Source organism: Nipponia nippon, unplaced genomic scaffold (assembly GCF_047370975.1).
Source record: "Nipponia nippon isolate SJK-2023a ecotype South Korea unplaced genomic scaffold, ASM4737097v1 scaffold_4, whole genome shotgun sequence".
Lineage (NCBI taxonomy): Eukaryota > Metazoa > Chordata > Aves > Pelecaniformes > Threskiornithidae > Nipponia > Nipponia nippon.
Window position 1 is genome coordinate 89996835 of NW_028262358.1, and position 69616 is coordinate 90066450.

Genomic DNA, 69616 nt, shown 5'->3' on the forward strand with positions numbered 1-69616 from the left:
TTTTGAGGCTGCAGCTGACCTTTTCTTTAGGGTGCCGGTTCCTTAATCCTATAGTTTTCTAATGTTTCCCAAATTCACCAGGGTATTGAATTACATGCAGCGGTCACCTTTAAAGTACTCAACGTATGGAGGACTTGCACGCAAAACCACATTGGCCTGTGCTGCACCGTGCAGCCTGAGGGAGGTTAGTTCAGACAAGAGCACGAAGGCACCTTCAGCGACAGCTCGGTAAGCCTATGGAATGAAAAGGAAAATCCTTTGGCAAATTCCGGCACCTAAAAAGCAAATCAAGTGAATGTGGCAGTTCAGGAGAAACTTCACAGCCCAGACAGACTGCGCTGGGGTAGGTTCAAGGAGATGCAGACAGACTGTCACATGCATGTGTGCGTGCGTGTGTGCAAACACAGAGTTTCAAGTACTTTCACCCACGGATGCTCCCTTGGCACAGATTGCACGAGCAGAGCTGGGGACACACGGGAGGATGACGGCTAGCGGCAAAGCATCCCGCATCGTGTGACCTCTGCCCGCCGGCCGCCCTCGGTGTGTTCTCCGGCAGCCGTGAAGGAGGAATGGCAGTGCCACGGGTTTACACATGGAGCGCAGGCAGTGATGCTACACGAGCAAAGGGATGCAGAACATCTCTTCATCTTCCTCTCTGGAAATCAACAAGTTTCTGCCCACCCCTGCAGTAAAATGTGGCTGCACAACGGCTCGCTTCAGAGAGGTGCTACTGATCCCACATCAGCTGCAGATCTCATTTCAGGTGTTTCGGGCTTGCCTTCCCCATCCGTCTCTCCTTTACTCGTCCTGTCTGAGAGCAGGTGGCACAGAACCTCACTCCAGGGTGCAGAAGCAGCCACAAATGGGTAGAGTTTTCATAGCAGTGTTCACACTGGAGGCAAGTTTCAGACAGGAACGATAAGGTATTAAAAATTACATACTAGACTGAGAATCAAGGGAAGACTGCGATGACACAAACCTGTACCTTTGGTCAGTCACTTAACTGTGTAAAACATATTTAAATACAGATTAGCAAAGTGGATAGGCAAAACAGGAACTCACATTCCTTTCAGACAAGAAAAAGCAACGCTCCTTAATATTTTAGCCCTAGGAGTAAAACTTCAGCACGTGAAAACTTCCTGGCCCCACTGCCCAAGCTGCCCCAGAGGATCTGTCCTTTATTTCCACGGTATTTATCAGCTAACCCAAGTGCAAAAACAGAAGACAAGAAATCATCCTTTTTTTTTTTTTTCTTTCCTGCTCTTTACCTGGGGAGGACCCAGACCTAAGCCAGCAGGTATTCTGTGCATTGCAGCTCCTACTGAGTCACCAGGGACCTGGGGCGCTTAGCACCTCACAGGGTCAGGCTCACCCATCCCGGCGAGGGGCTCCGCAGGGCTCTTCGCCTGCGGAGGCTGCCCGAGCCGCAGCACCGGGCTGTCACCAGAGGGAGCCGCAGGAAGGATAAAGACTCGGTATTTTTTTCATTGTTTTCTTTGGCACATACAACACAGTTCAAATGTCTTTTTTGAATTGCATTTTTTATTAGACGAACACGATTTTAATATATAATTTAAAACTCCACGTGCACACGGCCTAGGATGCAACGTGCTCCCTCCCCCACCGAGTTACGAAACAGTGACGCCGTGAAGGTGAACACCAGCTCTGCGTTTGCGACCTCACAGGGATGCTAGGAATGGTGGGGAGTGGAAGCTTTGCACGCAGGTAGGTCTACGCGGGACAGGACGAAGCACATGAGGAAGAGGTAAAGAATAGGAAGAAGAGAGTAAGCCGGATCCGCCCTGGCTGAAGGACTGCTCTCCAGAAGCTGTTCTCCATTTCCCCTTCCAAATTCCTTAGGGAGCAAGAGGGTGAAGGATAGGCCACGATGCAGGCGGGGTCCCGTGGAGAGCGGCGTTGTGTGGTTTCACACACGGCGCTGCCAGCCAAGGGCCCCTGCCAGGATCGCCGCTCGGGGCACCGGCAACAACCCGCGGGCCATTCTGCACCCTGTCTTCCACTCTCTGTGCTCTCTCCCTCCTCCTCCCGCTGCTCGCACCAACATCTAGTGAAACCAGCGGACAAGTCACTGAAGACTAATGGGATTTGGCACTTCCCTGGTGATGACCCCACTCTTGCACTCCTGTGAGGTGCCACAGGGCACTGCCTAAAAACCTCAGGGTCCTGCTTCTGAATCATGGTATTCCCAGAATTGGACTCCCTAAATAAATGGCCTGATGGGGGGACAGGGCAGGGAGGGACAACCAAAAAATCCACTGAGAGCTCGGTGGCTCCTCTTCATTTCGGTGATAGCACTTGGGCTGCTCAGCGCTTGAATCGGATAGTTATTTTAAAGCGCAAACATCGATTTAGGGGCTTTACTCCAGGTCCACTTCCCTTGGAAAGTTTGATTCTAGACAGTCGACAAAAAGGAAAAGAAAAAAAAAGAGGAAGCCACACTAAGAAAAATCAAGAGTTCAGAAGACTCATCAAAAACTGTTTCAACCTTACAAAGCATGTGCCTTTTGACTCAGGCCTCAAAATCAATTTACTGCATTATTAAAAAAATAGCAATATAGAAACTACCCCTTTCTCAGTTCAAAGTTTAAGCACATCAAAGAAGACCCTACAAAAACAGTCCTCTTTCTGGCAAGGCACTATCCAGTGGTGTGTGGCACAGACAAAAACACCTCTATCAAAGCCACTGATACAGTGAATGTGTGCATGCACATCAGCCCACACAGCAACTTCAGCTAGGTACAAAAATTTACAGTTTAATTCACACTGCTCTCCCTTTTAAAAAGCGGGGTAGTGACAAGCATTAGCTAAAAATTGGGATCATTTGGTTCTCAAGCATACCTTTATATGCAAGTATTTTAAAGAGAATTAAGAATTTGCTACTTCTTTCAATAAATGGCTCTAGTTTCCACAGACCTCTTCAGTTACCTGATAGTTACATTTCATTATTACAAAACTGATTTAAAAAATTCCAGATCACCTTGTGTAACAAACTAGAACTCTACTTGCTTTAATTACAAAAATAAGGCTGTCACACAACAGACCAAATTCACATTCAAGCAACATATATACTTTTTTTTTTTTTTAAACTAGCCACTTATAATTCAAAAGCACATATTCTAAGGGACTTACACTGCCAATCCATGCAAGCAAGCAGGATATCTTTGGAGCTAGTGCTGTCCTCCATACAACTGATTACGCCCACACGCGTGCTCTGAACTGAGCTAGGTTTACCTAAGAGCTGTAACAGGACTAGCCCTCCGCTGAGCGGGAGGCTTCTACTCCACAGTTCTCAAAATTCAAGAGGAGTTTTGTGAAAGTAATGTCATCCCTGGACAAATCAATGTGGTTTTGCCTTTCACATCAGTAAGCCTGGGATTTCGCCCAGGATCACTCACGTGTATATACACTTACACGCTCAGGGAAGTTTTTCGAAACTGAGACTTCAGGCAGTTCTCAAAGTTTACAACATATCAAGTACATGATAAATCCAGGATGGCTTCTCTGTAATCAGCTGCATAATTATGTAAATTTATATCTGTATTCATTTGCAAAGTTAAATATTTTTCTTTAACTATTTTTTTTAGGAATCGTTACATTAACTTGGTGAAGTTAACAAAGTGCAGCTCCACCTCATGTCACATTCCCTTCCTATAGTGAGGTTCAAGTCTCATGAAAATATGGGATTGGTGACAAGAATGTCACAATAACTTACAAAAGACAACATAATTCTTAAAAATGCACATACATACATGTATATACATATATGTATATGCACGTTATCAACTCCCATTCAGGATTCTTCTAGAGAAGGTGCTGTAGCTAAGATTTTGACCAGTAAATACAACCATGGACTTGAAATCTGTGTGTGCTCTTGCTCCACCTAGCCCTTTAACTGAGCTGAGGAGGCACCAGAGAATCCAAAGAGAAACTGATTCATGGATGGACTCCTTTAACATCTCCTTTTTTAAAGCTTTCTTGCCTTTGTACTACAGGGAAAAGCCACACAGCTGTAAGCAGTTTGTAGCTGAGACAACATGAACAGGAAGGCAACCTGTTCTTTACTCTAGCAACTGGCAGTCATGAACATTGTTCATGTCATACCTCTGTAGTCATGAGTAAGCCACCGTCCAAAAGCTGCGAGGCTACAGTTCTCCTGTTGTTCAGCATCTTCAGCAGGGACTTGGGATGATGACCTAGCGTGCACCCTCAGCAAATCTGTGAACGACACCTGAACCTGCTTCAGTGGTTGGTTACAGCTGGCAGAGCGTCAGCCCAGTGGCATCCCAATAACCTTGAGGACTGGGCCAACAGAAACCTCATGAAGTTTGATAAGGACAAGTAGAAAGTTCTGCCCTTGGGGGTGGCGAAGCATCAGTATGGGCTGAGAAGCGACTGACAGAGTAATACTCCTGCTGAAGGGACCTGGGGATTTTAGTGAAGGCCATGTTGACCATAAGCCAGCAATGTACTCACTGCAAATAGGGGAAAGCATGCCGTGCGCTACTGCAGGAGAAGTGTGACATGCAGGCTGAGGAAAATTATTATCTCCCTCTACTCCGCACCAGTGAGGCCACATCTGAAATATTGTTTTGGGACCTTCTCCCAGTTCAAGAGGGATGTGAACAAACTGGAAAGAGTAACCCTCCACCAAAGCAAAGCAGCCAGGGGCCTAAAGCACACAGCCTGTGAAGAGAGGCTGAGGAAGCCAGGTTTGTTTACTCTGGTAAGAAGGCGGCTAAGAGGTGATCTAATAGTAGCCTACAACTATCTTGAGGGCAGTTACAAAAAGAATGGTGCCAGTCTCTTCCTGTGAGTGCCAGAAAACATAGCAAAGGCAACAGCCACAAATTACAGCCTAGGAGTTGACGCTGGCCATGAAAAGAAAGTTTTCACTAGGAGCGTACTGCAGCACTGGCACAGGTTACCTAGAAGGTTATGAGATCTTCATCTTTGGATATTTTTAACACTCTGCTAGACAAACCCATATCTGGTCTGAGCGAGTGTTCGTGTTAGCCCTGATTTTGACAGTGCTGGACCAGACGACCTCCAGCTGTCCCTTCCAGCTAACATGTCTCAGATGCCATGGTTACTGATTTTAACAGAACATGTGATCTGTTGCACAGACAGTGCTGCTTTCTGACACTTTTTACAAGTTTGGCTGCCTTCAAGCCACACAGTCTAAGTGATGCCGTGATTGCAAAGAAGGCTTCCCACATAATGGTTGTCTTTCATTTACCCAAAGATGTAAGGACATTTATTGGAATGGCACTACCCTGTCATTATGAAATCACTTGAGTAAAAGCTACATTACAGCATAGCTGTTATTTTCATAGCCAGACTTGATTCAAAATGCATAATGCAATTTGACTTCTGTCTAGAATGCATTTGGTAATGGTTATTGGCAAGTCACGGGCCTAAGATCCCTGTGTGCATCGATGCAGTCCCACTGGAACAATCTCCGTTTCCTTTACTTGGCCCCTGTTCCTCAGCTGAGCTGACCACTGTGGCCTCATCCAGCAAAGCACACGCTCAGATTTCTCACTGTCTTTGAGGCACCTCCACATTTCCACACCTGAGGATACAACCAGGACAACAGCTGGGTGAGTTAGGTGTGCTCTTGGACCATGGTAGAGTGTTTAACCACCTATGGGACTGAGCCCTGGCTCTCAAAGCATCCCCCTGACTTTAATGTGACTAAAGGTGGAGCTGTGTGTTATTGAAGGTAAACTCAAGGTTTTGGCAAAATTTCATTTTAAGACAGTCCAACTATAAAGCTCCAACTTTGGGTGTTAAGTCTTTCTCAGTTAAGAGATAACTTAATATTATCATTAGCTATGAGACCTCTTCTTCTGAACTACCCAATATTTTCCACCAAGTGTTTTCCTGCACATTTCACCCACATTTGGAACAGGAACCACGTCAAAATATTTCACTTTGGCACCTCCTCCATGATAACAACTGTTTTTAAACAGCCAGTTGCAATATGCATCGTTAGAAAAAACAAGTTTCCATGAACAACGTGAGCAGCCCGTGTCTCTTACAATAAACATGATGTAGCATAAACATCACAATAAATAAATGTAGAGCAAAAATGCGGCAGTTACTGGCTTAGACTGAGATCTTAAGACTGACAATTTTTACCTTCTGGATCACAGCTAGCACAAACATTCCAATAACCACCAGCACTTTAACTATCATGATGAGCTAATTTCAACTACAGTAGTTGGAAGAATTAAAAAAGGTAAGAAATCTGGCTACATAAGTATATCCATGAACAATAGAAGCCCTACACTTCCACTCCTTATTCTCAAACATATGTGTCTGTTAGAATATCAGTGCCAGTTGCAAAAGCAATCCAAAGACAAAAGTGAAACATCAACAATGAGTATTTTTAAAAAGGAAGATGAGTAGTCCAGCCTTAATCCTGTTTCATATACATGTTATTAACTCCACGTTATTGGAGAGCACCGTCCCATGGCAAGCAGACTACTACTAATGATGCATGTTTGCTCTATCACAGTGATCCATTAGGGAAGCTGTTGTGTGCTGAAGAACAGGGTCATTCATCCAGGAGATGTGCTTGTCGATACTTCAGATAGGCTTTCTAGGGTTCTGACTCCTATTTAAAAGAAAAGAAAAAAAAAAAGATCAATGCTATGAATAAATTCTCATCTCCTGTGTCTGTGACCTTCGCATATAAGGTGCCCCTAACCCTGGTCCACACGGCAGCTGAGGATGCGTCACTCTGAAACACTACCAGACTGAAGCAGTGACCTGGCCAAGTTTACAGAGACACTCCTCCAGGCTTACAACAGGTTACTTCCCAGGAACAGAGCTGCACAGAAGCTGCTATTTCTGATTGCTGTAGGACATCATCTTTTTCCTAGGACTAGTTCTTCAAGCTATGAAGCTTGAAGTAAGGCTGCCAAAATAACCTGCTTTTGCGGTTCCCTGATGAGGTTTCCTCCTACTCCTCTCCTTCATGGGTCCAGAAATAAATGAATCCCTGACAGGAGAGGAATTCTATAGATACCCAAGAGCTACCATCCAGGCCTGAAACAATACTACTACCAAACACAGCTGTATCTACAGTGGCCAAGGGAAGGAAAATCCTCTCCTGTGTGTCTGATCTACTGCCCAGCAGTGCACTGTACAGTCTCTTTGAACAAGTGCCCAGGCCTCCATATGGCAATAAAATCTCCTCTGTTATACTGCCCTCAACAGAAAGATGTTAACTGGCTTTGTGTTCTGACCTGTATATATGTACTTGTTAAAACTTAATTCTTATCCAAAAAGTTGCTGTAACTCCTGACTGCTCCAGCATTTCAGCATTTAAAAAAAAAAATTAATGCCTAATAAATAAATGCTGTCCTGGTTGAGCCATTATGCCAGGCTGGGCCAGTAAGACAATGTTTTGGTGACAGAAGCTGCAGATATTCCAGTGATTAAGATCCTAGTTCCATCTCCTGTTATAATTAAGTCAGTTGCATTCAATTTACACTGATAACGTGAAGGAGAATGCACTCTTTAAACTTCATTTATCTGCTGCCTCAAATTAACTCCCATGTATATGCTTCATTTCATTTAAAATGCTTTGCTTCTCATGGCAACAGTTTCAATTACTTTATTAGCATGAATTTGATATGGACAAGGTATGGATCAAGGCAGTGGTGCATCCGAACACACGGAGTTCTTTTGGTTCAAAGAAAATTCAATATCATCATTTCAAGAATTCCATGAAAAGTCTGCAATACTACACTGACCTTTGATGCCAAAGTAGGTTTCAGTCCAAGAAAGGAGAAGACAGTGTTGCTCTCCTTTGATTCAAAAAAGCCATCGTAATCCTAGAGAGAGAGAAAAAAAAAAAAAGATGAGTCAGCATTTGTATTTGTGTTTTCCTGATTGATCTCACTACACCATGTACTAGACTAAAAGGTCATACATAATAATGCTCAGGAAAATACGGATACTTACCCATATTCTCCTATGCAAACCTGAAAGCTATTCTAAACTGCAATAATATCACCAACTACAATGGCAAAGAAGAACACAAATTCTCTGACTACAACACCTTTGACTACTTTATTTGACAGGAAAATACAAACATGGACTTGCATTCAAACGAAATCTATTGTGGGTATATTTTAAAGGTATTTAAGTGCCTAACAATGCAAATAAGTTTCTGACTGGGTTTCCGATTTGTATTTTAGCAAACAAAATACTTCCTAAAATGGAAACCCCCAAGAAGAAGTCCTAAGGCAGCTGAACTCCTTATTTCTTCTGTGGTGGAACAGAGACCTCATCATCATTATATCCTTTGAAATCAGCAATCATATCTCAGCCTTGGACAACGACATAGTTAAATATGAAATGTTACCATAAAGAAACTTGTGGTATAGAAAGAGAAAAAATGAGCTTCATTATCATGATTAAGTTCCTTTTAGGTTTTAGCTGCTTAAGATCAGGTTCTGATCTCAAAGTGTTACTACTACCTTTACTGATTTGTTTATTGCATTGGACACCTGCTTACTCTTCTATCATCAGATGAGCTGACAATATTCAGGCAAAAAAAAGAAAAACAGAGCACAGTTTAGTGAAAGGATTTGGCATATGGCAAGAAGCCAGCAAGTTCCAGGTTCTCTTAGTGGTCTGGCAAAGATTTCCTCTATGACCACTAGAAAACAATATGGCACCCAGTTCAGATTCTTTTCCTCCTCCACACACCTGCAAAATGGAAATATTAATCCTTATTTAACCACTTCTGATATGTAAAATACTCTGTAAATGACAGGAAATTTCAGGTATGTGGTCATCGCCACATAGCAATTATCTCTAATATCTAAGATTAGTAGTTACACTTAACTTGAAAGCATTCAACAAGAGAAATCCCTTTAAATATTGACTGTGCCGATACATGGTTTCATTACAGAATGGTAACACGCATCTCCGTGCCTCCACATGCTTCCGATCTGTGTAACCATCATTCCCAATGCACCTGATCCCCAAAGTTAGCACTTCTTTGGCTCCTAACCTCTAATCTCATTCCTTTCTGAGAGCCCATCTCTCATTGTTACAGTTTCAGGTGCTTTACCTGAAATTGGACCTCAATTTTTCCTCAGCGGCAGCTGCTCTGCCCACTTGTCTCCTTCCACTCCTGCCTTCTTTTGAACCTGTAACCTCACAAACCACACCACAATCACAGGGGACCATGTAAGATAAACAGAAAAAGCTGTAATTGAAAAGCAGAAATCTTTCTCTGACCTGGCTGTCCTTGGAAGGCCATCATAGGATATGCAAAGATTAGGAACCTTCTTTTATCTTCTAACCAGAGTTTACTCATGCCTAGTCAATACCCACTTGTGCTGACATTTTGTCTTCTCAGGTCCTAAGCAGGAAGCAAAAATGGTCTGGGCAAGTATTCTGCTTCCCAGTATTTCTCTGGGTCTTCACAATGCAGTGTGAATCTCTGACTAGCCCTTCACCCCACCTGCCAGACCCAATTATAAGATACACCAAATCATATCCTTGCAGAAGGATGGTTGGTATTTTGTGAAATAACTTTGTAAGGAAAGTGTGTGCTTGTAGATGAAGACTTTACTTCTCTTCATTCTCTTTTTTTCCTCTCCACCAACCTAAAATAAAAGATTGTTCAGACAGAAAATACAGAGTCACCATTGCAGGGATAATATACCTCCCACGAGATCCATCATCATTCTGCAGATGTGCAGAATTTCTCCTGAAACCTTTATGGTGCACTAGACAAAGATGCTTTACTAGCATTTCCATAATGATATACTGTTATACCAATGTGAACACAACTGTCCTAGCAAAGTGATACTTTGCAGTTGCATAACCATTCAAATAACCTCAGCCCAGAAAAAGACATAGCTGCACAGACGCAGTTTCCCAGCCTAATCCTCTACACTAAGAGAATCTGCCCTGAAAGACACAGAGAGGCCAGCAGGAGTGTATGATGGTCATTGGGCCTCAGACATATTAGCTGACCTAAGTAGAAGGAGTAAACCTTCTTTTTAAGATGGCTTTTTGTCATCATCATCTTAAAAGATGGCATATTGCTGTGCTATAGACTCAGGCAATAAGTCAGTATTCCAGGACTAAGCTTTATGGCTACTGATCCTTTCAGCTTTCATACACATGTATATATAGAATCATAGAATCACAGAATCATTTAGGTTGGTAAAGACCCTTAAGATCATTGAGTCCAACCATTAACCTAACACTGCCAAGGCCACCACTAAACCACTAAACCCTAAGCGCCACATCTACACATCTTTTAAACACCTCCAGGGATGGGGACTCAACCACTTCCCTGGGCAACCTCTTCCAATGCTTGACTACCCTTTTGGCGAAGAAATTTTTCCTAAGATCCAATCTGAACCTCCCCTGGCACAACTTGAGGCCATTTCCTCTTGTCCTATCACTTGTTACTTGGGAGAAGAGACCAACCCCCACCTCACTACAACCTCCTTTCAAGTAGTTGTAGAGAGCAATAAGGTCTCCCCTCAGCCTTCTTTTCTCCAGGCTAAACAACCCCAGCTCCCTCAGCCGCTCCTCAGAAGACTTGTGCTCCAGACCCTTCACCAACTTCATTCCCCTTCTTTGGACATGCTCCAGCACCTCAGTGTCCTTCTTGTAGTGAGGGGCCCAAAACTGAACACAGTACTCGAGGTGCGGCCTCACCAGTGCCAAGTACAAGAGAGAGACAGCACACGCATTTTTTCTATCTAGTTTTCAGTTCCATGGTTTTCTCTATGCACAATACATAACTTCCAATGAATACCATCTACTCACTTCACTCTATGGGAAGAGTCAAGTTTATTTGCCTTCACTGCCAGGGGAATTAAATACTTCAAGGAATAAAGCAGTTCTGAAGCAAAGGAAGGTAGAATCTCCCACAACAATCAGCTTCACAGACGGGAAAATGGACTTTGCAGACAGATGCTGCTTATCATTATGATGACAGAACTATTACTATTGCTTTTTAAAATGTTAACATATGAAGATATTAGACACAGTTTTAAGTTCCCTTACTGTTAATTTTAGGTATGGTCTGTTCTACCTAACCTTGAAATTAAACATAGAATTAAACAGAGGAAATAGACACATTTACTTCAATTAAAAAAATCATTAAAGATGACGAACTGATGCTAATTTCTGATTTAATGTAAATTCACAATTAATAGCCAGAAAGTAAATCCAAATAAAATGGACAGATCTCACAAGTAGGCCATGGCATAAGCTGAAACAGTACTGAAAGCAACCCCAACAATACCATGGATAAAAAGAGGACAATGTAATCATTGAATACCTAGAGGAGTAATAAGTAATACTGAAGCTCTGCAGAAGGATGTTGGATTAAGCCCTTGACTTGAAAAACTGTGTGGATGCTGTTAAACCTGCGTGGTCCAGCCTGACTCTGCTAGAGCAGATGAAAAGCCATGAGGGACATGAGATATATAAGCAACCACATGTGAAGACAGCGCCTGATCTAACTGGGAAACAACCTTAATTTTCTCCACTAGGTTCATCTACAAGTGAGCCACACTGTCTCTGGAGCTGAAGGTAGGGGAGCATTGGTTGAGTACAACCCACAGCGAGAAGAACAAGGGCACCCCTTTAATATCAGGGCAGGTTTAAATTGCCTTAAGCTGCTCATTACAGCCTTGTAAACTATAAGCGGCCAACCTGCGGGCAGGCAGCTATTGCGAGCATTTCTGCAGCACCACATCATTTTCACTCCCTGCCAAGAGCACCCTTTCCTCCTAAGCACACAGGCAGTTTTCATGAAGCCCCAGACACCTGTTTGTCTCAACAGTTTGTCCAAGAGAAGGCTGTCTGTTTGCTCAGGTCAGTCATCATCTCTCATCACCATTTTCAAGTTCTGGGGTTCTCCTGAAGTATCTTAATCCCAGTACTTCAATTAGCTCTAAAACCATCACTGCTCTAAGACCATGGTTTTTTCACTCTTTGTTAATAAATTGGAAAGAAAAACAGGGTAGGGAAGGATTCACAGCCTGAAAATAATGTCATAAGAAATAAGGCTGCATTCCTGGCTCTGACAATGACTTTGTGACTCAGCTAATCCACCAATATCTGTGAACATAACATCTGTTTAGCTTAACCTCTGTAAAGCAATTTAAGACTTAATCATAAAAAGCTTTCTGAAAGTGCTACTTACCAGTTTTTACCTGCAGAAGTATCCAGGCCTGATTCAGTACGTTTTTTGCAAATTTTTACCGATTATCAAACCTGGATTCACTTACTGAAAAAATCGTGAAGGTTAAGCAATGAGCTAAACTGAGTAAGTGATGTTTGAAAGAGCACAAAACCCAGTGGACTGATTCATTTTAAAAGGAGCAGAATATTTAATAATCGCAAGAGATTCTCCACCAGAAGCAATCTCCCCAATGTTTTGAAATATCTGCATTGCAAAACACATTAAAATGCTATTGACACTCTCTTACTTTCATGGGGGATGGGGGTAGAAGCATAATACTTTTAGATAAAGTAGCAGTAAAATTTTAAATAGGAGAATTTTCCTACTAATCTCTGCAATGAAAACATATGATCCCAAAACATTCAAATGTGGGAAAAAGTTATAAAAATGCATAATAGTCCTATAAAAGGTGAAAGAAATCACTTTAGTATGGTAGCTTCTTAAGAGATTTTTGAGCAGCATGATTTCAAGGAACATGATCTCAAGGAACACCATCTCAAGGACTCGTCAGTTTTGCTTTGGTGTGTGGTAGGAGTTCAAAGTGGGCATCCCTGGCTTTCCCTGTAATACAGGCGAGATAACAGATGTTCCAAAAACATCCTGCCTTCGACCTTACTTTTTTAAGGAGAAAAAGTCCGTGCAGATTTGGGCCACATATAAAGAGACTAAATTCATGGGTGAGGACATGAAAATTCTTGTCTCACATAAAGAACATCCCACTGCTACCAGCAGTAGATGCAGACGCTGAAGAATGAAAATGGTGCCAAGCTCAGTAGAAGCTTAGAGCTTCATACACAGGCAAAAGCCCAACTTTCTTGTGAGCCAAGGGGTTCCACTTGGAACAAGAGGAAAGACACCACCAGCCGCTGCTTTTGGCAAGGCAGTGGTTCCCTGTTTCTGCACCAGGCTTCACTGCCAGTAGCAAGTCACTGCAATCCCCTTGCTACTGTGCCAAGCAGCTCTACTGAGCCAGAGGGTGCTGCGGCTTTGCTGGGATCAGCTGAGCAGCGTTGTCTTGCCCCTGTGCAAGGAAATGGCTCCCACTGATGCCCTGGAGGCATTCAGAAAGCAGCCATTAACCTAAAAATACACAAGCATAGCAAACTGCCACCCACTGCCCCACTTCAAAAGGCAACTATGTGCATAAATATAATTTGGACTGTATTGCTTTAAATTATGATCCTTGGTGCTTTCCAGAGCTGCTAATTACACATTATTAACGTATGAAATTCTGGCAACATTAGTAGCTGATTAAAGCTACTAAAACTAAGGGGATATAGAGACAGTGGACATGAGTCATCAGTGATGCACAGATGCTCAGTCCCTCTGGAAAAGTTGAAAAGCCACAAAAATACAGGTGACATCACAAAGACAAGGGTATGAAATATTACAGAGAACAACAAATGCCAGTTAGGAGAAAAAATATCTCAGGATGGTTTGAGGGGATAGAGAAGCGACAGGAGTATAAATAAGGCAAGTAAAAAGCTATTTCAAGTCAGAAAAGGTTTCTTAACAAGATAACAGCCATCTGACTGCTTTATGCTGGCTTCTCACCTTTAAAGTCAATGGCAATTTGATTACCAAGTAGTCTGAGCAAGACACAGCCCCTCTGTTTTACCACCAGAATGCTTTGTTGAAAATCAGCAAAGCTACCTGTACTGAAGTTTCAACAGCTCACCTACAGAGACAAGCAAAATCTTGCTGGCATGGCATAAAGCGCTTCTTTGCTTTCCCTGCTCCTGCGAAGTGACTCTAAACCAGGACAGAGAAGCAGGCTGTAGCTGCAAAGGTCTTCAGGAGCAAAGTTACCCCAGGTGGTAATGGGAAGAAAGCTGTGAAGCTCACTGTGGTGGCAGGATGATTTGGTACTAGATGCAGAGCTCAGTGGACCCATGGTGCACATTGCCAAAGCACACTAAGGATGCTAAATGTTTACATGGCTTCACCAGAAGGCTGAAGTTCATGAAAGAGAAATGTAATAAGAATTACTAAAGACATTGAAGTTATATTTGTTTCAGAAAAATAGCTAGAGACAGGGAGAATACTCAACAGAAGTATTTTATACACTTGACTCGCTTGTAGTCTTTCTTACGCATATGCTTATGGCCACTTTAGGACAAAACTGGGCTAGATGGACCTTCAGTCTCACACAATTAAGGCCACTTGTGCTATCTGAAGTCATATCTTACACAAAGTTTTAAAATAATCAGCAAAGTCAAGTGATATTGTCCACTTAGTACGCTGGTAAAAGAAAAAAAAAACAAACCCAAGCCTCACACTTAGATAGCTTTGTTTTCAAAATCTAAGTCCTTGCAGTTTATCCTGAAACCAAAAGCTGCTGTAGTTGCTTTCAACCTCTTCAAAACCAGATTAATCAAGGGCAGGAGAACTCTCTTAATGTCCCGATTATGCAGAAATCCCAACAGCCATGCACTGCCCGAATGCTACAGTGAAGTAAGAGCAACTTAGTCTTTGAGACAGTAGACAAGGATTCAGGGAATCTGGATTTAACTCCTCATTATGACACAAATACCTTACGTCCTTCTGGCATTCATGTGGGTTTTATGCCAATTTACTCCAGTAGGAAAACTGCTGGTCCTTGGGAACTCTCTCCACCTTAGATATCCCACTTCCAGGGTAGCTTCTCCTTCTCTCAACAGCAACTGCCAAGTCCACAAAGCTCAACTTGGCTACAGCAGTAGCTGTATCCCAGCTGTGATGTGGAGGCCTTAAGTGTGTTGTATTCCTGGTGCTGGGAAACCGGATCACTGTAGCAATGTGATTACAGACACTGCCATAATTAATTTGGCTCAGCATTTTGTTAAGCAGGTACACTGAGGCTTGTTTAAATAAACACTGTCACTGCTGGGAGAAACTATTTAACCAAAGTTAAAATTGGCAGTACCACAGTTCAGCATAATTATTTGTGCTTCAAGGAACAAAACACAAGCACAATGGCACTGGGTCAAAGTAAAACATTAACACAAAGTAGACTGCCTTTACAATTAGCAATTATACAGACAATCTATCCATTACTGCAACTGAGATTAGGAGAACATTATATCTAATGAAGTTTCAAAGACAGTAACTGTGAATAAAATTCCTCCCATTAAGTTTCTTTAAAAGAGCAAGTTGGCTTTGTCACTGTTTGCTTTTAGTTTGCAACAAGAGAAAGGGCAAGCTTGTTACACATCTCAGACAAATCCTTATTGCTTACCACACCAAGAAGCAGAAAAACAAGGAACCTGCCCAAATATAGCTTGCACTGCTTTTTATACAGATTTTTTTAAATGCACTAATTATTGGACCGCACTTCAAGGTAAGTCTATTGGCATGTTGTTTCAATTTGTTTCTCTTTGGCAACAATTTTTTAATACATGATTATGATCTCTTCATTCTTATAAGAGGGGCAAGGTAATTGCTTTTGTAAGTAATAATGGGGAACTCATAACTTAAATGCATTGAATCAGCACTCTGCTACCAACTGAGTTAATACTGTATGCCATTGACAATGAGCTGTTAGCATCCTTCCCGAAAAGGGCAGTCCAGTTCTCCAGGACAGATGACACTCATTTACTGACCTGATAAGGATTACAATGGAAAGCTATTACTCAGCACAGCTCTCCTTGGACAACGAGTGTGTGTGCGTGTGTGAGTCTTTTTTAATATTATATAAACACACGAAAATAAGATCTTGTCTGCACAACACAGGACAGTCTAAACATGACAGTTTTCAATTAGCTAACCTTCTGATAAGATCTCTGCACAGGATTTTTAAAGAGCTTATACAATTGACTCTACAAAGCAACCTGTTACTCCTCTCCTAAGGGCCAGATGTTTATTTCAGTAATCTCTTGTTGTAGGCTTCCAAGACCAAAGGCTTTAATAAAAGGGATGCAGATGTCAGCTACAGCTCTATTGTTCGAACAATACGTGACAAACTCAGGCTGATGTGATGTTTGCCATTCATTCAGCAACTGTGACAGGGTACACAGACATCAACTTGCTAAGAACAGATATCCCTCACCTCTAAGACAGGGAGTCAAAGTGCAGAAGGGGCTCCTCCATCCAAGCACTGAAGACCTCCAGCTGGCATAGTGCCCACTTGGGGCAGGGGAATATTCAGGGGGAGTTAGTGGCAGAATCAGTAAGTACTATGGATGATAACAGGTGCCACCTCCCCCTTTCGTGCACCTTCCAGCTCATCACATTATTTTACAAGTTGTTTAGATAAGAATTTTATCAAATCAGAGCATGGCAGGAGTTTGAGAGAGGGAGGGACTGAAACGTCAGGGAGTTAACTGTGGTAGTCATCCTTTTACATGAAATCATGGCTAAGAGACATAAATTGATCATGCTGTACAGAAGCTCTGCATGCGCATGTTTTAACTTGGACATGTTTTAAGGTAGCTGTAACTTTACAAGGGACGTGACAACTACATGTCCCAGACTACCAAGATGCTAAGTGAGTTGGGTAAAACATCTCCAAGGGTGCAGGGAACCGAATGTAGACTTGCTGAATACCAAATTAGCCTCACAACTGCCCTAGCTCCTGAAGTAAACACACTACAGCAGGCGTGCTAAGGTGAGTTCTGCCACATTGCTTGAGGACCTAGAGAGACAGAGTTCAAGCTCTGGGTCTGTCGGCACAAGAATAATGACAAACTCCCCAACAACAGGCCAGGGCAGAAACTCTGAGGTGGCCTCTAGCCAGTTTACTTCAATCCTCTCTTTCCTCTTCTTTCTCTCATCAGCGAGTAGTTACTGATTTGTCATTTGACATATATAAAAAAGGAAGAAAAAGAAATGTGCGTGAATCTTCCCAGGATCTTTAAAAAAAACAGAAGAGTGATACTTAACAGTGCAAAGAAATCAGTGCCACAGTAATTGCCTGTGCACTGAATAGTTTCTTGAGAACACTGTGCCTCTTTCAGCAGCCTATTTTCTTTCTTTCTTTCTTGTCTATAAGCCTTCACTGTTTTGATGGAGTTGATACCCACATATTATATTTCAGTGAAGGACAATAAATATCACGTATCTCTGTCTCTACTGCTGTGCCCACTAGGCACTCTGTCAGGACTTACCCTAACACTCTAAACCATATGAGCAGCTTCCAAGAGGAAAAAAAAAATGGGGGGGGGGACTCAGCCTGCTATGTAAATATTTTCCCTTCAGCTCAAACGCCTGCCTGGAACCAGGTTTCCTTTTAATTTTGGTTGGCCTAAATTTCAGGCAACCTCACATCAGTGGCAGATTTCTCCATATAAAACTGTCACTTGCAGCTTTGTAAGGTTAAAATTAGAATGCAGTTTCCTTGGGAAGTGGAGATTTCCAATATTCTGAAAGATCCAGGAGGCACCTGTAGTCTATGAAGGGTTGTGTATTCAATTGTGGAGATTTCAGAGAACGCAGAAGAGGGAGGTGTGAGGCACGGGCCTAATTTCAGACATCACTTCTCCAGCGTTTCTTGCTTGCTGCTTTAAGAGCTCTCCAAGCCCAGCATTCTGGCTACTGCAGATCCCGTTGGGATCCATGTCCAGCCACTCCAGCCAGTAGGTCAGCTTCATCAGGGGCCCAACTGAAATGCCTCTACTCCAACGCACGTAGCATGGGGAATAAACCAGAGGACTTAGAGACGCGTGCACGTCTGCAGGGCTATGATCTTATTGGCATCACGGAGAGAAATGGCTCCTATGACTGGAGTGTTGGAATGGAAGGATACAGGCTCTTTAGGAAGGGCAGGCAGGGGAGATGAGGAGGGGGAGTCGCTCTCTATGTCAGTGACCAGCTGGAGTGCATGGAGCTCTGCCTGGAGATGGATGAGGAGCCAACCGAGAGCTTATGGGTCAGGATTAAGGGGAGGGCAGGGACAGGTGACATTATAGCGGGGATCTGCTACAGGCCACCCAACTGGGAAGACCGAACAGATGAGGCTCTCTATAGACAGACAGGAGCAGCCTCACGTTCACAAGCCCTGGTCCTCATGGACGATATTTGAGAAGTTGTGGCAGTCCAGTGAAGTTCCCACTGACTGGAAAAGGGAAAAAAAAAAGAAGATGTGGGGAACTACACTCCAGTCAGTCTCACCTCCATGCCCAGCAAGATCATGGAGCAGATCCTCCTGGAAACTATGTGAAGGCACATGGAAAATAAGGAGGTGATTGGTGACACCCAACATAGCTTCACCAAGGGCAAATTGTGCCTGACAAATTTGGTGGCCTTCTACGACAGGGTTACAGCATTGGTGGATAAGGGAAGAGCAACTGACTTCATCTACCTGGACTTGTGCAAAGCATTTGACACTGTCCCGCACAACATCCTTGTCTCTAAATTGGAGAGACATGGATTTGATGGATGGACCACTCGGTGCATAAGGAATTGGCTGGATGGTCACACTCAAAGAGTTGCAGTCAATGGCTCGATGTCCAAGTAGAGACCTGTGACGAGTGTTGTTCCTCATGGGTCGGTATTGGGACCAGTGCTGTTTAACATCTTTGCTGGCAACATGGACAGTGGGATTGAGTGCACCCTCAGCAAATTTGCCGATGACACCAAGCTATGTGGTGCAGTTGACACGCTGGAGGGAAGGGATGCCATCCAGAGGGACCTTAACAGGCTTGAGAGGTGGGCCTGTGCGAACCTCACGAAGTTCAACAAGGCCAAGTACAAGGTCCTGCACATGGGTCAAGGCAATCCCAAGCACAAATACAGGCTGAGCGGAGAATGGATAGGGAGCAGCTCTGAGGAGAAGGACTTGGGGATGTTGGTTGTTGAGAAACTCAACATGACCTGGCAATGTGCACTTGCAGCCCAGAAAGCCAACTGTATCCTGGGCTGCATCAAAAGAAGTGTGACCAGCAGGTCGAGGAAGGTGATTCTGCCCCTCTACTCTGCTCTGGTGAGGCCCCACCTGGAGTACCGCATCCAGCTCTGGAGTCCTCAGCACAGGAAAGACATGGACCTGTTGGAGCGAGTCCGGAGGAGGTCCATGAAGATGCTCAGAGGGCTGCAGCACCTCTCCTATGAAGACAAGCTGAGAGAGTTGGGGTTGTTCAGCCTGGAGAAGAGAAGGCTCCGGGGAGACCTTATTGTAGCCTTCCAGTACCTGAAGGGGGACTACAAGAAAGCTGGAGAGGGACTTTTTACAAGGGCATGTAGTGATAGGACAAGGGGTAATGGCTTTCAACTGAAAGAGGGTAGATTTAGATTAGACATAAGGAAGAAATTCTTCACTCTGAGGGTGGTGAGGCACTGGAACAGGTTGCCCAGAGAAGTTGTGGATGCCCCATCCCTGGAAGTGTTCAAGGCCAGGCTGGATGGGACTTTGAGCAACCTGGTCTAGTGGAAGGTATCCCTGCCCATAGCAGGGGGGCTGGAACTAGATGATCTTTAAGGTCCTTTCCAACCCAAACCATTCTATGATTCTATACCTGTGACTCCTCACCTATTATGTGAAGAAGCTAGAGCCCTAGCTGGGGGCAAATTCCACTCCAGAAGACACATGCCCAAAATTTAGCTATTTCAGCTTGGCATCATGCTATAGTCCCTTTGTGAATCTGGCCCTAATGCACCAATCTGCAGTGATCTCTCCATCAGTCTGGACTTTGCATGGTCTGTGCAAAAAAAGGTAACAGTAAGTAATAAGTAAGTAAGGCTAAGTAATTATTTTTTCATTCTTTTAAATAGTGTTTTTAACCTGCAGGATACCAAATAGTTAGTACTATGTTGGATCCTACCAGCAGTACTTCAGAAAAATCTGAATAACTCACAAGCAAAATCACTGATCTGGCTGTGTAAAATAAATTCACTATGGGAGATACAGCATTTAGAAAGCAAAACATTTACTTAGTAAAAACTTAGAAAACGAACTACAGTCTTCATCTTCCTGTTTTTACTGGGTCCAGCTGGGATGGAGTTAACTTTCTTCACAGCAATCCCTATGGTGCTGTGTTTTGGATCTGTGACTGAAACAGCCTTGATAACACACCAGTGTTTTGGCTATTGCCAAGCAGTGCTTGCACAGCATCAAGGCCTTCTGTTTCTCACTCTGCTCCCCCCTGCCACCCCCAGAGAGTAGGCTAGAAGTGGGAAAGATGTTGGGAGGAGAGACAGCTGGAACAGCTGACCCCAATCGGCCAAATATACCATATAACGTCATGCTCATAAAAAACTGGGGATTGTTTGTCTTCCAAGGTAGCCATTGCTTGGAGACTGGCTGGGCATTGGTCTGCTTTTGGGAGATGGTGAGTGATTGCGTTTGCAATACTTGGGTTTTTTTCCCTTTCTTTCCCTCACTTATTAACCTGTCTTTATCTCAACTCTTGCTTTTGCTCTTCCTATTTTCTGCATCACCCTGCTAGGGGAGTGGTGGGGAGCAAGCAGCTGTGTGGTTGCTGGCTGAGATCAACCCACAACAGTCCTTTTCTGGCTCCTGAACAGGGACTCAAAAAGGTTCAAGATAATGACAGATTTGATCAGAGTGTGCTAGACTGAATTTACAGCTCTTATACCTGCTTAGTTGTTACTTGGCAGGCTGTTACTTCATGTTGCTGGTCACAATGTTGACTTGCTTGTTCTTGATACTGATTTGCTTTTTCCCTCAGTTGCTCTGTTGCTTGCTCCCTTTCTTCCTGTACATCAAACTCGAGAGCTTGTTATTTGCTGTTTTCAGCTTTTGCTGTTTGCTGTGTTGTTTATCACTTTCTTTTGCTTTGCCTGGGAGAGCCATGATAAAAGCATTGGCCTTGAGCCTGATCTGGTATTTCACCCCTGCACGGCCACCATCCCAGTACTCCAGGAACCATCTCGTGGAGACAATTAGCAATTACACCTTTCTCCTCTTCTCCAGGAGCCACTTTGTGGAGGAAATGAAGAATGGCATCTTCGTCTTCTCCAGGACAGATGTTTCCACCCTTGTTGCAATGGCCCTTCAGTTTCTTGAATACCCCTATGTAACCAGAAGGGTGTATTGGTGAGTGCAGTGAAGCTGATTTTAGCTTTTCATAAGGTTAACCAACCAGCTGGGAATGCCACACAGGAATGTGCCCTGAGACAACTAATTCCCAGTGGCAAGGTGTGTGGGAGAATTTGGGCAGGTGCCTAGAGCAGCTCTCAGCTCCGATGGTCTGGGACTTCACTGCTGAACAGACGTGGAATCCTGTCGAATTGGCAGACCACTTGAAGGAAGGATGCCTTGCATATACCATAAAGACACAACTTCCAGCACTGTGTTGGGGCCTGGGGCAGACCTATGCCTATGCTCAAATGAGAGAGAGGGTCTCTGGATCTGAGGACACACAAACAGACACTGTGGCTAAATCAGAAACCCAACTCCCATCTACAACAATTGTTCCTGCAATCAAGAAGAAACAACAGAAGCATAGGTCGACCCAGTTAGTAAAGGAGAAAGAAACTCCTCCTGAGGGAGAGCAGGAGGAAGAGATGATGGACTGGCCAGAAGGCAGACGTTTTGAAGCATTGCCCAAGGAGGTGACTCATGCCAAAGAGGCCCCACTGTATAATAAATTACCAGAAAATTAAAAACAATATGCTGTATTTACTGATGGGTCCTGTCATATTGTGGGAAAACATCGGAAGCTGCTGTGTGGAGTCCCACAAGACAAGTCAGAGAAACCATCACAGGCAAAGGCGAATCGAGTCAGTTTGCAGAAGTGAAAGCCATCCGGCTGGCCCAAGACATTGCCGGAAGAGAAAAGTGGCCAGTACTCTACCTCCACACTGACTAACGGATGGCAGCAAATGCCCTGTAAGGGTGGCTACAACAGAAGCTAACTGGCCAGACAGAGGTAAGCCCATCTGGGCTGCTGCACTGTGGCAAGACATTTTTGCCCAGGTAGAGAATCTTGTTATAAAAGTACTTTATGTAGATATTCATGTGCCTAAGAGCCATGCCACTGAAGAATATGGAAACAAGGAGCAGGTAGGCCAGGCTGCCAGAACTGAAATGGCTCAGGTGGACCTGAACTGGGAACACATAAGTGCACGCTATTCATAGCTCAGTGGGCCCATGACACATCAGGACACCTAGGAAGAGATGCAATGCATAGATGGCCTCGTGATCAAGGGGAGGACCTGACCATTGAAGCCATTGAACAGGTTATCCATGAATGCGAAATGCGCCATGATCAAACAAGTCAAGTGGGTAAAGCCTCCCTGCTGTGGAGAACAGTGGCTGGGAAAGACAGTGTGGGTTGCTCCTCCCTCAGGAAAAGGCAAACCCGTTTGTGGGGTTGCTTTTGCTCAAGGGCCAGGGTCCACTTGGCGGGTAATGCAGGAGGACAGGGAAATCCGGTGTGTACTGCAAGGAGATTTAACCCTGGGGGAAAATAATACATGATTTGAGTTGTATTCCATAGCTGTATGTCAAAGTACTACAGCAGAAGTCACTCAAACAAACTGTGGACGAGCCTTGTAAGGAACCAGGCAAGACGCAACTGGTTTAAATGCCCAACAACCCAACCCAACACACCAGCTCCTATTAAGGCTCTACTTGTTCTTCTTTTATCTTTTCCAAAGTATCTCCACTTTACTTTTCTTCGTGCAAAGTGCAGGAGTTCCCTCTTGGAACATGCAATAGGCATTATCATTACGTAGCACTAACTAGAGGAAGGTAACTGTAGTAATTTCAGATTTACACCACTGTAAATTAGAACAGCAGGTTCATGTGTCTGATTTGTCTGAAATGGAGACTCTCTTCTCACGTACTTACAATGTTATAGCAATGTCACTAAGATGAAACAACAGATTGTAAAGTCAAAAATACGTATCATAGTGTCAGTGCTATGACAGCACTGGATTATCAGTAAAATGATTTGTGTTCTTGTGTGCTCACAACTCTTATCTTGTTCGCAGGAAATAAAAATGGTTCTTGCTCAGTACTTTATTTCAAAATCCATTAGCAGAACTTGCTACTGAAAAATTGGAGAGTGCATCTCAGAAGACTGAGAAAAGGACAAGATAGATTAATGATCATATTTGCAATTACATCAACTCAGAAAAATTTCAAGGTTTTGATCAAATTTCAAAACATGGAGTTTGCCTGTTGGTACCAAAAGGATCCCTCGCCCTGTGATACATTTTGGTTTGTGAACCAGTAAGCACTGGTCATCTTTGTACCTTTCTCCTCCCTTACACCAGCTATCACATGTTCAAATGGCTGACACCAACCCATTTTGGATACTTACTGAAAACACTGAAGACAAACTTCCTCTATACTGCAGTTACATTCTGAAAAGTGTTTATTTCAAATGGCAATGCCCTAGCCAGAAAAATCTATCCTGAGATACTACCCTTGTGCGCATTGCTGAGATTTTCTACTAAAGCGAAAATGGGGAGAGAGAAAAAAAAACAAAACAAAACAAAAAACTGTTAATGCTTTTACTAACACAGAAAAAACAGCATGGCTATGAACATGACATGGAGTCACGGCTTGTACACCATATCCTTGTGAACCTCTATTGAAATAACATGAACAAAATAAAAAAAATATACCTATTTTCCTTTGCCTTGTCTAGCCCTCATACATTTAGAGGAACAGCAATGGATCTGACCAGTTTGTATTGTAAGCAAGTCTGTATTGTCAGTAACAATGTATAAGCCAGAATGAGTAGATAAGCAGTTTCCCAGTGAGACTGTAGAACTGGCAGGCAGAAAAAGACAGTGCTTGTTAATGGAGCAAAACGGATTAGAAATTGCCTGGACACAAATCACAAATTATAAGCCTATTTTCACTAACTCAACTAACGGAAAACTCAGTGGGTATTTTTTCAGTTTAAATTATTTACTAGCGATTTTTTTTATTATTTATGTCAAGATAAACATATGAAAACACTCACTGTGGAAATGACAAAGAGAGACAAGTTGTGCAATGTCTGCTGACTTCATCTGATTGTGATATTTTAACCCCCTTTCCAGCACTGATCTCCTTTGCCTCCTGCCTGATGTTTCGCCTCCGCTCTATTACCTAAGTACTTCGTTAGCTAATGCAGTAGGCTAACTGATGAATGTTGGAGATCCTGCACAGTTCTTCCTTCATCCTAGAAAATAGTTTCTTTCAAACCATGTTTGCTCTTTAAAGATGTTCATGCGGACAGTGAGGTCTAGTAATAGGATTAACTCTGCTCAACCAAAACAGCTATCAGCTGAGCAGACAGATTAACAAGATCATCTCACATGTTGCATGACATCTTCTTCCTTGCTAATTCCAAACAGCAATTTCTAAGACTACATTAAAACATGTTATAAAGACAAGCTGACAGGATAAGAAACAACAGCTTAAAACATTGTATTTCCCAGGCAAACTGAAATCACACAGAACAATGTAAATGTTGTTATTTGTAAGTAAGTGAGGAGCTGCTCCATAAGTGCGGGTCAAAATCCCTTCCATGTCCCAGATGCATTTCTTTAACTGACATTTCTTACCCAGAGGTAGGAAGATATGAGTTACACTGCTGAGGTAAACAAGTAAGGCCAATACAAAACATACGGGAGAGATGTTAAATACCTCGCTTCAAGAAGCCAGTTAGCTGCTGCATCATACCCAATCTGTTTGTTGCAGAGGATCCTAAATGACTTCTTACATACTTCCTACATTAAGCTAACAATTGCACTGCAGTCGAAAGGTTCTCAGCAGATCTGAGCGTTCCATTAGCCAGGAGCAGCTTAGTTACAGCACCATGAGTCTGGCAGGAGCTGAGTTAGAACCGGCTTGGATGTACCTCCACCACATGGTAGTCAGAAACCCACACAATACCCACATTTACTCTGGTCCAGCTGTTATAACCACAGAGACCTTCTTCCCCATTTCATTCTCCTCCTGAATTCACAGGCAAACGTTACCCCATCACTTCTTGATGCAGCCAGGGTGGCACATCAAACCTCCCTTTCTCCCATCAGCTAGTCTAACAGGTACCTCAAACCTGCCTCCTAAAGAATGCACAAGTCACATGGTTGAAGTATGAAAAGATGCAGCAAGGCAAAGAGAGCCCAGCTGTGGTCTTTTTACAACATTTTGTTCAAAGATGAGTAAAAGTTCTGGGAAGATTCTCCCAGACTACAACAGCACCCAAGACCCAGAGCCGCAGCACACAATGCTGGCTAAGCAGGAGAGTAAAACATTCATATGGTGCCCTTGTTAACTTATCAAAGGCTACTGCTTCAGCTTGCGCTAGTGGATGGAGAAGTTATTGCAGCTTACACCGTCAGAGAAATCAATCCACCCATCAATCTGTTGTCAGATTCACAGGCTTTCATGCTTAGCAGTCTTTGAGCAGAGGAAGACAAGTCTCAAGCTGCTTTGCTTTACAGAAAAATAAAACTGTTCTAAATTCAAACAGCAAATAGTTTTAATTTATCCTAGAGACTCTGATTGCATAAAGGCTCTCTGAGCATAAATGAAATTTACACTATGACAGCAGCAGAGAAGGAGCTTAATTACAATGACAATATAACTCAATCTAGCCAATGTTCTCATTTACTGTGCCAAAGATTTCCTTCTGAATTTTTACGCTTGGACTAAACCCAAGTAGCAAGAAAACCATAAATCCCCAGCGTATAGTGTGGTTTCACATGGGACTTCACCATCAACAGGTTGTACATGAAGCATGTGACATTACAAATTCTTACATCCGTGGATGGAATCCACCAGCTGAAGACAACTTTAGGATTTACAGATGAATGATCTGAATTTTCACTGTATGATCATCACCTGCTTCTGTCACCCCAAACTGTCACCATTAATTCAGATGCTACTAGAGAAAGCCCAACAGCAAGTCCCAGTCTTTTAAATGGTCAACAGGGTATACTAATATATCGCCCGTTGACAACCGTAACAGCTACTTACTCCACAGTACCGATCATCACTGAATATTTGTGGTGGCAGTGGATTGCCTTGTGCAGGCTGCCTGTCCTCAGGAATATTTTTATACATCCATTGTCTCTTCTCCTCTGACATTGTGATATCCACTTCTTCAAACTCTATGCGATTGGCTTCCAGAAACCTCACCACATCTTGTTGCCTCTTCTTTATCTAGATGAAAGAAAGAAAAAAAACCCTTTACTCAGAGCAAGCCCACCATAACCCACTTTCATGGGATGGGAAGTCACAAACTCAGGAAGACAAAGGAGAAAATATTTTTTTCAGTTTTGAGTTCATAGAAGTTAATCACTGTTGTTTCTTTACAAGTTGGCAAAGGCTACACTTCCTCACCTCATTTCTAGAAGGCTGTCTCTTTAGTTCATCTGTGGGAATTCCAGCCTTTACTCTCTAAAGATGCATTAAAAAAATAATCTGTATGGGACTCCTCAGAAGTAGGAGTTAAAAGAGGTAGCTTGTTTTCAAAGTCATTAGGGCCTACGTTTTTAAAGTATACAGGCACCTAGAAATGAAAGGTAAGCAACCTGGCAAGCCGCAGAAGAATCTACTCCATAAGTGTTCATTGAGGTGAACATGTTGGTACATCTGAAAAAACCCACCCCAACTACACACATTTTTGTTTTCCTAGACACCTACACATCTTTTAAAAATGCAGCTTGATGGTTCCCTGAACAAGGCTTGTTGAATCTTTAATTAAAGAGTGTCTGTCTGCATAATACACATGCCTAAAAATAAGCATGATCTAATCTCTTGAAAATGAATTTCATTGCAGAAAAAACGTATGAGGTTTGTACTAAACGTATGGGGTTTCTGCCCCTCAAGGAGATTATCATCTTTATACAAAAGCCTAACAGAGGCAAAACATTAGCAGTTTTTAGCTCATTGTAGCTAAGAGCAACCCTTAACAGCTAGCTGGGCTTCAAGCAGATACACTCAGGTGAAGACTACTTCTGCCTCAAATAGGATTTTATATCAAGATAGCAACCTTTGAAATGAAAGTCTGTAGGGCCAAGGAAAGCTACCTGGGCTCATTCAGCTAGGTGTGCTCTGCATTCTCTTCAGTCCATACTGTACTTTTTGCATCTGCTTAATGAAATGAATTCTTTAAGAAAGGAACTATAAATTATATGCTGTATTTTTTACGATTATAATCAACAGCATTATTTAAAGAAAAAAATACAGCTTTAATAATTTTACAGTATTCCTGGAGTGTCAGATCCATGCAGTTGCTGACTGGCATAAAGCCCAGGTGGATGAATCATGCCTGTGGGTATCATATGACCTAGATACTAGTTGGAAATCAGAGGATTTTTAAAGTGCACGTGCTCGTTGTTCTTGTCACACAACCCGTTCTGTCTACCTAAACGCACCACAAAAATACATAACTTTCAGCAGTAATGCTGCTGGAATCATTGTTTCCTTGAAATAAGAGGGCAGCCATCCTAAGAAATTGCAAAGGCAAAGCTCTTAAATGATTACTGTCTTTCTTAAGAAGTGGGCTGCATATTAAGTTTATGTCTCAGTGTCTTATTCTTATACTGGTGGGGTTTTACAGGCACATGTGAAAGGATCACTTTTTCATACAGAAGGCAGTTCCTAAAATTGTGTGCAAATAATGCATTATCAACAACAGCAAAATTACTGCATCATCATCACTGCTGGCACCAAAGACAACATGCCTTTCACTGTCTCCCTAAAAATTGCAAAGACAAATTCTGTTGTCAATGTAGAAGTGAAAGACAAAAATATTTTCCTCTGTCTTTTGCCAAAAAAAAATCTGCAAGAGAGGTCCAAAAGAGACAGAGACTGAGATTTTCTTAACACAAATATTAAGTATTTGTTCAAACAGAAATGAGACATCTAAAATTATGTGTGGGAGAGGTCATTTCGTTATAGTGGAATACTGCTAAAACCAACATGAATTCCCTCCTGCACTGGTCAGAGCAACTAGAAAACCACAGAGTGCCCGGGCCAGCCCTCTGGTCCTGAGGCCAAATGGCATCGTCTGGCCAAGTCTGTTAAACCTGCACCCTCTCAGAATGGCTGCATGTAAACCGTGCATGGGGAATGATCCCTGCAATGCTGTAACATCTAAATCATGGCCATGAACTGTTTGTGAGACTGTAAGTAAGCCTTGGCCAAAGCTGGCCATGCCGGCAACTGTTCTTCTAACAGTTTCACAGTATCAGAGAGCTCCATTGCTCAGGCCAGGCCACGCACCAGTACACATATATCTACATTTACCCATTTTCATCTGCTGTCTCCCAGTAGTCTGTACACTGGGCCCAAGTTTAACGGCAACTCAGATTTAATCAGATCCCTAATATTTTACTGTTCACACGATGAGAATTCTTCCACAAACTCACATTTCCTAATCTCTCCTTTTTATTTTTATAAAACTAATTAAGATGTTGAAGTGAAATAAATTGTGGGGTGTTTTTTTTTAGCCAGAAGCTTTGCAATTCTCCACACGACATCTGCATGAGTTATCAGCTGTGGATGTGCCAGCTGCATAAATTTAAACAAAATGCACTGAAAGTTTTTAGCCAAAAAAGTAGCATCTTCTCCTTCCCCAAGTGATTTGATTCAAGTCTGTAAACTAAAACAAGAGCATTAGTTACACTAGAAATCCTATTAAATTATGCCTTGTTGTTTAAGATGGATGTTCAGAGCATCTGCCACAGCAGAAGCCAGCTGATTATTCCCCAAGAAAACCACAGGACCTTTGTCTTCCTCTACAACTGGATCTGTGCCGCAGAAGTGCGTCAGCCTCACAATCCTGCCTGCAGCTCTCATTTGTGGTTACTCTGAGTTATAAAAGCTTCCAGCATTCAACCACATGAAACACTGAGCAAACACAACATGACACAAAGTGCAGTGCCAGTTCTCCCTTCCTCACTAGCCTGTGCAGAGGATCTGAGCTCCTGTCAAGAGCCCCCTGGAGAAAAATACATCATTTGACAAACTACAGAGATGGATACTTCAGTCCTCTTTGTGAAACTTAGCCTTGTACCTTGCTGCTTCCAAGGTTTCCAGAGTGTGATGCAACCAAAGGGAATCTGAAAAGAGTATTCGTATCATCAGAGGTACCACGTCCAGAAAAACTTGGTTCATGGCTATTCATACATCACTTTGGGAAAGCATCTGTACTCTTAGAGAATAGACTGCTTTAGCATCAAAATATTTTGGTTTTAATACGTTTCAGCACAGCAGAAGACACGGCGAGATACACCACCAAAATATATATCCATTGTGAAGTTTCAGAGGAAAACACATCCCCCATTTAATTTTGTATTCTATAAAGAGACTCTAGCTTCCATATGCATCCTATTTATCTCATCTCAAACAGACAGTTCGATGTTGATTTTTTTACAATTTCCTTGTTGTCATGGAAGAGTATTAGCCATAAATACAACTAGGAACAGGCAATATAATCTCTTTTTATTAAGCAGAGACACTGACTTTGAAAGAAAATCCATGTCTCTCTACATAATATGATCCTAATCTATCTTTAACATGGTGAAGAAAACTCTGATAGCTAATAGTCTACTATCATAACACAAAGTTTGTCTCCCATATTTTTAGCAGGCCGATTGTTTTTTGAACACCATTTCTCTGCATTTGGTTTTACTGTTAATCTATATTTTTATTCACAAAAGTAAGACAGGAGAAAACTCCCAGAGACATCTCCATTTTACCCCAGTATTTGGAACTGGTCTCCTTATTAGGATTAAAAAGCAGAAAAATAGGATGTCCATTTTGACATACAGAACTGTTAAAATGAGCCAATCACTTGTTCAGTAGCCTGATTTACAAAAAAAGTCTCTCTCAGCTAAAGTATCCCGGCTTTCTCCTCTAGTTTTAATTTCTTTATACTGATTTGCAACAGGTAATAGGAGGATACGCTTTCAGACTGCTTTGGAGAAAAATTTCAAAGACATCCTCAGGCCAGGCCAGGTGGGACCACTGGGATTATCTGTTCTGACCTTCAGCATCCCTGAATTAATTCCTCTTAGGAGTAAAGAGTTTCTTTAGATTTTTTCCCCCCTAAACTCCATTCCTGAGCTGATAATAACAGAGGATCTGCCAGCCCTTGTAAATTGTTCCCATAGTTAACTAACTGCCTTCACTTAAAATATTTGCTTGCTTCTGTTCAGAATTCACCTCACTTCCAGCTACTTTACTTTTTATATCTTTAGCTAGACTGAAAACTGTTCTGTTCTAAGATTTCTCTTTCCCACACAACTAATATTGGGGGGGGGGGGGGCAGGAACAGATCTGCCAGCTAACCTGAACAGTGATCCCTGGTAAAAAGGTAAATCATATTGCTCATTTCACAGCAGAATAAGGATGTTACCATCATAAATCATGTCCAGACTGGACCAGAAGTTTAGCAAAATCAGATGACGCCCTCTATCCAAAATTCCCTGGAAACTTCTCGTCACTTCCAACAGGTCACAATTTCCTCCTTTTTTTCCCTCTCTATGCTTCCTGAACCAGTTTTCAGAAGATGTTCTGTACTAGAAAGGCTTGCCTACTGACAGCTGCTGAACCAGAGGACCATATCATGTGGTCTCTCCATTACTAAATGGCAGCAGTATTTCATTATTCTATACTATTTTAGCCAAGATATTCAATAGGCTGCAAAAATCTCACTAGTCCAGGATTTATCTAACCCAGACAGGACAAATAAACATTACTTCTACTATACTATAGGCAAGATGACTCAAGTAGCAGTATTAATAGGAACTGTGAAATAGCCATGATTAAAGAGAACTTCTCTGCCTTATTTCATTAGCCCAGTTAATATAAATGGGACAAAGCAGACACGTTCTCAGTTTCAAATCTCTTCACAGCAGGCACGTTGCTGAGTGTCTGGTGCCCACAAAGTGGAGGCAGGAGGTTGGTCTTCTGCTCTGGACTCTAACCCCCACCTTCTGGAGATAAGGCATTCCCTGGGCTTCAGTCCTCCTGCCTGCAAGTGGAGGGAATGACTGCAGGCACCATTCAGCGCATTGCCTGGTGAGTGGGATGTGTAGCACTGACTGTCCTACAGCCTCTTCATCCTGGAACTGAAGGGACCCAAAGCCTAACCTGAACTGTTTACTCATTGCAGAAAGATCCCAAGAACAAACAGCCTGCTTTCTAACACAAAATCCCACCCCAAAAAATAGTCAGATCACACGTGCTGAGAACAAGGCCGTATGATGAATATCTTCTAAGCTGGCTTGTCAGACCACAAACATTTTATAAGTCTGACATTTAAAAAAACAAAACAGAATGCATGTCTAAGTCCACCTCAAAGACTTGTTTCACAGACTGGCATATGTCTATCTAGATCTGTGCCTCTAAAGATGGAGATGGTCCTGCTGGTTCCCTTCCTCCTCTTTCAATCTTGTTACGCTTTCTTGACCTCTGCCCTCACTCCAGAACTGCAGCAGCCACGTTATCCACTCACTGACTCAGCTGAAAACTGAATGTATTGCATTTGGCAGGGGCACCTTTAGGGTGCAGTTTGATGATACAGCTAAGCAGATCTCACCGCTGGCTGTCACTGAGACGACACAATGTTCCTCCCTCCTGCCAAGCAGCTCCTGCAGCTTTCCTTGCACAAGCATAATGCAGGAACCAGGGGAACAAGGGAAGGAGCATCAATAATGTCAGCACCACAGTCTCATCGGTTTGTATCAGTAGCAAAACCGCACCCTAAGAAAATGGCTCAGCAGAAGCTGAAGCATGACTAGCTACAGGTATCTGAAATATGAACTGCATAAACAGCATTTGTGTTACATGAACACAAGCTCCAGCTCACTCCCACAGCTGAAAATATCAAACAGGAGCCTCTGCCTTTACAAGTCATGCAAAGATAACCAAAAGGATTGTTGCAGTGTAAAACGCAGATGCAATACAGTTACCGCAGAGGATTACTAATCTTCACTTCTCTTACAGATGGGGCTTAACACATACTCCCAGATAATAAGGAGATACTACACTTGAACAGAGATGCAAGCCCTAACCACATCAAATGAACAGAACTCTAAACAGTGTTAACTGCAAACCTGCACATACCTTCCTTAGAAAAGCAAGGAGGAGGCAATGCCTCTCACAAACACACTAAGCAACACCTGCATTCTTTTCTTCTGTTTCCACTGTGTTTCTGCTTTCATACAGAAGCAATGAAAAACAATCACCTCGCACATTCACCAAGGCTGCCATGCAAATCCTCGTGGTCCTGTTACATTTGCGACCTGTAGCGGCAGAGGCTTCCTGCCAAATTTCTCTTTCTTTGCCTGGCTTAGGAAAGGAGAGCACAACTGACCCCTGGCAATTTTTATCGCAGAGAGATGGTAGTAAAGGATGAACCTTTACAAAGGTTCATATGATTAATTCATTGTTCTTGGCACAGGAAAATGCAACTCAGCTATGTATGTAGGGAAAAAGGAGATGAGAAGCTGCAGTGAGGTGGAGAGTAATAAAGAAGAAATTTAAAAAATAAAAATAAAAAAAAATCAGCATTACATAACTATTCCCAAAAGTAAAGCAAGTGGCTACCTGCCGTAGCAAATACTGCATTACATGTGACAGAAGGAAAATATGGTTTCCTCAGAACACACCTCCAAATAGCTAAAAGCACCTTCAATGCGTCATCCTCAAGAAAAACTGTATGTTAATGTTTCAATAACCTAAAAATTGACCACGGAACTTTTCAATCTGAAAAGAAACAGAACAGTCCCTGAACAGTGGCCACATGCAGCCTGCACTGCCCTGTTCTCCTGCTAGCAGCAATCTTCTGCTTGCATACAGAGACACAATTAAGGACACGCCATATGAAATACTCTATTGAACTGGGAGGGCAATCTGTTCAGCTTTATACAAAATAAGTTTGCAGGTCCCTGGGAGCTGCTGAGACACTGCTTAGCCAGGCAATCTGCACACCTCTACCTCTGTGCAATTTATGTATGGTGTCTTTGAAAGAGTCCAGTATTTAAGAAATGCAATTAAAATTTGAGCCAGGTTTGTTTTTTAAAAGACTCCTAATCACAAGCAGTCAGCAAAGGAAAACATATTATTTTCTTTTTCTATAAAGCTACAGAAGACAGGAAACTGCTCCATGCCCAATGCCTGCTAACGTCATATTTTCCTTGTTGACATTGCACTAAGATAAAATGCATTTAAAACTATTTCTGTGTATGTATGTCTATTACAAGCTGAAAGTGAAAATTTCTTATTTAAGATTTTTTTTTTAATTAAGAAACTATTGTTCTCTGTGCAAGTAACAAGGTAACACTCAGAAACACGAAGGAGTCTTTAGCAAGTACAAATACATCTATCACGGTGCAAAACGAGAGATGATGGGAGTTTGCTATGGGGTTTACTTGGTATTATTTCAGTAAGCATGTAAGAGAAAAGGAGAGAGAGATATGAAATAAACAGAAAAAGGGGAAAGACCAAGAAAGGAAAAAGAGAAGGTTCTACAGAAATATCATCTACAGGCAGTGCCATACAGGGGCCCTTGAGCTGTCTGCAGCTGAGAAAGCCTCTCAAGTCACCCCCAAGTCTACTTCTCTTTATTTCTTCTGTTTCAGGAAACAAGACTTACTAATGGTGTACACAAATGACGTAAGTGATTCTATCATCATTTTCTTCTTGCAGTAGTAACAATGTGTTGTTCCTACAGTGTTGAAAATCCACGTACATATGAGCCTCTGATGGACTGGAGGAAACCAGATTCTATGAGAACCAAATTTTGGCTCGTTATACCCCATCAAAAGAATAAGAATACCACTGAAGCTGCATCTTCCACTTAATGACATGAATTTGTATTCCATTGCATCCATATTGAAACCAAAAAAACAGCATCGCTTGTGGAAATAAAAAAATGACTAAAACAAAGTGAAACTTGAAGACTTTGCAACAGGAACTGAACTAGAACTTGGAAGTCCCACTGAGCGTACAGGCGGGCAGCTCCAAATCAGAGACACCTTGACAGACTAGCAGCTAGGGGACTCCACGCAGCCTGTGAAACGTGGCGAGGGGCTTCCCAGCCTAGCCTGGCAAGCAGCAGGTAACTGCCAGGCTGAAGGTCAGGATGTCCTAGTAGGGAAGCTCGCAAAACCTACTGCCAGTTTGGATCGTAACCTACAGCAAGAGCTCCATTCTGTGGAATTAAACTACCCTGAAAACTTTTACATTTCTATTTGACAAAATGCACGCTGGAAATTATATTTGTGCTACGGATACAGGAACTTTCCTAGCCATAGGTATTTTCTTGTGAGGACACTGGGAAGGCATACTGCTTCTTCTTCGGCTGGGCCTCTAGCTAAAACAGAGGGCAGATTACCAGAGCGTGCTGGCAACTTGGTCTGTTTTTACAAAATGTCTCAGCCAACAGCGAGCCAAGAAGTTTCAAAATTATTAGAATTACATGCTGGGACTTTATTTATTTATTTATTTAAACAAGCTTGGGGATCCCAGTGGCTAGCACAAAAGACAAGAGAAACTTCGAGCAGCCTGGAAGATTTCAGGGATTCATAAAGCATATTTTCAGCTATCAAAAACTTCTCCTGATGGAACCATCCTGCAGGACTAGAATAATTCATTTCAAAACACTAACAATTCAAACCCTAGCTGGCAGCTAACTTCTTTCAATAGATAGATGTTTTTGTTTGTAATTTACCATATGTTTCAGTAATTCAAGACAGTGGTCTAAAAGAAAGTGTTATTTTCATGCATTTTTCCAACAGAAACCTCTCAAAGTTGCCAGTGAATAATTTAAATCTCCTGTTTAGCATTCTACATTTAACTCCTCCTCGTACTATTCTCTTTTGTCAAAGTGGCATATTTATAGCAAGTATTTTGCATCATGACAGAAACCTTTTCAACAAGCAACATCTATCTTCCTTTTCAAAATGTATACTACACATGAATACAAGTATGATAACTGCATTCCTTATTAATTCAACTACTCTTTAGTACCTCCTAATTAAATGCAACTTCTTCTCTGATCTCCATGCTATATTACATTTATTCATATGTTTATTTCTTTTGATTTCTGCAAGTTATTTGATTCTGAAGAATATTCTTTGCTTCTCAGTAAAGTCCCAGTTCAGCAAGGTCAGTAGTTGAGAACTGTGAGGTTCTGAATCATTGGAAACTCAGTCCTTAGTCCTGCAGTGATGAACAGAAAATTGACCTCTGAATTTCACAGTTCCTCCTGCAGAGTTAGGAGAGCAGGGAATAGTTTAGTGTCTTGCACACAGAAGTCCAATACTGCTATAGCTGAAAATCTGAGATTTAAGAGATATCACTTTGTTAATGTTAATCAAGCTTGCTTGGTAGAATTATGATTTTGTGGAGGGAAGAAAAACATAATAACTATGGTTTGCTTATTTTCTTAAATGTGTTAAATATTCGGTAATTGTTTTAAGTTCACTGAAATACCACTGAAGAGAGCAGTTTTATAAGCAGGTTTTTATAAGCAGATTATAAGTAAGCAAATGCTATAATACTTGTATGAGTCAGCAGTGTGCCCTGGCAGCCAAGAGGGCAGACCGCATCCTGGGGTGCATCAAACACAGCATAACCAGCCAGTCAAAAGAGATGATTGTCCAGCTGTATCCAGCATTGGGGCAGCCTCACCTTGAGCACTGTGTGCAGTTCTGGGCCCCACAATTTAAGAAGGATGTGAAGGTCCTTGAATGCGTCCAGAGGAGGGCAACAAAGCTGGTTAACAGGGCTGGAAGGCATGTCCTATGAGGAGCAGCTAAGGACTTTGGGCTTGTCCAGTTTGGAGAAAAGGAGGCTGAGGGGCGAGCTCATTGCTGTCTACAGCTTCCTGAGAAGGGGACGTGGAGAGGGAGGTGCTGAGCTGTTCTCCCTGGTATCCAGTGATAGGACGCATGGGAATAGTTCAAAGCTGCGCCAGGGGAGGTTTAGACTGGACATTAGGAAGCATTTCTTTACCAAGAGCGTGGTTAAACACTGGAACAACTTCCTAGAGAGGAGGTCAATGCCCCAAGCCTGTTAATGTTTAAGAGGCATTTATACAATGCCCTTAATAACATGCCTTAACTTTTGGTGAGCCCTGAAGTGGTCAGAGAGTTCGACTAGGGGATCGTTGTAGGTTCCTTCCAACTGAAATGTTCTATTCTATTCTAAATTCTGCAAAGAAAAATAAGTTTAAAAACAAAAAATCCCCCTAACAAGAAATTCACACACACTTCCTATTATGTAACATGTTTATCACCTAAACTTTTAAGATGAAAACACACAATTGTCTTTTTTTTCCGACATGGTGAGTCAGCAGAGTACTGAAAGTGTTGTGAACTAGTTCTAAGTATTTATTAGTCACATTGTTTTGTAACAATGAATAAAGCATCCCCAGGTGTATTTTCTGTACTTACTGCAAATGAGATATAAAAGCAAATTTTTGGCACTAAAAAAAATAGGTCATGTTTCTTCCTTCTCATTAGCTTTAAGCATCAAACCCCAGTGGCATAGGTATATTTATCTATTAGAATGGATAAAAACACCTAGCAGCCCATGAGATGTAATAAGTAACTAGCCCTGTTTCATCTGGGTGGGGTCTTAGTTGTGTTAGCTCAAGATGTAAATCCCGCTGGCCACCTCCTACCCTACCTGAGGGGCTGCGCACTCTATATTTTGTCACTGAGGACCTATAGCCCAACACCCAGTTACACCCAACCGCAGCTCCAGCTATTTCTGAAACAAGAGCCAGTTGATGAAGAATGTGCAGCCTTAAGACGCCACATGCAGCAGAGTGTCTCCTGACAGTATGGTAGAGTTTCAAAGAGACATTAAGGCAAACTCCAAGACTACAGTACTGTCTAGCCCAGCAGTGGCATACTGGGTTTCATGGAGAACCCCATTCCCACATAAACACAAGGTCACATCCATATTTCTCCCATACAGCTACTAATCCCCCACCATGAATTTGAAAGAATAATTGGACACTTCAGAAAAACATCTAGCTTTTCCCTAAGAAGGACTATGCTTGCATTTGTTTTCTCACCCTGAAGGATCAGACATATTATGATTCCAAAATGTTCCAAAGAATTTTAAAAACAAGTTTGCGAAATAAAGCTGTCAATACTTTCACTATTTTCTCCTGACAGCTACTATCCGCACAGCACAGATGTGTCATTCTGCCAACTACAGATATACACACCCCTGATAATGGACTTTAAAATAACAGCAGTAACAGCAGTGCTAGTCATTCAGAATTTGTTGTGCTAAGTTTTTACGGGTATTTACAGGTTTTCTCAGCAGTATATGAAATAGCAACAGAAAAATGCATTTGTGGCTCTAGACAAATGTCAGATTTCAGATAACATTGGACTGTATTACTGCAAAGTCCTATCAGTATGTTTTTGTAAGGCTAGGATGATGGATTTTGTTGATATCATTCTCTAAACTGGGGCTGACAGCCACTGCTATTATTCAGATCAATAACAGAATTACCTTTGACTCAAGTGAGAGCAGAATGAGGCTTCTAACTTTATTAACAAATGTCAATGTTATTTCTTTTTCAACAAACTCAACTATATCCGTGTAGCTTGCAGTTCTGTATGTGCAAATTACCTTTTCTTTTATATTTTTGCAGCCCCATTTCTTAATGACTAGCTGCAGCCCCAAACACAGCAGCCATCTGATTATTATCCCATAAACTGCAGGCACATCTCCTGTAAGGTCAACAGCAGTCACCTCCGCAGAGCCAAAGGTATCGCTGCATACTATGCTGAATAAACCCACAGATTTTCAGACTCTCCTGAGGCCTGATACTGGGAACCTTTACCAGAAAATAGACCTTGCTGCAGACAAGCCAGTCTCACTGAGTAGGAAGGGACTGCTTGTACATCAGGGCCTTCAAGGCAGCTGTCTTCTCTGATCAAAGACTAGTTTTGTATCTCTTTTCTAACCAATTTTAGCTTCCTAACAGGTTCCTACTGAAGAATTTGATGCTATCTAAATCCTTCAAATGCTACTCCTTGTCTCTGCTTCTATATAAACATATCAGATCACACAATTAGAGATGCTTCAGGAAGATTGTCTGACCGTAGGAGATGCAGATCCAGATCAAAGGTTTAATGCATACTTGAATTGTGTTTTTTAGATTAGACAGGGATGATAATTTCACTAACCCTGCAGCAAAGTAATGACAAGTTTCAGTTGCTGATGCTCTATTGTTCATCAGATCAAAGGAAGCTTTCTTTCAAATGAAGACACACAAAAATTCACTTGCCTTTCTCTGACCCCAATTCCACGATTAAGAAGCCAGGGTTTAATTGATTTGTAGTGTTACTATTAAATTGTTCTAAATAATCACTCATAAAGGTTTTAATAGCACAGATAATACCCAATATCATTCTCTGCAGCATATTAAAATGTCAGAAAATAAAACAAATTTGTCAAAGTTGTGATGGAATCTCCACCACTAAATTCTGATGGATTTTTTTTGAGTCACATTCTCTTCCTTCAACTGGGACCTATCCAGTGAATTCAGAGGACCCATGTTACATAGCACACTGGTGAAAAGGATCACAATGGGCCGTATCTCCTAGCATGTGCAGGCTAACAAAATTCTGTCTTTTTATAAAAGCATAAAAAGCCAATAGCCAACAGGAAAGACTTATCAGCGTGTGTGAAGGGAACATACACAACCATACGCTTTGATTTGTATTTAATATGGAGTACAAATTCATGGTTTCAGGGCTCTGCCTACAAATAAAAGCTCTGAGGGTAACCCTACCGGCAGAGTTCGCAGCAGAACAATCCCATGAAATGAGACGGTCAGAAAGCCAGAAACTGTGGCTGTTTAAGGCTTTGTCACCAGCAGAAGCTTGCTACCCTCCTCCTGCCAAAAGTTACCATCACCCCTGCAACAGTGGCAAAACTGGACATGTCCTGGTGCTGCAGATGCTCAGTTTCACAGTTCAATGTATCTTCAACTGCTGCCGCTAGCCCTGTCAGAGCTCTCAGATAAAAATCTTCGTAACATTGTTTACACTGATGTTACATTTTTCCTAGGTAGGAAAGGAAATATTTATGCCACTGTATGTCCCCATTAGCCAGCACAATTATATTGGTGGATACCTTATATTGGTATAACTATTTTGCTGTTTTGCAAGCACCTCATTAGCTAAAATAAGTTACAGAAGTAAAGCTCTTAAGTGTAGGCCAGACACATGGAATAACAGAGACAGCTGAGCAAGCACCACGATTTTAGCCCTCTGGCTTACACAGCAGACAGACATCCATGGTTACAATTCTATAAGGTCCAGCCTTTCCAATAAAGGAGTAGTCGTTTTTGACAGGGCCCTGACAGAGGCTGACATATCTTGAGTAACCAATGTGAGGCACCAGGACATTATCTTTATTTCTCTTCTGGGGATGCAAAAATCGGTGGTTTATTTTTACCGAGTGATAATTAGCATCTATCAGTGATTCCAAGGTTAAGAAACATACACACACACATACACAGATATAAACATACGTAACATATACACACTATATACACACACACACATATATATATCAATATATATGTGTGTATGTAAAAATACACATCTAAATATGTATATTCAAACAAAAGGCAGGTTGATATGCATGCAAAGGTCACTCCCAGGGAAGTTTATTCCTTTCAGTAAAATGAGAAACATCTTGCAGTTTTCCACATTGTCTCACTAGGAGTGGTGAGGATTAGTTATCCAGAGGTAAAACAGCAAAACCAACAACAACAAATCCTGGAACTCTTAACTGTCAAGACAAGCTCTATCCCACCCAAGGGAGATGGGCAAGAACAGAAGGGCACGCTGTTATTGATGATTAACATGAGTCACTGAACAACCAGTGTCTCCCAAGAGCTTCTCTTCATAAATCAGCTAGCAAGACAGTTACTCATCTTCCTCCATGCCAAATTTAATTACTTTATAGTGAAGTACAATATTAAATTCAGGCTAAATAAGCTTGTTTCCTGTTGTAAAATCCAGTTGTTTTTCTCTTCCCCCACTAACGAGATATAGAAATAACTTGTTTTAAGAAGATTCCTCATCACTATAGCTCTTATCACCCCAAAAGGAGGATATCCACATGCTTTAGACTCAGGCCCTTCAGAGTGGTGATAACTCTTACAGTAAAGTAGCACACCTAAATGGAAGGACTGCCACAGCCTTGAACAGAAGAATCAAAAGGTTTCTCCCCAAAATACTTCACAGATGGAGGCCTAAAGCCCAAGAAAGACAAGAAGGCAGGTTTTGTATCCATGCTCTCTTGCTATGAGACAAACTATGTTAAACGAGTTGCCTGCACAATATTTGTATCTCAGTCACCCCTTCCTCCCAGTCAAACCATCTGAAGTCCAGCAACAACTTTGAGTCATTCCTTGAAAGATCAGGTCACACCTACATGAGTCCCACTAAAATGAATGTGATGTTTGTCTTTAGAAATGAGAGTCAACAGTGACTTAGGTTTCTGAATTGACTCCATCTGCCCATCCAACGAGTGCTGACTAAACAACATACCAACCCCAGGAGAGAAGATTAAGGAAACCATCTCATGACTACTGAGGAACTCAGAAGCTCTTCCGAGCTATGGTAGCTAACTGCAGACTGTTTCCATTGACAGTCACAGGTAAGAAACACTACCACTGCCTCTACATTTCCCCTCACCTCACCAAGAAGGAAATCCACCAACTCAAGGGACTTGCAAAATGTTAACTATCTTCTGTAAAACTTACGAAAATATCAAGCTGGTAAAAACCACGGACAGACTGGAACATGATCATGGTATTGGATATAGTAGATTTCAACTAAGAATAGATTCCAAGGACTACAGATTTTCTGTGTTCATTACTCTTCTTATCAAGCTTTCTTACTGCAAGCAAAACAAAGATTGCAGTATTTCCTTCTGGACAGACTCCCTTAGGAGCCAGCACTTGAGGCTGCAGGTGAGGAAACTGTTGCCCTTAGTGCACTTGCTAGTAAAATGATACACTCTGGGTTACCAGCTGAGTGACAATTCTTCATGTCCAAGCTGCACTCAGATCGGTAAAGACAAAAGTGATCCTGATTTTATACAATACAGAACTTCCTTAAATGCTGACTATTTTTCCACAAATCCTAATTTCTTCTACATTTCCTTCTTTGGATAAACAGAAGTATAAACTGTCTGAAATAATTAAATTGGAAGATGAATTGTACAGAAGAGTACCAGAGAGAATCTAACAGGGGTCAACTGAAACATGTTGCATTATAGACTTAATTTTTGCTTGGATTTTAATTAAAATCAAAAGCATTCATATAAGCAAGTGAAATGGACTTATTCAGCAGTATACTTCACCTTTGACAAGACTATTAGAACCAGAGCATTTGATGTATCAGTTAAAATATAGGAATTTTTTTAAGCTGTTACAAGTACTAAGAAAGGTAATTTACTCTGAATAAATATTGTCCCATTACATTGGCAAGCTTTGCTGGGCTTTGGTACTATCAGGTACCTTTGACTAGTACACTTTCACATTTACTGGTATGCCTTCACTGTTTCTTGAATTTTATCTATAGGTCCTTGAATTTTAAAAATTGAGAAGTATTCAGGAATAGAAGAGAGACACAACTTTGCAAGAGCTAGTTATTTGTTTCTAGCCTCACTGTCCACCAGAATGGTGGAGATTCAAGAAATTCAGCTCTCTTGCCTAGAATGTGGCCTGTAAGTCATGCAACTGGTACTTATGTGCTATGGTTTGCCCAAGGACAGAGGCTTAGGAGTACAATACAACCCTCCTACCAACAATCTAGTTCTTTCATTTTAGGTAGATTATATCCTGAGGTTCATTTCTCCTTACTGCTAATGAGGACATGTTATGTTTGCAGACAATACTCAAGCAACGCCAAGTTGGAGCCAGCAGCATTGTACCATTTACATGCATGAATCAAAATATTTAGAACAATACACATTATTAAAGTCCTGAACTTTGCACACACACGAGACACCATTTAGGTTTAATGGTAAGCATGGAAGCCGCCTGGCTTGGATGAAAGCCCAGTGGATCAATGGAGATGTTTTCACCTATTTCAGCAAGCTCTGGATCACACCTTACATGAATTTACTACACTAGACACCACAGCCCAGTAAATACTGCAGATCATAGGATTCACATTAGTCCAGCAGTGACTTTAATTCAACATCTTCTTTTAATATCTCTTTTTACAAAGATACTTAGCTCCAAAAGAAAAAAAAAATACTGATGCTCTGGTGCTTAGCATATTTTGCCCAAATAAGACTTCTTGGAAAAAAAAAAAAATATCTAGAGAGGAAGTGAATATCTGACCTAGGTTTACAGAAGAATAGACGAACAAATTTTGGGAAACCACTTCTGTGATGCCCAAATGTAATGGAATTCAGTTCATTGTCCCTTGGCTGAGCAACCTTTGTAGTGACAAGAAACCAGACACCGAGCCTGCAGTAAGCTGCATATGGAAAACACGCTGCTTTCAATTTGAATTCACCAGATTAAAGTTGCTGGTACCAAGATCTCCAGTTCAACAGCACTGAAGCGAGCAGTTGCAGAGATCCAATGTGTTACAGCATGAGAGCTGCCTGCCTTGCCCCTCTGCTGGAGCTTCTCTCTGCAGGAGCAATGTTGACAGAGAATAATGTGACGATGACAACTGTCAATGTGGCAGTTTATATGTTGGTGTACTAGTGCCAGACAACAAAATGGGGACAACCAAAGAATGGCATATGCTTCATTCCCTGCCTTTCCTCCTGGGTTGTACCCTCTAGAAAACAGACAGGTGAGTTATGTGCCCAAATAAATTTTCACTTCACAAAACAATGTGGTTTACAATGTGGTAAAAGTGATCCAAAAGTAATTTGTACTAATAAATTGCATGCAAGTTTTAGTTATTACTTCAATATTTTTTTTCATTAATGTAATCCAATTCAGTTATATGTGACCTCCTGTGATCACTGACACTATGACCAGGGTTAGGAAAAAGAATTTCTAGGCTTTGATGATACGGGTGGAAGATTAAGGAGAATAAGTCACCATCAGCGAAGTATGTCCATTCATACTTTGACATCCATACACTTTGACACTGCTGTACTCTACAGAAAAACAAAGGGGAATAACCTTCTCAAAATGAAAAAGTTGCCTGTTACTACTCATTTTATTCTTTCCAACCGATGTGAATATATTCAAAATAGGGGGCTAAATCTTTAATGAAAATGTCACTATATAGTTGTTAGAGACATTGAACCACATGCCTATACAAAGCAGATCAGTATATGGAGAGTCAAAACACACACTCCAACCAGTCTTCAGAAACCCAGTCAGAACAATACCTCCTTTGATGTTTTATAACAGCTACAGTTGTAATCAAAGGTCAGTAATGGTCCTGCTGCTCATGACACTATGTAGTCTAAAGCGTGTTCTTCAAGGTAGCATTATTTCTGACATAATCTGTCTGCCAAGAAGAAATGTAAATATTTGAAAAGCGCTAGAGCACACAAGAATGGTGCAACAGTTAGGTACTGAATACCATACACAGATGGTCTAAATTCCACCTGTATCCTCGTGACTAGGGTTCTCACCTGGCTCCCTCCTGAACATGTTCCTTAAGCTATCTGAACTGCTGTTCAGAGGCTCTTAGTTCTCTCCATCGTGAGGCAGGAAGATGTAACTAGAACTTAGACTTCTTTGGAACACAGACTTGAGAGCTAGATCCACAGAGGGTCCTTAGGGTGAAAAGTAGCTAAAGCCTTCGGTGCTGACCTCCCTGCCTCACAGAATTCACAGTCCCAAATGAGGCTCTCAGACTCCCTCTGCCACATGAACCCTGAAAAACAGGACTGACAGAAGCCAGCAAAGATGAATATGAGCCACCTGACCAGGAAACTTGAGGAAGGAAGAGGGAACTAATTCTGTCAGTCAAAGGGACTAGATCCAGAAAGTCCCCAGGTCTCTCCTATGGGCACGGTATAATTGCTAAGGTCCAAGACACGGATACACGACACGCCCTGTGACTGAGCAAGGATCAAACTTTTCTTCCAGTATCGCTCCTGTTGCTACAGCACTACTCTGTAGGTGCACAACCAAAAGCACCACCATCTTGACTAAGTGAAGTGACCCAGTACAATGTTCATGTGAGATTCATAAATGAGGCTTTGAGGATCCAATCCAACCGGTGTATCCTCAGCATGCTGGCAGATGTTAGACAATACTGTGGTTATGCATTTAAAATACTGCTATTTCCCATGTAAATATTGCAGGATCACTTCTAATTGTAAAAATTACTGTCTCATTTCTGAAAAGTTAACTTACCTGCTGCTATGATCCGATTTTACAAAGTTCTAATATTAAAAAATCACGATAATGCAAAGCTTAATATTTTATATCATAGGTAGCTGAATTTCCCTAAATCACATGCAACAAGTTGTAAATCCCTCCAAATGACTACCATAACTAATACAATTTTCAGAAAAAGCACTCATATCACTCAACCAAATCACTTTTGATTTTGACTGCTGTGCTCTTGGGGCACAGAGAGGCAAAAAACTTGTTAGACGGTGGATATTCTAGATGTGACATACTCTAAGCTAATTTATTCCACACCTCTCAACAAGAAGCACATTCTTCCTGAGAAGTGCTACGAGAAATGTTGAGTTACAATGACTTTGTACAAACAAGGGTGGAGTTAAAATTCATCATTATCGCTAGGAGACAAGCTTAACCTTAAGAATTTTAGCATTGTATTTGTCTTCATTACATTATCCAACAACATGTGAACCAAACAAACATGACTGCAATTATTCTGACATTCTGATGTTTTATACTGTGATTTAAAGTCATTCCAGGAAACAAAAACTCCAGCTCGTTTGACCTGCATAATGCGCTTAAACAAAAGCAAAGCTTGGGTCTCATAAAACCAATATTTGCTATAGAAACCGTTTAACTATAACTGCCCCTATCTTATCAAGCTTTCTAGTAAAAAACCCATAATTCTCTTCAGTAGCAAGAGTCAAAGTCCAAGTTTTGGTCATTTAAAAAAGTCTATTTGTTTCAGGTTGGTGCTGTTCTCCCCAAACCTTCCTGTCCCCCTAAACATGTTCTCAAGGAGAATGTGGCTGAGCAGCACTTGCGCTTGTACAGTAAATGGAATTAATTTCAGTTATGTGATTTTCACATCTCATGAACACATAAAAATTTCAATGGGAAAGTGTTTTGCATCTCTCAGTGGTCAGAGGAGATTCTACCTGCCATTCCATTATTTCAGTAAATTCCCTATAACACCCATTCAGCTTAACAGATAAAGCTCCAAGGCAATAAATTATTACCACAGAGGAGAAAGTACAAGTGACACAGTTGTTTGAAGTTTCTCCATTATTTCAAAGCTCTTCAATGACATTCCCCTTACCTGATCTTCAGTCCTCTGCCTGCAAGAGGACTGAAGTCTCCTCTCATCTGGCATTTCTAGATAACTGTAGGAATTCCAGGCATAGAGTTACTTAGCTCATACTACCAGCTTCCTGTCAAAAGCAGAGCTGCTTGAAAACACTGAAAACTATTTATCTGAGTCAATACATAGTACAGTACCACAAGTATAAATTTTTATTGATAGACTGGAAAATGTGAAACACATTAAATTACAGTCACCTTGGAATGATTTGATGAAAAAACGAGGGCACAAACTATTTCCTGAAAACAGTGAAGCACTGCTGAGGGAGAAAAGTAAACGCTAATTTTAAAGTAGCCTTTCTCCTAAGCACAAAAGAACACTGATTGTCCTTATCAGGGAGGAGTAGCAAAGCCTGCCTCCCCAGTCCTACAAAGAAGTGCTTGGAATTCGAGACACAGCTTACCAACAACAAGTAGAAATTCAGGTCAGAAAAAGCAGGAGATGGTAAGGCTTGCAGAAACATGCCTGCCTGCCTATTCAGAGGCTACCCATCGTGACTCAACTGTATCTGCCTAATGCATGCTTAAAACAACACGAGGTTATTTAGAAATGTACACATACACTCAATGCCTATCTCCTCCCTTCTCACAAAGTCTCAGGAACTTGTCTACAGCATCCCTACAGGGTAAACCCACAGTTCAGCGTCTGTAAACACTGAAGATGACAACAAGCAACAACGAGGTTTTAGGATCTGAGAGCTCGTTTAAGCTCACGAAGCACTTATATTCACAAGTTTTATTTAAAAAAAAAAAAGACAACAAAAAATAGTTACTACCATTAACCTCTCAGGGGTCTGAGAACCTTCAGATGTGAGGAAGATGCTGCAGGGAGAAGTCCAAGACCAAATTGAGGGAAGGTTCACGTTCTTGGCTTCTCATCCACTCCAATTATTTCCTTTTCTTATTCTCCAGAATGACATCCAAAACATTTTATGTGCTGAACTCGTAGAATTATGTATGACTATTACATACGTTTATCTTCTTTAGCACAAAATAAATCACACCAAGTATCAGGATCAATGAACATTTCAAAAGTTTCCAGGGAAAGTTATATTTATGCAAACCGAAGCCTTTGCTGACTACACAACCAGTATATTTCTCAGGAATGTTTCAGCCAAATGCCTATCATTTGACCTGGGTATTCTGAAGATTCCAAAACGAATCATACACAAAGAGTTTAGCTCATTATATTTGCTAGGTAGTATCATCTCTTTCACCAGTTAACATAAGGTAATTGCTGCGTATTATTTTTATTTAAACAAATCACTGTCTTCACCCCTCCCTCTCTGCAAACTCAAACCAGTCTTATCCCAGGCACAAAGAGGAAAGAGGACTGAGAAGTGCCCCTGCTTTAACAGCACACTGCTGGTGAGGTAGCAAACGAAACCAAAAGCTTACTCTAGAGACCAGACAGACTTTTCATTTTAAAGTAAAGAGCAATTTAACAAAATATCTCTAGTGAGATTAGCAAAGTGAGTTGTGCCACTATGACATTGCTTTTAGTTTATCAGCAAATACTACATACAGAAGTTTTTGGTCAATTACAGCTGGACAGACAGTAGTCTCAGCCACGTCCGCTCTCACAAGCAGCTAGCCTACGATTTGACTCGAGCTGACATACAGGTGGAAATTGAAGCATGGATACTAACAGTGTTTTTAGCAGGAGACAGAGTAGGATCTATAAGGGGTACTCATTTCTCTAGACAGGGAAATCATCCGGTCTCATGAATTGCACAGGATCCCAAAAAGTAGCTGACATAGTTGTGCTGAAGGCTGGAGGAGATGACAAGGAATTACATGACTTGAACACTTTTTGTTTCCTTCACTAACGTTTAGTTCCAGGAGGATGAAAATAAGTTTAAAACTTCCCTGTTTAGAGAAGTGCAATACAGTAACTGCCCTTTTCGCCAGATGCGGATTCCCACATAACCAGCTGATAATCATTTTTTCTTTGTCATTTTCTTTAATCATTTAGCTGTGATCTATGGACGCCCCCTGCAAAGCCCACAGTAAAAAGCCTCAGTGATGCGACACTGAGCACAGCAAGAACCTAGCCCATAATGAAGGTTCCTAAATGCTGTGATAAGACAGATGAAGAAAAACTGACAGAAAAGGGATGTCACAGCTCTGGTCCTGTGCAACAGTACCTTCAGTCACTAAATTCTCTATTCTCCTCTGGCTAGGCTGTACTCAGACATACTGCTGTCTAGATGAAGTTCACTATCACCAGTATGCAAACTGTTATCCATATCATATGACATCTTCTTGTTGTCCAACCCAGAAAAAAGTTGGCAAATTAACTGATGTGCAAATTAAATTGCTTGTCAGCCTCAGATTTGGTTCGCTGGATTAATAGATAGTGAAGAGGGTTATATTGCTGCTGCTAATGGGATATGTACCTTGCAGGCAGAGACAGGGGAAGAGAGGGCAGAATCAAAAACTCCCATCAATAACCTATTTGCAGACTGGTCAGAATAGGAGATACGGGTGAGCTAATTATGTGGCTCTTTTTCCCCCCTTCAACAAAAACAAAATATAAAACTATGGATTACTGTTCAAGCTATGAAGCATGAAACAGAAACTAAACTTAGCAATACTGAGCCACCACCGCATGAACCAACTGCCCATGAGGGGAAGGAGATGTTTCTATTACGGATGCTAGATGAACATGGATTACAGAGTTCTGAAGACGCTCTGTGTTTACTCAGTTGGCTACTGAAATGGATAATTAGTTTTTACTAGCTGTAATGCAGCCACTAAGCATTTTGAACACTTCATGCCAAAACATATCAGAACACGTACCTGTCACCATGCCACTGAACTGAAAACAAGTATCGCGCAGTAAAAGGCTGAAGGAAGCGAATACACAATAAACCTTTAGACAGGAAAATACAGTGCTACATCCTTCCACAATGCAAAAACCCCGCTGCCTTCACTGCTGAAGCATAAAGAATAGCAATTACATCTAAATCCTTCTGATGTTTCTCATTAAAGAACAAATTCAGTAGAACACTTACGCTCAGATTGCCTTAACAGAAATCAGAGCTGTCACTTTATATGAAAATATGGAAATTCATCGGTCACAGGCATAATTAATTCAACAGGAGAAAGCTATAAGAGCTTCAATTAAGCAGAGAACGCAGTGATGCCTTTCAAAACCGAGTTTGAAAAGAGTTGTACCTTTTCCAGAGTATTTGTCAATGCAGAGAGGTGTTACTGGCCTGAAGTTCGCCTCTCGGCTCTCCTCGTATTTATTTTTCAAACCTGCAGTCGTTGGCAGGCACCAAGGCACCGCACCTGAGCGGGTTCAGCGCGCCTCAGGCCGGGCTCCCCCTGCACCCAGGCGCTGAACCTCCCTCCCAAGCGAGCGGGTTCAGCCCGCTTTAATCACCTTTACGGCCCTTTAAGCACACGCAATATTTGTCCCCTACGCAGAGGTTTGAGGGGGGCTTGGTTTGCCAAAGGCAAGTTACGAACAAGTCAAGCTGTGGCAGCCCTTCGGGGGGTGGGGAGGGGTTACCCCCATCGCACACGCAAATTCAGACCCGCGTTTCGCAGGAGCCCACCGACTCCCGGGTCCCTGTCGGCGTGCGCGGCGAGGTCCCGGCGCTGAGGGCAGGCTCGGCAGCCGCGGGGACGGCGAGCGGCGGCTGACAACCACCGGGCAGCTTCGCCCCGCGCTGTCCCCGGCCCCGCAGGCTGAGCCCCGGCCGCGGCGGCCCCGCGCCCCGCTCCTCTCCCTCCTCCCCGCCGCTCGCCCCCACTCACCGCCACCGAGCCCGAGGAGGAGGCGACGAAGACGCGGATCACCATCTTCACCTCATGAGCCGCGCCGCCGCCGCGGCGACGGGACGGGACCGGACGGGACGGCGAGGCTGCGGGGACGCCGCTCCTCCGCACGGGACGAGGACGGAGCCGCCCGGCTGCACCCCGCCACCGCCCCCCAAGGGCGGCCGCCACCCTCAGCGCCCCCTTTCCCCGCAGCAGCAGCCCCTCTCGGGCGAGCCGAGTCCGGCTGCTCGCTGACAGGAGGCAGGCGATAACGGCGAGAGGCGGGAAAGGTGGGGGCGGCGCGCAGGGGCCGACGGGCGCTGTAGTTCTCCCCGGGCGGGGGACAGCCCGCTGGTCGTCGGGCTTCGCCAGCGAAACCGAGCCAAGCCGGCAGCCTGCGTGCTCCAAGCTGCCGTGCCCCCAACGCCCGGGGCTGCCAAGTGCCACCGTTCGCGTTTGAGAGGCTGAGAGGGGGCTTGTGCTGCCCTTCAGGTGCGCTGCCCGCAAGTCGAGGTGGCCCCAGAGCATGATGAACGACGGGCTTAAATTCATACCCTCCGCCATCAGGGCTGCTCCTCCCTGACAGCTTGGCCCCCCAGCCGCTCCTGGTCCTCCTACCCCATGCGGAGCACCACCTCTGCTCTGCCAGGGCTGGCTCCGGCCCCGCTGGCCGCCATGTACAGCGGCGAAGGGGTGGAAAATGGTGCCGTTCTGGACAGGCCGTGCAGGCGCATTCCTCTCAGGGCAGGCAACAAGGAGGTGGGCTGCTGGGCCAGAGGGCTCTCCTACACCGCGCATCTCAAAGGAGTTAAACAGCGCTGTCTGTTTTCACTCTCTGGGATGGATGTACAGTTCTCAATATTGTCAGCTGTGGAACAGATGTTATTAATCAACAGGATAAGCAGATATAACTGCAAATAACCCTTCATCAGCTCATCTGCAAGTGACTGAGGGGAATCCCTACAGCCCTCATCAGCTTTTGGGTCTGTGAGGACGTGGCCTGTCTTTATTTAAAGACTCAGAACCACATAGCTGGCAGCCTTATACACGTTACTAGTTGTAACTCTCATCCTCTTACGTCCCTACACACAGCCAGATGGTTACTCATTCCCTCTAAGTAAACACTCACTTCCTGCTGTTCCACCCCAATGGTGAAGTGTGTGGTGTCAGGCTTCTTCACACCTTTGCATCACCACCGCCTGCAGTGAATTTTCACCTTCCAGACTGAGCCCTGACCTTGACTCACTGTCAAATATGTCCTTACAGCTTTCTTTACATTTTAATATTGATCATTTATTTTGGAATCCTGCAGGTCTCATGGAAGAGCCATAAAAAAATAATCAGGATGCTCAGTGCTCATTTTGAGCTTGATTTATATCTTGGGGAAGTCACTGGGAGGCTTTCCACTGACTTCACTGTCCTCTGGAATGGAGCTCAATATCAGCAATATAAAGCCCAATCCTGTAATGGGAATTCAGGTACCAATCTTGCAAAGATTTATAACTATGCATTACTTTGCTTTCATGAGAGTGCTTGTTCAAAAGAGTAAACTTCATCGGAGTAAACTTAGGTACAAAGGTTAAGATTGGATGGCTTCAGTGCTCCTGTCTTCATTCGAGCGCAACTCTTACTGTGGGAACCACAAACCAGTGACCAACATATGTTTACTGGTTAATTGCTGATGAATGACCAGCAAAAGGAGCAAAGGAGGCAAAGTTTTTTTGTGTTGGTTTGTAAGGTAACTCCAAGCGACTTGTTAAAATTCTGTGATAGGTGAGTAATTATAGGAATTTGCTAGAAAATCCCCATTACCTTACTCAGTGAATTTCACTCACACTGCAGGATTATTTCTGACAACATATTTTCCTGTGTTTCTCTAAGTTTTCTTTAAAAGATGGTGATGTCTACTTCCCACTTACTTCCCTATTTACTCCCTAGGAGAAAATATTGGTTTTAATATTCTAGTTTGGGCATACTTCTATTATATGAAATGACTAGAACCAGGGCAACTCGTTGCAGCTGGTTGTATTTGATTCTCACACGGCATTAATATATAGCGTTAAATGATAATAACTCCTGCCTTCTAATATATTTCTTAAATACAGCAAAACGGAAAAAAAGATAGCAAAGTGTGATTCTGAAGGGTGCTGAATATCTTTAACTCTCACTAAACAGAAGATGGGGATGCTCCTACCTCTCAGAGACAGCCTTGACACATAACCGATAACCTAGAGAAACCATGTAGCAATGGCACTAACTTGAAAAAGCATGAGATGTAAATAAGAAAGTTAAGAAATTCTAGTGGGACTGTAAAAACTGTAACTAAGGTATTTTTAAGGTTGTTTCCTCTCCTTGTAAGAGTCCTCTACTTTATCAGCTCCTCCAAAAGCCACAAATATAGTTTCCTTTCCCATCTGGAAAACAAACAACTTTCATTCCAGTTCACTTGAGAGTGTTACTGAGCTGCATAAATTCTCAAAAGCTATGGGAAAAAAGGGGTGGTAGGAAAGGTAAAACCAGGTAAAAACAGCACCCGTTAGAAGAATCCAAACCCACTGCTCCATTTCAAATGCCCCAAACTTATCCCCAGCCAGCCAAGCCCATGTACATTTTTCTTTTCATTGTTTTTAGAGTCTCCCTTTATGTTCCTGTAGCGCTTGGATGAGTAGACTCCTACAGCTTGAACTTCAAAACAGAGCCTGAGCAGCCAAACTCATGGCCAGAGTTGATAGACTCAAATTAAGCTAAAGTGTCAGAGCTCATGGAGATCTTCCATCCACCACGCTTGACACAGCTGCTAGCCAACACTTCAGCATCCTTATTCCACACACATTTAGAGACACCATCAAAGACAGAGCAGGGGGCTTCCTGCCTGCATTCAACTACTTGACAATGAATCATAGAATCATAGAATGCTTTGGGATGGAAGGGAGCTTTAAAGGTCATCTAGTCCACCCCCCCTGCAATTGGCAGGGACATCTACAACTAGATCAGGTTGCTCAGAGCCCCATCCAGCCTGGCCTTGACTGTTTCCAAGGATGGGGCATCTACCACCTCTCTGGGCAACCCATTCCAGTGTTTCACCACCCTCACTGTAAAAAATTTCTTCCTTATATCTAGTCTGAATCTACTCTCTTTTAGTTTAAAACCATTACCCCTTGCCCTATCGCTATTGGCCCTGCTAAAAAGTCTGTCCCCATCTTTCTTACAAGCCCCCTTTAAGTATTGAAAGGCTGCAATAAGGTCTTCCCACAGCCTTCTCTTCTCCAGGCTGAACAACCCCAGCTAATAGGCAGCAACTTAAGAATGCAGCAACTTAATTAAAGTGTCCTTTCAAACACCCTTTGAAACAGATTTTGAACAATCTCAAGAGGTATTTCAATGAATTTTCTTGTAATTCTCAATTTTTGTAGGTAAATTTGTAATATTTTGGGCTAAAAATCTTGCACCTATAACTTCTCAGTATCAACTTTGATGTAGCATGGGCATTGAGAATCCGGGCAGCTGGATTCATTTCTCTCTTTTGCTAGGGTTTCCATACACACAAAGAAGCCAGTTCTGTCATGGAAGTAATCCAGAAAGTCAGGAAAAAGAAATATTACACTGAGAAGTTGAAGATTTCAAAACGGCCTCCTACTTTACATGGCTCCTAAGCAGAGAACTATTACTCTGTGGGGGGTAAAACCTATCGGACATCGTCATGTCACATTTTGCACTTTCAGGTGGTGTACAGGTTAGGACTGGCCATCACCCTCCCTCCTGCAGCCGCTGCTGATAAATGTCCTGAGGCCATGCCTTTAACTCCATTTCTGTTGTACAGTTCTAGAGGCTTGAACGCCAAATGGTGCAAACATTTAGTTAAGTAGAAGAAATGTAATAAATTAAAATGAAAAACATCGTTAAAATGATTTATGAGCAGTTTTCCATGTTTACAGGAGGTGCAGACTGGAGTTGAAAATGTGAATTTCTAGGGGGCAGGGGGTAGTTTCTAAAGATTTCCTGGTAAGAATGAGTCATTGTTATGCCAGATCTTCACGGAAGATTAAACAGAACTTTGCTGCTGCTAAGGTAACAAAGAACACACAAAACCAAGGCTTGCGAATATGTGAAAACAGAAGTATAAAAGTACAACCTTGGACAAAGAAGATTCTAATTATGATGAAAGGGTATTTGTATAGCAAGATGTAACAGGTATAGGAGAAAAATCCTGGAGAAATGGAGTATTATATTCAGAACTGAAAAAGTGATTAAGATGGCTCCATCTCTCACCTGAAAGGAGCAGTCTGTCGGAGGTATTTTAGAAGTTTTCTGGTCTATGAGTTGTTGGTACCCATCAGTTATTTCTCTGGTTCTGTGAAAGTTTGCTAAGAAGTAGTAAATTCACATAGACTCTGCAACAATCCACATACTGGCAATTTCTAAAGGGGTATTTAGCACTTTTAAAAAATTCTAAGTATCAAAAGATGTTGAAAATTACTGGTTTAGAGTGTCATTAAAAGCTCTGACAGTCCCGAGCAATCTTCCTTGGTAGAAATGTGACTACCATGCCAGGGAGCCGCAAAAGGAGAAGGTAAATAGCAGAGAAAACAGGATACTCCAGCTGCAATAGAGCTACGGAGTATCATCAGCTCATCTCACACTGCAAACCCCAAGAGAAAGTAGATAACTTAAAGGCTCTAAAACATACAAAATGGCCAAAGTAATGTGATGTAAGGGAACGGGATTGTTCCACTTGTTGAGTGATGGCACTCCATGTGGTGGCTGATAGCCTCTTGGCTAGACGCAGCTTGGAAGCATATGAGATAATGCTGTTTGGAGCCTGATTCTCCACATAGGTCCTAGAAGCCACTGTATTTTTAAGGTATCGTTTTAATCACACAAGGAACCTCCAGGGTACACTCTCTCAGTTGTGCATTAATGCCTGCAGTCACGGGTTGTGCATAATATTATGACTCCTGCTCTGCATGCACAACAGGTCAAGCAGCTCCTAGTCGAGATCACCCTATTCCTTACAAAAATGGCTGCAGAGGTTTTGTAAATCATGCCAGGGTGTCCCAATAGCAAACTGAGTTTCGTGCAGGACTCTGTTTTTTCCGGAACCGTGACTGTGGCCAGAGGTTTACATTCAGAGCATTTCACAGCTTTCCTCCCCACCCCGGTCAGATTTTAGAGATAATATCCCAAGATAAAGCTTTTTCTCTTTTGACTTGACTTACTCTGAAACTACTGCAAAGTGCAGGTGTTAAAACAGGCTCTTGGGAAGAGACAGAGCTGGAACAGTTTTGAGAAAGGTTTTGATTCTTGCATTCACAGATTTGTGGCATGTTGAGGAAAGCAGAAAGGTACAGCTGTTCTTTGTACCATCTCTTTATAACCGACAGAAAACAAAAAAAAAACCCAAAAAACCCCCCCAAAACCCCCCAAAAAACACAGAGAGCTGAGTAAACCTTCCTTCATGCCATTTAAATCTAAATATACTTAGATAATTCCAAAGCTATGTAAGAGTCCATTCTTCGCAGCTGCTGTCCTTTAGTTGAAGTCCCAATCTGGTGCCCTTTAGTTGAAGCAGGACTAGTTGTTAGGATCTGTGGCTGCTTTGATTCCCTCCATGAATTCCTATTTCTAAGAACCTTTGAAAAGAAAAACATTTTCATGTGAACTTCATCATCTGATGTGGCTCAGTCATCTGACTTGCAAAAACTGAACCTGGAGGTAAAAACATCTTTCATGCTCTGTACTAAATCATTCATCATTCCTTAAACTTACAGCTACATTGTGTAAGAAGTGCCAGAGTTCATTTTGCCTTCGTGTCTTGAGCGATCCCACCGGTGCTGAAGCCGGTGGCCCTGACTGAGGAGCACAATCCAGGCAGGCGTCAGTCAGTGCCCAGCCTTCTACCCCCGCCCCCCCCCCCCCCGGCTCTTTCATCCCGAGATATTGCAAACAAATCAGGCTCACCAATGTCAAGCTCAGTAGGCTTGCGTTTCCTGGTGAAACCAAACTTGTCAGTAGCTTTTATCTTTTTTTTTTTCCAATCTGGGGAAAGGACTCATCTTTATTTCTGCTAATTTGAACAACCTTTAGTAATCTACGTTACTGCAGAGGTATGAGGGATGAAAGCCCCCACAAATCTCATTTTCCCATCTGCAGTTCCAACGAAACTTAAATTAGCGAGCACTCGAGATGCAAAGTGCACTCAGGGAGCATTACGTTCCTGCCAGCCCTTTTCTGGGGGACCTTCTGCCAAGCCCTTGGAAGAGCAATCTACCACCACATTCATTCTGGCCATTTTCCAGCTGGTTTTCCGTGTCTATCCAGTTCCACTCCGACAAGGCACTTTAGAAGATTCATTTCTTGCAGGATGCAGGAGAAGTGGGTCAGCAATAATATTTATGTATACAAGGACAAAGAGCAAGTAATCTTGTGCAGAATAAGAAGCAGCTGAGTATATGAATACTGGTGACTTTCCTAAAGTATATGCACCAAATAAACTAAGAATAGTTATTATTTTTATAGTACTTCTTAGGAGTATTTTAGATGTTTCACAGAACAGGGAGGGGAAAAAAAAATCTCAAACTTGGAAAGCTGACATAAATTTGGGGATAAAGATTGTGTGTGCACTGCATTTCAAGAAAGGGTTCAAGCCCACAAAGGGAGGCCACATTCACATCGCGGGGACACAAGACTGTACTCCGCACAGGTTTGAGGTGACCTTTAGGAACCAGCAGGGAAGAGTTTTTGGCCCACACTCATCCTCAGCTCAGAGCCAGAGGTGTCCCCTGTGCCCCGTGGGTGGCCCAGGAGGTTGTGCTGGCCCCTGCCCTGTCGCAGGTGTATCCCGTCTTTCTGGAAACGATGCCGCGTGACTGACAGAGCCCTTCCCCGCAGACAGGCTGCGTCACTGGCATGAATTTAACTCTGTAAAAGCAGCGCAGATGGCTGCAGCCAACCTACTGGCATCCTTCTAGCCCAGGCGTGTGATGCCCTGTCAGCATTGCAGGCTTCGTGGGCAGGGGCCAAGGAGAAGGGTGATAGAGGTCAGGGTGGGGAGAGCGCATGGCTCCTGTTTGCCAAACTGGAGAGGGGACTAGCAAGTGGGAGCCGGAGCTGGTGGAGGGAGAAGGCAGAAAAGGAAAATGTGGCAGCGGTGATTAGGGATGTGCTGTAGGCAGATTGTATTGACCTCTGTGGGAGCTGATTGCCATTTCATGAGCTAGTTTGAACAGAGAGGACTCTCTCCGGCCTGGACAGAAGCAAAAGAGGCGTGGATTCAAGAGCAGGAGCACTATGGGCCTGGCAACTAAGGCGCTGAGCAAAGGGGCGTGTAGGAGGCAATGTAAGCCAGGTTAAACAGCAGCTAAATAAATGAGAAACCATACAACTTCTCAAGAGATGGGCAGACAAATCATTGCCCTTCCATGCATCGTCTTACTAGTCTCAACCCAGGCTCTTTTGTGCTAAGCGTGGACGTGCCTGTCAAAGCAGATACACTGTTTGTATTTTTTGGTAAAGTAACCCTGCAAAATCACCCTGCAAAATTTGCTAACATTTATTTATTCCTTTCAGATTTGTAGCATAACGTTTGTTATATTTTGCATTTCCATGTGCTGTTTTTTCCACTATGTTTTCCCAGATCAGATATTCTGTGCAGCTGTTACTCTGTCTCAGAGCTATCTGAGATTTATTTTCTCCTGCCATAAAGGTACCGGGGAGGTAGCAGTTGGGAAGTAGTATTTTCCATAGAGGACTAATTAACCTATAACTGTTGTTCAGTTCTAAAATGTAAAGTGGTGAAAATGCTAAGTGGCATTTTTAGCACTTCCCGAAAGTTAGCTACAAAACTCAGTCCTGTTACCACTGGTCACATTTGACCTTACCAGCCCTTCTTTGCAGAAAAAATGATGTGCTTTGTGTCCATGTTTTTCCATTGGGAGAACTGCCGGTTGACACAATAAGTATGTATTACTTTTGTCAGTGAAGGCACAGCTTAGGACAGCTTCCAGACTATTCAGAGCATGACTTGGATGGTAAGAACAAAAAACTAATTCAACCCATTTTTTTTTAATTAATTGGAAAAGGATGGTGAAAGGCACAGAAGTGGTCTTCATCGGAAATCTGTAAAACAAACATGGCAAGCCAAATGAGAAGTTATGAGAGGTTAGCGAAATTAATCTTGCTGCAAGAAATATTATTTGCTCAATTCATCAAAATCATCTTCTCAAGATACATACTTTCTGTTTCACTAAGCAACAGACATAAGCAGCCAGCAGGGTCGAGTCTGCTGTTGTACTAACGGCATGGCAAGGGTAAGCGCGTCAAAGCTGCTATTGATTTTTTCTAAATGCAGCTGGACTGAACTAGAATTACTTTCAGAATGGCAGATATAAAATAACTAATGAAGGTATGGCCAAACAACCATGTTGCTAAACCTAACAGCAACCTTTTGCTCTCAGATGCTTTTGGGGATGAGTTTGAGTGCAGAATATGACCCTGGGCTATGTAAAAATGCTAAAAATTGGACTAAATTTTAAAAGAAAAAATTATTAAGGAGGTTGTTTTGCAAGTTGAAATATACCTCATATCTTCAGGTTTACAAGAGCAATGCATAAAAACTAGCCTATTTTGGACAGCATAACTGTCTCAATCATAACCTATTTCAGCCATGAACTGGTCAGCATAGGCTGCTCTTAAGACAACTCCTGAAAAAGAAGCTACACTTCTTAAAAACCTATTTTTTTAATGAATTATTTCCTTACTTGTATAAAGAAAGTTGTCTTTTGACCACAAATGGACAAACATGATACCACAGCTATATCAGACCCTGAGTGGGGAAATATCTGTCATGCCCAGTCTACTTTCTACACTGAAAAAAACAGTTCTGTTTAAAATAACAGGAGATAACTTGGACTCAGTATTGATTTTTTAATGTTGATGACTGCAATCTAGGAAAGTCTGAGAAATATTAAACTCAGCACAATGGATACTTTAGTATCATAATTGGATGCAGCATTTCTTAATGGAGTCCAGATAACAGGACATACAACAGACCCTTTCCCAGAGTTTTCGGACTACAGAATAGGCTGCACTGGAGGCCAGTGTGAGGGGTTCCTCCTGAGATCCCCCACATCATCAGTGGCCCAAGGACTAGCAAGGGTCCAGCAAAGACCTCCTGGAAGACTTCACAGAGAGGAAAAATATTGTTTCATATGCCCACAGAGCCAGTTCAGCTTCTTCATTTCAATTCACTTGCCTGCCTCCCCATGTAATCACTGAAGCCCGTATCTGCAGTCCTTACTCCTGTTGAGTAGACCTCACTCAGACAAGTAGCGTTCAGTGAAATAAATGGGGCTATCTGTGTGAATGAGTGATACTCAGCAAACTGGGTTGCAGGTTCAGGCTGTGAGGTAACAACTGTGAATCAATGTGAAACTCAAACAGCAGACTTCTCTTGGGGATGTGACCGGTGGGGGCCTTACGAACCTTCCATAGCACAACCCAGTGGTCAGACGCTGGCCTACAGGCCAAAAAGCCTGGGTTGATTCTGAGTTGTGCACCCAACCTAATGTGTAGCAGGTGTATCTTCTTTAAGGGAATTTCTAACAGTCCCTCTTTCAATATTTCTTTTGGGATCTTTCCATGTTGTCACTCACTGGGATGCAGCCATTAAGCATGACAAGCAGTAGATAATTGTTAGTCGTGGTTTTCATACCTACAGACATCTCTGTCTTGCCACGATTCAGCTTTACCTGTGGTATCTTCATGCTGTCTCCATGTTGCTGTCACTTCCAAGCCTGGGTTGTCTCACCTGTTTACCTGAAAGCTGCACCTAGATGTTGAACCGAATGAGACTGATTTTTATGGGACTTGGATTTAATGAAAATCACTGTTGAAGATGTAGTTTCTCTCATAGGCTGGAATTCATGTATTAAGAATAAAACCCTTAGGGATTCAGAGCAAATTTCTTGTGAGGCTGATAAAAAACAGTGCTGTGAACTTCCCCAGGAACTAAGGGCTATTTATACTTCTTGGTACAAGTTACACTAACAAATAAATAAAAACCAAGTGAACTGGGTTATATTATTTCTCCTATGTTTGGAGCTTGCTGAATTCCAACAGAGAGAGGAACCTTTGTCAGTGAAGCAAATCTTTTTTGTCTGTCACATGGAAATTCATGTCTTGCACTAATATGGGGAATGAAACACTGTTCCCAAATGGGTTTAGTGCCACAGAGCTGGTTCTCACACAGAAGCAGCTCTCTTATCTACAAAATATTGGTATGGACTTATTAAATTGGAATTGCACCTGCCTCCATAATACATTTTATGATATTTACATTCTTCAGAAATTTAGGAGACCAGAGGAGAAAACAAAAAAAAACCCTGCATACAGTCTTAATCTCAGCTCCCCACTCTCTGGTTCCTTCTCTGTCTGACCTTGGAGTTTTTTGTAGTATTGATTTGTAGCATTTCCTAAAAGATTAGTTCTTTTCTAAATGTTTTGCTGTGCTGATTTTTTGGAAACTATTTCGTATTTGTTTATTTTAATGAACAAAAAAAAGAAAAGAAAGAGTTTGTTTTAGTTATAATGAATGATTCATAGCTCCTGCAGATCATCTAGGGACGCCATTCATAGTTAATGATTAAAATGCAGTAATAAAACATGAAGTGTTTGAAAGTCAACAGTGATGCTTCTGAAGGTAGATCTTTGACAGAAATTGCTGACAGCATCAGAAACTCTCCCTCTATAAATATATATTCAAACATACTAATTTCTCTGGTTATTTTTTCCCTTTTGCCTTCTCTCCCTTGCAGGTGTCTTCTATATGTGCAGTTTCAGGTCAATGTTCTAGCAAGATGACAGTTTGTCTACAATTTAATTTAACATTTTTCTTTCTTAATTTACATTTTTACTCATTTTTAGCCTGCAGTGATTATTTGCATGGAAAGAAATTGTCTTCAAAGGCTATATTTAGCCCGCTATATCGGATTAGAAATGTAAGCCAATCATGCAATGAGGTTAATTTTAAATCCTGTGGAAATTGTACCACTCTATTCAGTTTTCTCAGCACTGGCACCCATCTTGTTTGAGGTCATATGACCTTTAACTCCAATGTCGAATGTAGTTTCCCACCAAAAGGAGTACAAGCAATCCCCTTAAAATAGACATTTTAGAATTTATAAGGAGAAGAAGCCTGAGCAGATTTTTTTTTTTAAAGCTGATGATCTGAGGGCTGTGATCGTGTTTTAAAATATGCAAAGAATGAATAGAAAAGTCAAGCAAAAAAAGCAGAAACTTGTGCTTGTTCTCCTTTTCCTACCACAAGCAGTATTCACCAATTCTTACTTCAGGGTCACCCACCAATACTGGCAGATCTGTGTTTTAGCCAATGCTGTATTTATTACATTTAGCCAATGTTAATATCAGTTAATACTATTTTTGAGTTCTACAGTTGCCTTAACTGCTTCCTTCCACCTCAGTTTGTCCCCATTTTCCAAATAAAAAAGCCAAACATTTTTTATTTTTTTTTTAAATAATATCACTGTTTTCTTGGCAGTGACTGTCTAGGGATGACTGCCACATTCATCACCCATCCTCATGAAATCTATTTATATCTATTGGTTAAAATTCAGCCGGTGATCACTGAGCTGCAGATGGAGCTCCCCGAACAGCAAAAGGAGTCCGCGTATCCGTGCCAGGAACAGTTGGAGCCACTGTGGAGAGGGGGCTGAGAGGATCTGTCATTACAGAGCCTTTATCCCTTCGGCCTCAGAGAGGTGTCACACAGAGGCAAAGACTGCTACCTCACCTGCGTGTTAGTGTTGGGGCTCTCAGCAGACTCAAGAGAAACCTGATCATTCAGGGTCTTTTGCAAGGTGACATGAATTTTACAACTCGTTACAGAGAGAATATAGGGAGTAGATGCGATTGTCAATCTTCCAATGAACTATTAACAAAATACTAAAAAGACGTGTTTTTAAAGTATGGAAAATGCAGGGTAGGAGTTCTTTTTAAAATGTGTTTTTCCAGCAGAACTTGTTAAGCAAGAGATCAAGGCAGTTCCATTCTAACCTATAAACTTCTGGATGATCTGCTATAAGGATATTTTTGTTTTCTAGGGCATGGGCTCACTTGAATACTTAATTTCTTAAGTGCCTGAACAGGTGTTGAAGAAAGGGTTTTAGAAAAGAAGGAAGGAGCAGACAATCGGAAAATATATTCTCCTCCAAGGCCATGAGCCACGCAGGACGGTCCCCACCCCTACACACGGCTGCAGAGGTTTCGAAAGGGCTCCAGATGGGCATCAGGGCGTCTCCTCATGGAGCGCTGCAGAATTAGGCTAAACCGAACATATTTAATATGATCTCGGACAGCTAAGCTGCTTATCACTGTGTGTCAGATAATACATTATACAGCTGAGTGGCTAATAGATTAAACAGAGAAAGGCTGATGGCAGGGCATTTTCAGTTGCTTTGGATTACATTCCCCCTCTAGGAATGACACTGTGAGCTTGGAAGGCGCAGGAAAGATTCTCAGCTTCCTGGTTTTCCAGAAAACCTGCTTAAAAAACATGTATGTAGTAAATGCTGTCTTCTGCATGCCAAAAAACAGGGAAATCTTAAAAGTCATCATGTTTTATAAATCTTAATATGAATGGTTCTTAACAAGGAGTAAGGAATTAATAATTAGATATACAATTATTACAGAAAATGAGTCAAAGGTAAGAACCCTTTAGTTCGGTTCTGAAGTTTAAGTTTTCAGTTTCAAAAAGGGTTTTCAATCTACAAAAGTGTAAATGAAATATCGTTGCTAATGAAAAGGTATTTGCATATAGTCGTAATGGTGCGCACCAGCCTTCAGTGATACCAGTCCAGTGTGCAGCCTGCAAAGGACCAGGATTTCACATTTGTAACTATTGCCATAAATGAGATAAATGGAATGAACAAGCTAAGAGCATTTGCATGAAAATAAAGCAATGTTTTTATTTTCCATATTTATATTTATGTTTCTGTTTTTGGAAACAGTGTTTGTTTACTTAAACCATACCAGACACTGGAACTCGGTCTCTTTCACTGTTAAATTGTGACTGTGGCCAGTGCCGTGGCTTCCCCCAGCCAGCTAGGACTCTCCCCAGCGATCCCCGTGCACAGTTTGGGAGGCTGCACAGGCCGGGGAGCACTGCTGGTTTGGGTACAGCTACACAGTTTCAGGCTCACAGACTAATATAGTTCAGAAGGGACTTCTGGAGGTCATCAGTCAGACAATCTGCTCAAAGCAGGGGCAACTAGATTGGGTTGCTTGGGACTGTGTCCAGGCAAGTTTTGAATACCTCCAAGGACAGAGACTCCACGACCTCTCTGGGCAGCCTGCTCCAGCGTTGACCACCCTTGTGGTGAACATTTTTTCCCTAACATCTGGTCAGAATTCCCCATGTTGCAATGTGTGTTCAGCTGCCTCTCATCCTTCCACTGGGCACCCCAGGGAAGAGCCTGGATCAATCTTCTCCTCATCCTCCCAGCAGATAACTCACTGTAGACAGCAGTAAGTTCTCCCCAAAGCATCTCTTCTCCAGGCTGAGCAACCCCAGCAGCCTCAGCCTCTCCTCGAACGTGCTGTGCCCCAGCCCCTCGCTAGCTTGGTGCTCCTCTACAGGACTCACTCCAAGTTTTCAATGTTTTTCTTGTACTGGGGTTCCCAGGGCGCATTGCTGACTCCTGTTCAACCTGTTGTCCACCATGATCTCAGGGCTTTTTCTAGAGAGCTGCGTCCTGGCCCATACTTGCTCAGTGTGCACTGCCACATGGGGTTACCACCCCGAGGGTGACAGCGGGGCCCACAGCGTCTCAGCGGCTGGGGCCAGCCCCACAGCACCTGCAAAGCCAGCAGGGCTGGGCTGGGGTGGTGATGGGGTCAGCCCAGAGCCTGCAGTCACCAGGACAGTCCACAGCCACGGGGCTCCCTGTGGACGAGCTGAGAGGTCCTGTCCGCAAGTCAAGTGCCCTTGGCACAAGACACACTGCTGAAAGCAGCTCCCAATGGCAGGGGCTGGCCCTGGCTGCAACCCCTCCGCAGCACATTTGAGAGCCCCCCCGCAATCCCCAGAGGTCACTCCTGGCTGCACAGGCATGGAGCTAGCCGCAAGCCCAGCAGCCAAACCTCAGGAGCGGGAGGATATACTCAAAGCCCTGACAAACTCCATCCCCTTGTCCAGCTCAATAATAAAGACATTAAACAAATGCTGGCTCCAGTGTCCATCCCTGAGGGATGCCTCTTGTCACCAGCAGCCAGCTGGACTTTTTACTGTTGATCACAAACTTTTGGGTCCAGCCATTGTCACCCACCTCATCAAGTCTCTGTCTTTCAGTGTCCCACGGAGGCTAAGAGAGTTAAAGGCGTGAAAGTGGGCAGACCACAGCGACTGGCAGCTGTGCCACCGAGAGGCTCCCAGCGTGGTTTGGTTCACCGCTGCGGACGCAGAGCCCCAGCCCCAGCCCCAGCCCCAGCCCATAGCTCAGACCCCGAATCGCGCACTGGGCCAGCTCTCCTTCTGCCTGCAGAGACCTCGGTGCCGGACCAAGGCCATGCTGTTCCCCACTAGCGCAGTAAGGTGGGAGGTTGAGATGTTCAAAAGAGTTTAGAGGACTTGTGTATGTATCTTCTGCTAACAAGACTACACCCTTGCACTGCCGTGCAAGCCTCCTCCATACACCCTGGCTGGTTGCCACATGCGTATGAATTTCAAGGGAAGACAAACAGGAGCAGACAAAAAGGTTTTCTCGTTAAGCACAATGAAAAGGAAGCGAGCCAGTGTAAAAAAAAGGCAACTAGAGCAAAGGAACGGGGAATTTAAAGACGGGACAAAGCTGTTTCAAATGCCTCCACCGCCTCTGAGGGCTGGCTGGTGCTGAAGCCCCACCTAGGGCATCGCCGCGGTACTAACAGCAATGCAGGCAAGCGAACAGAAATGCTGGTGCGGGATGCTAATGACAGAATTAACGGATTACGGATTTATTAATGTCAGCCGACATGGTTTCGCAGGAACTCAAAACTGCCAAACCAATTTGATACAGTTTTAATGAGATTAAGCGTTAGACTGATAATGAAGATTGTGGTTGAAATAGTGTCTTTACCAAACATAGGGCATAATCTTGCATAAAAAAATAACTCTAAACAAAATCAATGCAACGCATATTAAATGATATTTTTTAAAACTGGTGAACAACCAGGTCATAAAAATATACTACAGTCGACGTGTTTTCATTCCAAGGAAATACCTATTTTGTGACCTTACAGAGGGATCTGGTTTGGCATGAATTTTTTCAATAGATTTATCAATGCCCTCGATGATAACATAGCATTGCTGCATGTAAAATTTGCAATATGATGTACAAATTGCTAATGTGCAAAACAACAAAGGCAACAGTTCTACTATACACACGAACTGATCATTTGTTGAGATAAAAAAAATGTCCAGTTTTGTTAATGCAGATGTGAGCCCAAATGCAAGCTCATGCACCTAAGAACAAAAAACATCATCAAATGTCTAGATCTGGGGCTGAGTCCTAAAATGCAACAGGACATGGAGAACGAACTCCATCAGAAGAAATCCCAGGGGGGTGATCAACAGCAGTTGGGTGCTGATGCCACACTGAAAAGTCCTAATCAAAACATGAGAATTCAAATGATAAAGTATCTTATAAGGACCAGTGTCGTCAGTTCCAGCATTCCTCATGCATAATATGCTTTCTGGTATCGCAGAATCACAGAATGGCTGAGGTTGCGAGGACCTCTGCAGATCGTTTAGTCCAACTTGTCCCTGCTCAAGCAGGCTCAGCCACAGTAGGTTGTCCAGGACCGTGTCCAGTCCGGTTTTGAGTATCTCCAAGGATGGAGACTCCAAAACCTCCTTGTGCAAACTTCTTGTCTTTGATCACCTGCAGAGCAGAAAATGTTTTCTTATGTTTAAATGGAAGTTCCTGTATTTCAAACTGTGCCCATTGCTTCTTGTCCTGTCTCTGGGCACCACTGAGAAGAGTTTGGTTCCTTTTCCTTTACTCCCCCCGTCAGGTATTTATAGGCATTGATGAGACCCCCCTGAGCCTTCTCATCTCCAGGCTGAACAGTCCCAGCTTGCTCAGCCTTTCCTCGTATGTCAGATGCCTCAACTCCTTCATTACCTTCATGGCTCTTCACTGGAGCCACTCCGGTATGTCCATGCCTCTCGTGTGCTGTGGAGCCCAGAACTGGTCCCAGCGCTCCTGGTGTGCCCCACCAGTGCTGAGCAGAGGAGAAGGGTCACCTCCCTCACCTGCTGGCAGCGCTCCCCCTCCTGCGGCCCTGGGTGCCATGGGCTGCCTTTGCCGCAAGGGTGCATTGCTGGCTCAAGTTAACACTCCTACATCAGGCATGATATATCCTAGCGTGCACTTAGTTATACGTTACGTTCAAGCAATGAGTACCTAATTGTCTCCCTGGCACAGGTACCCAGCTATCCTTGTCACACAGCGGCTGGTCCAAACTGGAAGTGACCTTGGAGTCCTAGGATCCTAGGATCCGGTTAAAACCATGAGGTTAGCTGACTTCAGCATCCTGCTTTTGAGAACTACTCCAGCCTGCTTCTTTGCGCTTACTTCACCAAGTGACACATAGTCACAGTCAACCAGGGCTTTCACATTGCTCTCATGGTGTAATGAGGACACAACCCACCACTTCTGGCAAACACTGCTATGGTAATTTAGCACGATACAATTCCCTCTTCCCCAGAACAGCAGCTTCAGTTACCAGTGAAGACGAGTTTGACTAAAAATACCAGACTGACTTACCCTGAAGTACCTGAGACACAGCCCATCACCTCCTTCTGTAGGCTCTTGTAAGAGCAGTCACCTGCAGCAGCGGGGCAGAGCAGACAGCTGGGGGCACTCACGGCTTAAAACTCCCCCACCTCTTCTGCTCAGTTCATCTGCATAAAAACACTTCCTTTCACTGTTAAAAAGCACTTTCTTGCTTTGAACTAGCTCTAACTTCTAACCACTAAGGTTCATTGCACCTTTTTACTGCTAGACTAAAAGCCGCCTACCACCAGGAACAACAGAACTTGCTACCAAATGATCTCTCAACCCTTTTTTGTATTGAATCTTCTCTTGGGTGCCTCTCTCTGTAACATCAGGTTTTATGGACCCCAGTGATTCTTGAAATGTGTTTGTGAAGCCTTTTTAGTTTTTCAACACCTTTCTTCAATTGTGGACACCAGAACTGCCTACCTTATTTCAGTTGACAGGTTTCACTTATGGCACAGAAAGATGTGATGCCACTTTCCTCTCCAAATTAAACCCCCAACGATCAGTACTTATCTTTTTTTTTATTACTTTAACTAAAGTGGACTTAAAGCCCCAATTACAAATTGACCCTTTCTCCATCTCCACAACTGCAGTACACTCACAACCATGGAAGGTGCAGGACAGAAAGAAAGGAGAATCTGCTCTGTGGTACAGCTGAATCCGAGCCTTTCTTGAGGAAGCATTCCCCATCATTGCCTTCCCCCATCTTGCAGAAGCTGGCTCACCACGCTTCAGATGTGCATCCAGCAGGGAAGCAGTTTGTGTAGCTGTGGTGGGCTACTAGAAGGTTGCCTGCATGGCGAACAGAAAGAGATAAAGCAAATGAGAGTAAAGCCTACTTCACCTGCTCTGTTTGGATGGGCGTTGGATCTCCCTTTTTATTGATGATACGGGTTATCCAGGACTAGCCCCTCAAGCCTCACATCAGCCTTTGTAAACATCCCTCGTGCAGTCCTTCAGTCTGTCAGAGCAGGCCCAGGATTTTCCTTTAATTATCTGAAATATCTCTCCCCTGTTTGTTCACCCGCAGTCCAGGGTAGGCTCAGTCACCGTCCTTGCTTTTCCACCGACTGCACAGTGATTGATCTCATTATTTACTAGGTCTTAGGAGAGGACTGACAGTTTCGGTTATAAAAACAGAAAGAGAAAAAACATCCAGAAAGCAGTCTTCATCAATCAAAGCATCCTTGAAGCACAGTATGGAGGCACAACATGAATAATAGAATATTCTAGCTTTTTTATTGCCAAAAAAAGTTAAACTACTACAAATCTTGAGAAGATGAAAAGGATGTTGGTTTAACGTTATTTAATTTCAGTAGAGAATTCCGTTAAGCTGATGCATACATTGCAAGAGTTTATACACTTCAAGCTGTGAAGGCTCAGACTTAGCCTAAATAGGATTTTAACAAATTAAGGTAATTAAGTCAAGAATGCTATCTCCAAGTTGCTCTCCTAATCAGTGGTGCCCAAAGTTCCCAAGGCACGTGTTATGCTCAGAGGCATCTCAGCCTTCACAGTGACGGGCAGCTCGGGACGTATCTCATGGATAATTTTGGTCTGCCTACACTACCTTAACAAGCTTGACTTGGGAGGCGCATCCAGAAATCCGAGGACCCAAGTTTCAACTCCCTCCTCTAACTGAGTGGGCACAAATCCCTACCTCCTGCTTGCCCAAAGTCTGAGATACGTAAGACTGTGAGCTGAGGTGTTGGCACTTCTCCCCCCTCACTGGAAGCATTCCATTTTACATTAAAAAAAAAAAAATAATACCATTACAATGATACGACCAGGTGCCTAGAAGCGGTGTGAGTTGCTTAGGTCTGAGTCTAACACTACTAATCAAGATGTGTTTATATTTTGAATGACGATTTTTTTTAAGGGGAAGATTTTCTTTCATCCCTATACGATGCTTGTGTAACTGGGACAATAAAAATGTTTTCAAAGCAGTCACATTCAACACTGAGGCCAAATTTATTTTGATATAACACCCATTCTCTTTACTGCTTTCAAAGATACATTTGACTTTATTTCTCTACAACATAATTTATATCACTAAACCCTACAGAGACAGAACACAATTCATTTGTTACCCTAGCGATAGAAATGAATTTTAAAGCCAAAAGAGATGGATGTTCAGAAGCAACACACATTGCTTTTGATTAAAGAATATGTCAAAATTATTTGGTCACTGCATTTTTTTTCCAAAGACTAATATACATATTGTGAATATGAAATTGTAGATTATGCAAAAGCAGCAGCAACAAGTCCACAGATACCATGTTTGTCCTTCAAAAAGCACTTTTCTGGAAAAACATTACTGAAACCTTCTAAGAACAAATGCAGCATTTAACATAAAACCACCAGATCCTGAACAATCTGCGTGAAATTTTTCTCCCAGTAGCATATCTCCTCTGAAGAAATATGTCCTTAACTGAAATGTCTCCTTTAAATAATATTTTTTTTCTAATCAAACATTCAATACTTGTTTCCTCAGCATCTTCTCCACGTTCCCAGGCTTTACTGGGCTTTTTTTGTTACTTAAATTGCTTATAAAATAGTTGTTGCTAGCCCATAAGCAAGAATTACATTGTTTTAATTTGGGACCTTGTTAAAACACACCTATATCCACAACATGAGCAGTTGAAGCTTCATATTGTAGTAACGGAGCATCTTATTTTATTATGTGGAAGTGTTAATTCATCACATTGTAAATTATGTTCCTGTGATTCACCAGCAACCACTTTTGTTATTCACCTAGTATTTCTCCACAAGGCAGTTGGGAGCTCAAAGTCCAAGCAGGTATACTAAAACAAAGAACTTTAACAAATTTGTAAATCTCTGAAATCAACTAGTGGTGTGAAGCATATGTGAGTCTTTCTTTCATTGCACTATATTTTCCTTTTACTATTTCACTATTTCACAGCCTTGAAAAATTGTATTGTTAAAAACAATTTGCCATGAACAATGCCCAACGTGCTTCTTTTATACATCTTCAAGTGCAGCTGAGTTCACGGAAGCCCATTCTCCCTTGCCTGTCAGAGACACAAAAGGGGTGTCAGTAACGCCGTAACAGCTCCAACGCCACCACAGTCAGAGAATGTTCAAGAAAATCCCCTTGAGGGAGCTGCAACTAGGCATAGTATGAGAAGCGACACCAATAGACATCCTTTCAAAGAACTAGAACACTAAGCTGTAAAAGGTGAGCGGTCGCTTTTCAGTAGATGACTTGGGAGCACTTGAGAAAAGAAACAGTGAAAAGATTTCGGGTCACTTTAGAGTCCAGGGCATGGGAGACAAGCTTTGAAAGTGATCTTGGGCTTCTCATTTCTCAAGGTAGGCGAGCATGCAGTAAGAAAAGCAGCCGGCCTCCAACAAAAACATAG

General features: G+C 42.6%; 1 protein-coding gene across 1 annotated transcript; it reads right to left on the minus strand.

The window, feature by feature from the left end:
* Window positions 1-1529: 1529 nt before the first annotated feature.
* On the minus strand, window positions 1530-49678 carry SH3BGRL2 (SH3 domain binding glutamate rich protein like 2). Its single transcript, XM_087776640.1, has 4 exons — window positions 49396-49678; window positions 26121-26306; window positions 7785-7865; window positions 1530-6640 (listed from the first exon to the last, which is right to left on the minus strand). Exons 1-4 carry the CDS (start codon window positions 49438-49440, stop codon window positions 6626-6628), a joined length of 327 nt encoding a protein of 108 aa, XP_087632766.1. The 5' UTR covers window positions 49441-49678; the 3' UTR covers window positions 1530-6625.
* Between the last annotated feature and the right edge of the window lie 19938 nt (window positions 49679-69616).

Bases quoted from the DNA above. Each gene is read 5' to 3' on its own strand.
- SH3BGRL2 (XM_087776640.1), bottom strand. From the start codon at position 49,440: ATGGTGATCCGCGTCTTCGTCGCCTCCTCCTCGGGCTCGGTGGCG. The intron at 26,307-49,395 runs GTGAGTGGGGGC...TCTTTCATCTAG, and splicing joins CCTCCTCGGGCTCGGTGGCG to ATAAAGAAGAGGCAACAAGA. The intron at 7,866-26,120 runs GTAAGTAGCTGT...CTCTCTCTCTAG, and splicing joins GTGATGATCGGTACTGTGGA to GATTACGATGGCTTTTTTGA.